Here is a 72,089-nt window from a genome sequence, read left to right as displayed (position 1 = left end):
TGAATCAAAAAATTTTGGATCATAAATACCATTTTTCGTATATAAAAATATTTAGATCAATAATAGATTTTTCCCGTATTCAAATATTATTTATGTTTTGTTATCATTTACAAAAATATCTGTATCAATAGTAAATTTTCGTATATATAAAAATATTTAGATCATTAATAGAATTTTTTCGTATACCATTTTTGAATTAAATTTTTTCACATATAAAAATATTATTTATGTTTAGGTATCATTTACAAAAATATCTGGATCAATAATAAACTTTCGTATATAAAAATATTTAGATCTATAATAGATTTTTTTCTCGTATACCATTTTAGAATAAAAAAAATTCGGATAATAAGTACCATTTTTTTAAATAAAAATATTTAGGTCAATAATAAATTTTTTTCCGTACACAAATATTATTTTTGTGTAGGTATCATTTATAAAAATATTTGAATGAATAGTAAATTTTCGTATAAAAAAAATATTTAGATCAATAATAGATTTTTCTCCGTATACCATTTTTTAATAAAAAAATTTGGATCATAAATACCATTTTTCGTATATAAAAATATTTACATTAATAATAGATTTCTTCCGTATACAAATATTATTTATGTTTAGGTATAATTTACATAAATATCTGAATGAATAGTAAATCTTTTTATATAAAATATTTAGATCAATAATAAATTTTTTCCCATATACTATTTTTTATTAAAATTTTTTGGATCATAAATACCATTTTTCTTATAAAGAGAAAATGAAATATAGAGATTAGGATAGAAAACTAAAAAGGTGAAGAGAGAGGAAAAATGGTGAAATAAGTTATAATATAGTTGAATAAAATATTAAAATTATAATGGACAATTGTGTGGATTGACCAAAAAAACCAACAATTTAATAGGTGTAAAAAAAGTAAGAAAAGGTAATTTTGTAAAAACCAGAACCACTAATTTTCTTATATTATAGATTTAATTATTTATTTATTTCATATGATGCAATATTTTTGTCTGTGAGAATGGTAACTAATGAAGTTATAATTCCCACATCAAACATTAGGTGGTCACAAATTAAATTATAGGACCTTACATACAGGAAATCTGACTAGAAATATCTGGTTGTTCGTCTCAGATTCTGGCTTGCTATCAGCACGCGATGAATTGACAAAAAGTTGTTGAACCTTGTTAACAATCTTGTTGACAGAACCTATTTGTGAATATGCACTAAGATTTAGAGTGAGGTTCATCAGATCTTTAGCATGTTCAGAGCATTTGAATTTATTGACTTCTCAGATCTTGAGTTGTCTTCTGACTTTCTTCCAGAGTTTTGCCTGTCTATAAAATTTCAGTGAACTTTTATAGTTTCTGAGTTAAACATGTTTGATGCAAAAATATCTTATATCAAATATTATTTATGGGAAAGACTTTTGTGAGAATTAAATATATCAAAATCATTTTTACTTCTCCCCTTTTTTCAAAAATCAAAAAGATTTTAACAAACTAACCAAAAAAGATAACACTTCATTAATTAAGCTAATAAAGTACAAAATTGTAACATAAAAGGCAAAAGAAACAAAAGAAACTAGGGTTAAAAAGGACAAAGGAAAAACAAAACAAGGCTAAGGTTTTCCTTATATCTTCGAGGATATCTCTTACAACATCTTCAAAATCCCACTGTTCATCACCTGATGTTCTTCACACCACTTTTCTTCTTTTGCAAATTTATGTATGACAAAAGTCTTTTCTACCTTAAACTCTTTAAGAGTTTGTTGAAGCATATTGGACACATCTCCAGAATCAGATGCATGTGTCTTTTTCATGCCAAAAGATTCTTCAAGTAGCCACTCATAATGAGTCTTAACTAGAGTGAGATTCTATTGACCAAAAGCAGACTCTTCAAGAATGAGAAGTCCGTTGAAAGGTAGAATTGGACTTTGCAATTCTAGCTGTATGGTTACAACGGTTAGTGAGGAGAGGTAAACAATAATATGTTGTAGTATTGACATATCCCCACTCTAGGAAGAGTCGATACCACTTATTATTTTCTCACGGGAATCCAAATTTGACCTTTTATCTTCCAATCTTCAGAGATTTCAGATAGTAGATGTTGAAGCATGTTTAGAAAGATAAAAACATTGAGTTACCAGAACCTAAGTCTTCAGAATTTGTTCACTCAGAACACTGTCAAAATCTTCAGCACTTGGTCTTTTGAATCGCTGTCTTTAGAATCTTCAGAACTTGTTCTTCTAGAACATTGCCTTCAAAATCTTTAGAACTTAGATAACAGAATATCAGAACTAGAGGAGACCCAAAAAGCTCTTTCATGACATTCTCGATCAGAAGCTCTATTACTAACGTTCATCAGAACTATTGTTATAGAAATATTCACGAACTTGACTGAATATGCAAACACGCTGATTTCTTTCAGAGTCAAAGTGTACTTTGTTCAGAACCTGATGACGTCAAACGCCTCTTCTTCAGACTTAGAACCTGTTAACAAAAGCTACACACTAGACATAAAACGTTAAAGTTCTAAATTGTTCTCTAAAATATCATGTAACGTTATCATCAAAATCTAAGGCGAGATGCATAACCAATTCTTGTTCTTACCGATGACGTTTAGAGACATACATTTTAGATCTTTTTCCATTTCTAGAAAATATATTTTTAAAATATATTTCCATGGTGTACAAAATAATTAAAATCTACAGATTTAATTTATAATAAGTGATAAAATATTAATCATAAAGCATTGATATATATACACATAGCATTTGCCAATCAAATATTTTTCCACTTTTTTTCCTTCTTTTTTTTTTTAAATCCTTTTTCCGTCTCTTTTCCTCTTCGCTCTTTCTATTTCTTTTTTTATTTCAACAGAATTCTTGCTGAGCTCTTTCCCTAAAAATGAAGGTTCTTCTTTTTGCCATTCAATAACTTTGAATCAACCGTGTTTGGTTTCTAAATTAAAATATAAGTTTCGTTCTTTGATTCAAAAATCGTTTCGTAACCATTCCATTCCAGTTCTTTGCATCTGGTAAACGATTTTTTTTTCTATAATTTGATGTACGCTTGAGTTAATTTTTCTAGTGTGCGTTTACCCTAATCTCTCTTTCTCATTGCAGGTACAATACTACAATCTTTACTTTGCATTCCTAGCTAGCTTGTCGTGAATCAATCATCAAAAGATACAAATTCATGGTATTTTCACAAATTTGTTAATCTTTTATTCATTCAACCATTTCTTTTATCCACCATTTACATGCATTTTCGTTTGGGTTTGTACGTGCTTTAGGTTCGTTCTGTTCTTGAAATGCCTTCTAAGATTGACTATGTTTTTTAGGTTTTGATGTATTTTTCTGTTTGATTGTGTTTTGCTGTTTATGATTTGTCATAATTCGATTCTGTTGTGTTCAGTGTTGACTATATTCTGTTGATTGTGTTATGTTCTGTTCTTGAAAAGTTTAGTCTTAGTTGATAATTGAACATGGCCAGCTGAGATCGATCATAGGAGTATAATTATATCATGCCAAATTGAAGTATATGTAGGCCATTGGTAAGTAGTATGAGTTGTGCATCAAACTTACGTCGTGGGTCTCTGCTATGTTCAGTTCCCTCAAAGGTTTGATGGGATTGATCCTTCTGACAGATATGCTAATCACAACACTGTGTTCTTTGATGTTAATATGAGAAGAGCCCTAATCTATCAAACATATATAAAACTTAAGTGGTTATAATTTACCTTTCTAGATCCATGCATATCTTTCTAGTATTTTGTTTTGTTATATGTATAAGTTATTCATATTATAAGTGAATTATTTTTCTGTTTCAGACCATGACTTCGACATCTTTAAGTGTTAGCAGTTTGCTTATATTTTTGATTTTATTTTCTGGCTACCTCAGTGGTGTTAATGCTTTCGATAGGATGGTTCTATCTCTATTTTGGGGACCATCGTATTGTAAGTGGAGAACCCCTAATAAATGTGTAATCAATGCTGTGGAGACGGATTTGACAATACATGGTTTCTGGCCAAAAACAAATGCATACCCTCAACCAGAATATTGTCCAACACAAAATGATGATGATGAAGACTTACTCCTAGGAATCATTTACAAAAACAAATGCATACCCTCAACCAGACTTACTCCTAGGTATCATTTACAAATTTTTTTGAATCAATATTAAATTTCTTATATAAAAATATTTAGATCAATAATAGATTTTTTCCCGTATACCATTTTTTAATAAAAAATATTTGGATCATAAATACCATTTTTCGTAAATAATAGATTTTTTCCGTATATAAATATTATTTTTGTTTTGGTATCATTTACAAAAACATTTGGATTAGTATTAAATTTCCGTATATATATATATATATATATATATATATATATATATATATATATATATATATATATATAACATTTTTGAATAAAAATATTTGGATCATAAATAACTTTTTTCGTATATAAAAATATTTAGATCAATAATAGATTTTTTTTCCGTATTTAAACTTCATTTTGGTTTAGGTATCATTTACTAAAATATTTGAATCAATTGTAAATTCCGCATAGAAAAATATTTAGATCAATAGAATATTTTTTCCCGTATACCATTTTTGAATAAAAAAATTGGGTCATAAATACCATTATTTTTGAATAAAAATTTGGGTCATAAATACCATTTTTCGTATAGATTTTTTTTCCGTATACAAATATTATTTTTTCCGTATCCATGCATATCTTTCTAGTATTTTGTTTTGTTATATGTATAAGTTATTCATATTGTAAGTGAATTATTTTTCTGTTTCAGGCCATGACTTCGACATCTTTAAGTGTTAGCAGTTTGCTTATATTTTTGATTTTATTTTCTGGCTACCTTAGTGGTGTTAATGCTTTCGAAAGGTTGGTTCTGCCTCTATTTTGGGGACCCATCGTATTGTAAGTGGAGAACCCCTAATAAATGTGTAATCAATGTTGTGGAGACGAATTTGACAATACACGGTTTCTGGCCGAAAACAAATGCATATCCTCAACCAGAATATTGTCCAACACAAAATGATGATGATGAAGACTTACTCCTAGGAAGCATGGTAATAATCTATAGTCTATTCGTAGTTATTTCATTTTTCTTATGTTTCTGTTGTTAAATTATCTTTCCTGTTGTTTCTTGTTTTTATTTAGATTCCGCCTGGTTTTTTTGATTGAGATGCGCCGATGCTGGCCCAACTACAACGGGAATAATGGTAATGTTTGGAGTTATGAGTGGTAAAAGCACGCAAAGTGCTCTGACCTTCCCAAAATCCCATACTTACGCAAGACCATACAGACTTTTGCAGCTCTGGATCTTTTTAATGCTCTTGAACGATTTTAATGCTCTTGAACGAGTTGATATTAGATCTATGCATGATGATGAACCAGAGGAACTTCATTCTAGGGAGAGTTTTATCACAACATTAGCTAGATATCGACCTGGTATCGAAAGGATTGAAACTCAATCGGTATATTCTAATGACAGATCTAATGACAGAGAAATAATGAAAATAAGGGTTTGTCTCCTACCTAGCGTATGTCTTTTTATACCGATTAAGTTTCAATCCTTCTGATACCAGATCGATGTCTAGCTGGGATAAAACTCTCTCTGGAATGAAGTTCCTCTGGTTCATCATCAATACCATCATCAAATACATCAAATATTAGGGTAAATACCATTTTTCGTAAATAATAGATTGAGTTTCATTTTTCGTAAATATCCTAATAAGGACAAAAATAACTTTTATATACGGAAAAAATCTATTATTTACAAAAAATGGTATTTATGATCCAAATATTTTTATTCAAAAATGGTATACAGGAAAAAAATCTACTATTTCCACGCTTTACCTTGCCACGTTTTACATTAAACCATATAATTGGCAAATGGCATAATAAATATTGCCCCATAAAAAAGAGAAAGAGCACCGCCTGGACGACTCCAAGGATTTAGGTAATTGGGGTAATTGTAGGAGTGATTTTTGGTTGGTGAAGTATAGACACCCTCCGCCTCATCGTCAACGTCTGCGTCGGCTTCCGCATCCGCCTCCACATCCACCTCCACCTCATGTTTGAAATCCGAACCGAATAGGCGACACAGCTAGGAGTATAAATCCTTGGAGTCGTCCGGGCGGTGCTCTTATATGGTTTATTGTAAAGTGTGGCAAGGTAAAGCGTGGCAATAGTAAAGTTTTTTCTCGTATACCGTTTTTGAATAAAAATAGAAAATTTCTTTATCCACCTCCCTATGGGGGTCACCCCCAGCGAAATCCCCAACTTACCCCTGCTTCGAAGATGCATCTCCGAAGTAATTTTTTTATAGATTTTTTTAGACTTCGGAAATGCATTTCCGAAAACACCAAAAAATTGGTGTTTTCGGAGATACATTTCCGAAATGCATGAAAATTCAAAAAATACGTTGTTTTTTACAATCAGGTAATATTTCGGAAGTTCATTTCCGAAAAAAAAAGTGTTCATATACCATTTTCTCTCCTTCACTATTTCATCATTTTTCTCCAAAACAAACCCAAACCCTCTCCAAAAGTTCCATCAAAATCAAACCATTTTTCGTTTCAAAATCAAGTTTCAAACCGTTGATCACGTTAAAGGGAGCATAGAAAGCTACAATTTGAGGTAAACATCTCTCATTTCATTCCCTATTTCACTACATTGATTGATGAAATCTGTGATGGAAACTGCGATGGTTCGGAAGTTCATTTCCGAAATAAGTTACCTAACAAATTTCGCAAATGTACTTCCGAAATCATCCCTGGCAGTAAAAAAAAATAGTTTTGGCCAATTTTGCTAATTTTTGCATATGTTAGGTGTGGTGCATCTGGACAACATTGTCGACGATGACGTAGTAGTTCCGGAAGTTGTCAACATTAATAACGATCTAGTTATCGACGTTAAATCTATGATCGATGCGGTAGATGTATGACAACAATTTTCAAATGATCGGAGCTTCTCTAGTCGTGAACAATTGCTTGATTGGGTTCGTAGCGAAGCTAGTAAACTTGGATTTGACATTGTTATTTTAAGGTCCGACAATGGAAATAGTAGACGAAAATATTTTGTCGTTTTGAATTGTGAGAGGGGTGGGAGTTATGTACCAACAAACCGGGTGTTAAAACACGAAGACACGGGATCGAGAAAGTGTGGGTGTCCGTTTAAGTTGCGCGTGACTCGGAGGGTTGATGATTTGTGGCGTTTAAGCGTCATTTGTGGAATTCATAATCATGCCTTGGATGCCAAGTTACATGGGCATCCAATGGCGTGTCGTTTGTCCCGCGAAGAAAAGAATGTTATTTCGGATTTATCGATAGTCAAAGTGGCGCGTCGCAACATACTTGCCGATTTGAAGCGGAAAAAACCGGATAGCGTTTCAAATATCAAGCAAGTTTACAATGAACGACACAATCTTAAATTCTTGAAAATGGGCCCTCGGTCGAAAATGCAACAACTTTTGAAACTATTAGGCGATAACCAATACGTGTCAAGCTTCCGAACGTCCGAGGACAAAGTTACGGTGCGTGACATTTTTTGGACTCATCCCGAAAGTATCAAATTGTTCAACACATTTCCAACCGTTCTTGTGATGGATTCGACGTACAAGACCAACAAGTATAGGCTTCCTCTTCTAGAGATTTTCGGTGTGTCCTCGACGGACAAGACATATTCGGTCGGATTTGCTTTTTTGGAATGTGAAAAAGAAGATAACTTTACATGGGCTTTGGGAATATGCATGTCTTTATTGGTTGATCAAAAGGTTATGCCAAGTGTCATTGTTACCGATTGAGACAATGCTTTGATGAATGCGGTCGATACCGTCTTCCCGACATCGACCGCATTACTTTGCCGGTATCACATAATATGCAACGTGAGAAGTAAGCTCAAACTCGCGGTTGGCACGAAAGATAGGCCGGATGAAAACGGTAAAGTCATCAAAGCCGGTGTTATGGTGGATAGGATTATGGCCGCATGGAGGGAGATTTTAGATGCACACACCGAAGAGTTGTATACTGAGAAATTGGTACACTTTAGGTCTTTGTGCGTTTCCATTATGACTTTTTGTCATTATGTCGAATCCACTATCCTTGACAAAGTAAAGGAAAAAGTTGTTTGTGCTTGGACGGATCGAGTAAGACATCTTGGTTGCACCACGACTAACCGAGTTGAATCCGCACATGCGGTGTTGAAGAGATGGTTAGGTGATAGCAAGGGAGATTTATGTCGGGGATGGGACACCTTGAACCAAATGCTCCAAAATCAACACAATGAAATTCAAACATCGTTTGGTCGGAGCAAGACGATTATGGAACACCGGTTTAAGGGAAAAAATCTATTCTCGCAATTGATTTACAACATATCCCGTTCGGGTTTGAATTTTATGTTTCATGAAGCGAAGCGGGCGGAGACAACGGGTTCGGATAGTTCTAAATGTGGGTGCACCATTAGAAAGACATACGGCCTTCCACGTGCTTGTATACTTTCTAAAAAGATGAATTTGAATTCACCGATACACATGGATGAGGTAATCGACCATTGGAAGAAGCTCCGTTTTGATGATTTTGACTCGCCGAAAGAAAATGATTCCAAAATCACCATCTCCGACGAGTTGGAAGTGATAATGGATAAGTTTGCTAAAGCGGATGACACAATGAAAATGCACATAAAAGAACAATTACGAAAAAATTGCATTTCCGGAGACCACCGATTTGAATTCGCCATCTCAGCCGGTTAAAACGAAAGGTGCTCCGAAAAAGTCGAAAAATACACAAGAAGACACATCAACAAAACGATCTCCTTCCTACTTTGAACATGTTGATACATTGTTCCCGGATTCACCAACACCAAAGTCCAAGTGTAGTGGTAACAAAGGAGCCCGTATTTCGAAGCCGCCTCGCACACCGCCGATCAAAAAATACCCATGATCTACATTGATGAGATGCCACTTTTTATGCACAAATATATAGATAACATAGTTGATGTTGGAGGCGATTGCAATTGTGGATATCAGGCCGTTGCGGGTTTGCTCGGAAAAAGGGAAGAAAATCACACTTTAATTCGACGGGAACTTCTTTCGGAGTTGACTTCACATCAGGACATCTACGCCCGACTCTATGAAAATCAAGAAAACTTTGAGAAACTTCATGATTCACTTGTTTCATCACTTAGCGGTATCGCCCCGGTTTCGAAGTGGATGTCATTCCCTGATATGGGCCATCTAATAGTAAGTGCATACGATCGGGTGTGTGTCGATTTGACGAGATTTGGACTATGTGAGACATTCTTCCCACTTCATAGTCGACCGCCATTGGACGCGTCGAGCCGCGTCATATGCATCGGGAATCTAAGATTGCGCCACTTCGTGCAAGTTTTTTTGAAACCGGGGTGTCCTATACCGGCTACTTCTTGTCAATGGACGACACATAATTCAAATAAGGCGGAGACTTGGCCGGATCCTTTCGTTTCAAGAATGGCGGATTTTGAAGAAATGATGAGCCAAGAGCGTGAGCAAAATAGAGAGCGGTCGAAGAACATACCGATTTTAGATTTAGGCGCCACCGATTGGTTCGGCGAATTTTAGTTTTTACCTGGCCGTTTTTTGTTTGTAATGAACGGTGCGTGTCTTTTTTTGTATGTATTGTCGTTTACCATGTAAAATCGGCCGACTCAATACATATATAATATAAGTATGTTTTACGTTGTCATTGCCTATTTTATGCCTATTTTGTATGTAATTGGTATTGTTAACCCAAAAGAGAATGCAATGCACAAAATGCAAAATTCACCTCTGTTTCTGCATAATTTGGAAATGAACTTCCGAATTATACATGTTTTCAGACCAATTTCGGAAGTTTGTTTCCGAAACTTCCACTAAATGCAGGATAAGGTTTGTTGGGCCATTATTACTCCAATAAGTCCATAAATACAACACACTCTTCTTCATCCTCTTCACACCACAAAATACAAATGACACAAAGCTACCCCCGCCTAGCATTTGTCTACTTCACCAGTGGCTACCCGATGTCGTTCCAATTCCGTTTCTCACGCGACACGCCGTTTGCGGACTTGATAACGTCGCTCAACACGCTATTTCAATATCCGGAAAATCGGAAGGTTGTCAAGATTGAGTACTGCTCGTCATTGCTTAACGACGATGGAGACGTTGAGTTCACACCATTCAAGGTCAAGAACGACGAAGATTTAGCGGTTTTGTGGGCAACTTTCGACCGATTTTCTTCGAAGGGTCCGATCGAGTTGGATGTGAAACTTCAAAGATCGGGGGCCGAAGTTATCAAAATGTTGACTCATCCACACCTACCCGTATTTAACAATATGTAACTTTAATCTTATGTAATGTGATCGATGTAATCTTCATCCGTTAAATAAATCGAATCGTTGTTGTTAGTTATTTTACTTCTGTCCAGACCTTATTTCGGAAGTACATTTCCAAATTCTTCCATTGTTAGTTATTTCATTTTTCTTATGTTATTTCATTTTTCTTATGTTTCTGTTGTTAAATTGTCTTTCCTGTTGTTTCTCGTTTTTATTTAGATTCCGCATGATTTGTTGATTGAGATGCCCCGATGCTGGCCCAGCTACAATGAGAATAATGGTAATGTTTGGAGTTATGAGTGGCAAAATCACGAAAGTGCTCCGACCTTCACAAAATCCCATACATACGCAAGACCATACAGACTTTTGCAGCTCTGGATCTTTTTAATGCTCTTGAACGAGCTGATATTAGACCTATACATGATGATGAACCAGAGGACTTCATTCCAGGGAGAGTTTTATCGCAACATTAGCTAGACATCGACCTGGTATCGGAAGGATTGAAACTCAATCGATATGTTCTAATGACAGTGAAATAATGGAAATTAGGGTTTGTCTCCTACCTGGCGTACCTGGTTTCATTAACTGTCCTTATTGGGGTAATTGTACGAGTGGTTTTTGGTTGGTGAAGTATAGACAACCTCCGCCTCAGCGTCAGCGTCTGCTTCGGCTTCCGCCTCTCCCCATTTGCCTCCGCCTCCACCTCCACCTCATGTTGGAAATCCAAATCGAATAGATGATGCAGCTAGGAGTCTAAATCCTTGGAGTCGTCCGGGCAGTGCTCTTTCTCTTTTTTGTGGGGCAATGTTTATTATGCCATTTGCCAATTATATGGTTTATTGTAAAGTGTGGCAAGGTAAAGCGAGGCAATAGTAGATTTTTCCCTGTATACCGTTTTTGAATAAAAATATTTGGATCATAAATACCATTTTTTGTAAATAATGGATTTTTTCCGTATATAAAGGTTATTTTTGTTTTGGAATCATTTACAAAAATATTTGGATTAGTATTAAATATCCGTATATATATAAATATTAAGACCAATAATAGATTTTTTTGGCCTATGTCTGTTTTGAATAAAAATATTTGGATCATAAATAACATTTTTCGTATATAAAAATATTTAGATCAATAATAGGATTTTTTCCCGTATACAAACATCATTTTTGTTTAGGTATCATTAACTAAAATATTTGGATCAATTGTAAATTCCATATAGAAAAATATTTAGATCAATAGAATATTTTTTGCCGTATACCATTTTTGAATAAAAAAATTGGGTCATAAATACCATTTTGTGTATAGATTTTTTTTTTACGCATACAAATATTAATTTTTCCGTATCCATGCATATCTTTCTAGTATTTTGTTTTGTTATATGTATAAGTTATTCATATTGTAAGTGAATTATTTTTCTGTTTTAGGCCATGACTTTGACATCTTTAAGTGTTAGCAGTTTGCTTATATTTTTAATTTTATTTTCTGGCTACCTGAGTGGTGTTAATGCTTTCGATAGGATGGTTGTAATCAATGCTGTGGAGACAGATTTGACAATACACGGTTTCTGGTCGAAAACAGTCGAAAACAAATGCATACCCTCAACCAGAATATTGTCCAGCACAAAATGATGATGAAGACTTACTCCTAGGAAGCATGGTAATAATATATAATCTATATGTAGTTATTTCATTTTTCTTATGTTATTTCATTTTTCTTATGTTTCTGTTGTTAGATTGTCTTTCCTGTTGTTTCTCGTCTTTATTTAGATTCCGCATGATTTGTTGATTTAGATGCGCCGATGCTGGCCCAGCTACAATGAGAATAATGGTAATGTTTGGAGTTATGAGTGGCAAAATCACGAAAGTGCTCCGACCTTCACAAAATCCCATACTTACGCAAGACCATACAGACTTTTGCAGCTCTGGATCTTTTTAATGCTCTTGAACGAGCTGATATTAGACCTATACATGTCGATGAACCAGAGGAATTCATTTCAGGGAGAGTTTTATCGCAACATTAGCTAGACATCGATTTGGTATCGGAAGGATTGAAACTCAATCGATATGTTCTAATGACAGTGAAATAATGGAAATTAGGGTTTGTCTCCTACCTGGCGTACTTGGTTTCATTAACGGTCCTTATTGGGGTAATTGTACGAGTGGTTTTTGGTTGGTGAAGTTGAGTCGTCCGGGCGGTGCTCTTTCTCTTTTTTGTGGGGCAACGTTTATTATGCCATTTGCCAATTATGTGGTTTATTGTAAAGTGTGGCAAGGTAAAGCGTGGCAATAGTAGATTTTTTCCCTGTATACCGTTTTTGAATAAAAATATTGGATCATAAATACCATTTTTCGTAAAGAATGAATTTTTTTCTGTATATAAAGGTTATTTTTGTTTTGGAATCATTTACAAAATTTTTTGGATTAGTATTAAATATCCGTATATATATAAATATTAAGACCAATAATAGATTTTTTGGCCTATGCCATTTTGGAATAAAAATATTTGGATCATAAATAACATTTTTCGTATATAAAAATATTTAGATCAATAATTGAATTTTTTCCCTATACAAACTTCATTTTTGTTTAGGTATCATTAACTAAAATATTTGGATAAATTGTAAATTCCGTATAGAAAAATATTTAGATCAATAGAATATTTTTTGCCGTATACCATTTTTGAATAAAAAAATTGGTTCATAAATACCATTTTCCGTATAGATTTTTTCCCGCATACAAATATTAATTTTTCTGTATCCATGCATATCTTTCTAGTATTTTGTTTTGTTATATGTATAAGTTATTTGTATTGTAAGTGAATTATTTTTCTGTTTTAGGCCATGACTTCGACATCTTTTAGTGTTAGTATGCTTATATTTTTTATTTTATTTTCTGGCTACCTCAATGGTGTTAATGCTTTCGATAGGATGGTTGTAATCAATGCTGTGGAGACAGATTTGACAATACACGGTTTCTGGTCGAAAACAAATGCATACCCTCAACCAGAATATTGTCCAGCACAAAATGATGATGATGAAGAGTTACTCCTTTGAAGGATGGTAATAATATATAATCTATAGGTAGTTATTTCATTTTTCTTATGTTTCTGTTGTTAAATTGTCTTTCCTGTTGTTTCTCGTTTTTATTTAGATTCCGCATGATTTGTTGATTAAGATGCGCCAATGCTGGCCCAGCTACATTGAGAATAATGGTAATGTTTTGGGTTATGAGTGACAAAATCACGAAAGTGCTCCGACCATCACAAAATCCCATACTTACGCAAGACCATATTGACTTTTGCAGCTCTGGATCTTTTTAATGCTCTTGAACGAGCTGATATTAGACCTATACATGATGATGAACCAGAGGACTTCATTCCAGGGAGAGTTTTATCGCAACATTAGCTAGACATCGACCTGGTATCGGAAGGATTGAACCTCAATCGATATGTTCTAATGAAAAGATATAATGGAAATTAGGGTTTGTCTCCTACCTGGCGTACCTGGTTTCATTAACTGTCCTTATTGGGGTAATTGTACGAGTGGTTTTTGGTTGATGAAGTATAGACAACCTCCGCCTCAGCGTCTGCTTCGACTTCTGCCTCTCCCCATTTGCCTCCGCCTCCACCTCCACCTCATGTTGGAAATCCAAATCGAATAGGTGATGCAGCTAGAAGTCTAAATCCTTGGAGTCTTCCGGGCGGTGCTCTTTCTCTTTTTGTGGGGCAGTGTTTATTATGCCATTTGTTAATTATATGGTTTATTGTAAAGTGTGGCAAGGTAAAGCGTGGAATTAGTAGATTTTTTCCCCGTATAGCGTTTTTGAATAAAAATAGTTGGATCATAAGTACCATATGTATTTTTTCCGTATATAAAGGTTATATTTGTTTTGGAATCATTTACAAAAATATTTGGATTAGTATTAAATATCCATATATATATATATATATAAATATTAAGACCAATAAAAGATTTTTTTGGCTTATGCCTGTTTTGAATAAAAATATTTGGATCATAAATAACATTTTTCGTATATAAAAATATTTAGATCAATAATAGAATTTTTTCTCGTATACAAACTTCGTTTTTGTTTAGGTATCATTAACTAAAATATTTGAATCAATTGTAAATTCCGTATAGAAAAATATTTAGATCAATAGAATATTTTTTTCCGTATACCATTTTTGAATAAAAAAATTGGGTCATAAATACCATTTTCTGTATAGATTTTTTTTCCGCATACAAATATTAATTTTTCCGTATTCATGCATATCTTTCTAGTATTTTGTTTTGTTATATGTATAAGTTATTCATATTGTAAGTGAATTATTTTTCTGTTTTAGGACATGACTTTGACATCTTTAAGTGTTGCAGTTTGCTTATATTTTTGATTTTATATTCTGGCTACCTCAATGGTGTTAATGCTTTCGATAGGATGGTTGTAATCAATGCTGTGGAAACAGATTTGACAATACACGGTTTCTGGTCGAAAACAAATGCATACCCTCAACCAGAATATTGTCCAACACAAAATGATGATGATAAAGACTTACTCCTAGGAAGCATGGTAATAATATATAATCTATACGTAGTTATTTCATTTTTCTTATGTTATTTCATTTTTGTTATGTTTCTGTTGTTAAATTGTCTTTCCTGTTGTTTCTCGTTTTTATTTAGATTCCGCATTATTTGTTGATTGAGATGCGCCGATGCTGGCCCAGCTACAATGAGAATAATGGTAATGTTTGGAGTTATGAGTGGCAAAATCACGAAAGTGCTCCAACCTTCACAAAATCCCATACTTACACAAGACCATACAGACTTTTGCAGCTTTGGATCTTTTTAATGCTATTGAACGAGTTGATATTAGACGATCTTTTTAATGCTATTGAACGAGTTGATATTAGACCTGTACATGATGATGAACCAGAGGACTTCATTCCAGGGAGAGTTTTATCGCAACATTACCTAGACATCGACCTGGTATCGAGAGGATTGAAACTCAATCGATATGTTCTAATGACAGTAAAATAATGGAGATTAGTGTTTGTCTCCTACCTGGCGTACCTGGTTTCATTAACTGTCCTTATTGGTGTAATTATACGAGTAGTTTTTGGTTGGTGAAGTATAGACAACCTCCGCCTCAGCGTCAGCGTCTGCTTCGGCTTCCGCCTCTCCCATTTGCCTCCGCCTCCACCTCCACCTCATGATGGAAATCCAAATCGAATAGATGATACAACTAGGAGTCTAAATCCTTGGAGTCGTCCGGGCGGTGCTCTTTCTCTTTTTTGTGGGGAAATGTTTATTATGCCATTTACCAATTATATGGTTTATTGTAAAGTGTGGCAAGGTAAAGCGTGGCAATAGTAGATTTTTTCCCCGTATACCGTTTTTGAATAAAAATATTTGGATCATAAATACCATTTTTCGTAAATAATGGATTTTTTCCGTATATAAAGGTTATTTTTGTTTTGGAATCATTTTCAAAAATATTTGGATTATTATTAAATATCCGCATATATATATATATATATATATATATATATATATATATATATATATATATATATATATATATATATATATATATATTAAGACCAATAATAGATTTTTTTGGCCTAGGCCTGTTTTGAACAAAAATATTTGGATCATAAATAACATTTTTCGTATATAAAAATATTTAGATCAATAATAGAATTTTTTCCCGTATACAAACTTCATTTTTGTTTAGGTATCATTAACTAAAATATTTGGATCAATTGTAAATTCCGTATAGAAAAATATTTAGTTCAATAGAATATTTTTCCCGTATACCATTTTTGAATAAAAAAATTGGGTCATAAATACCATTTTCCGTATAGATTTTTTTTTCCGCATACAAATATTAATTTTTCCGTATCCATGCATATCTTTCTAGTATTTTGTTTTGTTATATGTATAAGTTATTTATATTGTAAGTGAATTATTTTTCTATTTTAGGACATGACTTTGACATCTTTAAGTGTTAGCAGTTTGCTTATATTTTTGATTTTATATTCTGGCTACCTCAGTGGTGTTAATGCTTTCAATAGGATGGTTGTAATCAATGCTGTGGAGACAGATTTGACAATACACGGTTTCTGGTCGAAAACAAATGCATACCCTCTACCAGAATATTGTCCAACACAAAATGATGATGATGACGACTTACTCCTAGGAAGCATGGTAATAATATATAATCTATACGTAGTTATTTCATTTTTCTTATGTTATTTCATTTTTGTTATGTTTCTGTTGTTAAGTTGTCATTCCTGTTGTTTCTCGTTTTTATTTAGATTCCGCATTATTTGTTGATTGAGATGCGCCGATGCTGGCCCAGCTACAATGAGAATAATGGTGATTCCGCATTATTTGTTGATTGAGATGCGCCGATGCTGGCCCAGCTACAATGAGAATAATGGTAATGTTTGGAGTTATGAGTGGCAAAATCACGAAAGTGCTCCAACCTTCACAAAATCTCATACTTACACAAGACCATACAGACTTTTGCAGATCTGGATCTTTTAATGCTCTTGAACGAGCTGATATTAGACCTATACATGATGATGAACCAGAGGACTTCATTCCAGGGAGAGTTTTATCGCAACATTAGCTAGACATCGACCTGGTATCGAGAGGATTGAAACTCAATCGATATGTTCTAATGACAGTAAAATAATGGAAATTAGGGTTTGTCTCCTACCTGGCGTACCTGGTTTCATTAACTGTCCTTATTGGCGTAATTGTACGAGTGGTTTTTGGTTGGTGAAGTATAGACAACCTCCGCCTCAGCGTCAGCGTCTGCTTCGGCTTCCGCCTCTCCCCATTTGCCTCCGCCTCCACCTCCACCTCATGTTGGAAATCCAAATCGAATAGGTGATGCAGCTAGGAGTCTAAATCCTTGGAGTCGTCCGGGCGGTGCTCTTTCTCTTTTTTGTGGGGCAATGTTTATTATGCCATTTGGCAATTATATGGTTTATTGTAAAGTGTGGCAAGGTAAAGCGTGGCAATAGTAGATTTTTTCCCGGTATACCGTTTTTGAATAAAAATATTGGATCATAAATACCATTTTTCGTAAAGAATGGATTTTTTTCCGTATATAAAGGTTATTTTTGTTTTGGAATCATTTACTAAAATATTTGGATTAGTATTAAATATCCCTATATATATAAATATTAAGACCAATAATAGATTTTTTGGCCTATGCCATTTTTGAATAAAAATATTTGGATCATAAATAACATTTTTCGTATATAAAAATATTTAGATCAATAATAGAATTTTTTCCCGTATACAAACTTCATTTTGGTTTAGGTATCATTAACTAAAATATTTGGATCAATTGTAAATTCCGTATAGAAAAATATTTAGATCAATAGAATATTTTTTCCCGTATACCATTTTTGAATAAAAAAATTGGGTTATAAATACCATTTTCCGTATAGATTTTTTTTCCGCATACAAATATTAATTTTTCCGTATCCATGCATATCTTTCTAGTATTTTGTTTTCTTATATGTATAAGTTATTCATATTGTAAGTGAATTAGTTTTCTGCTTTAGGCCATGACTTTGACATCTTTAAGTGTTAGCAGTTTGCTTATATTTTTGATTTTATTTTCTGGCTACCTCAGTGGTGTTAATGCTTTCGATAGGATGGTTGTAATCAATGCTGTGGAGACAGATTTGACAATACACGGTTTCTGGTCGAAAACAAATGCATACCCTCAACCAGAATATTGTCCAACACAAAATGATGATGATGAAGACTTACTCCTAGGAAGCATGGTAATAATATATAATCTATACGTAGTTATTTCATTTTTCTTATGTTTCTGTTGTTAAATTGTCTTTCCTGTTGTTTCTCGTTTTTATTTAGATTCCGCATTATTTGTTGATTGAGATGCGCCGATGCTGGCCCAACTACAATGAGAATAATTGTAATGTTTGGAGTTATGAGTGGCAAAATCACGAAAGTGCTCCAACCTTCACAAAATCCCATACTTACACAAGACCATACAGACTTTTGCAGCTCTGGATTTTTTAATGCTCTTGAACGAGCTGATATTAGACCTATACATGATGATGAACCAGAGGACTTCATTTCAGGGAGAGTTTTATCGCAACATTAGCTAGACATCGACCTGGTATCGAGAGGATTGAAACTCAATCGATATGTTCTAATGACAGTAAAATAATGGAAATTAGGGTTTGTCTCCTACCTGGCGTACCTGGTGGCGTACCTGGTTTCATTAACTGTCCTTATTGGCGTAATTGTACGAGTGGTTTTTGGTTGGTGAAGTATAGACAACCTCCGCCTCAGCGTCAGCGTCTGCTTCGGCTTCCGCCTCTCCCCATTTGCCTCCGCCTCCACCTCCACCTCATGTTGGAAATCCAAATCGAATGGATGATGCAGCTAGGAGTCTAAATCCTTGGAGTCGTCCGGGCGGTGCTCTTTCTCTTTTTTGTGGGGCAATGTTTATTATGCCATTTGCCAATTATATGGTTTATTGTAAAGTGTGGCAAGGTAAAGCGTGGCGATAGTAGATTTTTTCCCCGTATACCGTTTTTGAATAAAAACATTTGGATCATAAATACCATTTTTCGTAAATAATGGATTTTTTCCGTATATAAAGGTTATTTTTGTTTTGGAATCATTTTCAAAACTATTTGGATTAGTATTAAATATCCGCATATATATATATATATATATATATATATATATATATATATATATATATATATATATATATATATATATATATATATATATATATATATAAAATAGATTTTTTTGGCCTAGGCCTTTTTTGAACAATAATATTTGGATCATAAATAACATTTTTCGTATATAAAAATATTTAGATCAATAATAGAATTTTTTCCCGTATACAAACTTCAATTTTGTTTAGGTATCATTAACTAAAATATTTGGATCAATTGTAAATTCCGTATACAAAAATATTTAGATCATTAGAATATTTTTCCCGTATATCATTTTTGAATAAAAAAATTGGGTCATAAATACCATTTTCCGTATAGATTTTTTTTTCCGCATACAAATATTAATTTTTTCGTATCCATGCATATCTTTCTAGTACTTTGTTTTGTTATATGTATAAGTTATTCATATTATAAGTGAATTATTTTTCTGTTTTAGGACATGACTTTGACATCTTTAAGTGTTAGCAGTTTGCTTATATTATTGATTTTATATTCTGGCTACCTCAGTGGTGTTAATGCTTTCGATAGGATGGTTGTAATCAATGCTGTGGAGACAGATTTGACAATACACGGTTTCTGGTCGAAAACAAATGCATACCCTCAACCAGAATATTGTCCAACACAAAATGATGATGATGAAGACTTACTCCTAGGAAGCATGGTAATAATATATAATCTATACGTAGTTATTTCATTTTTCTTATGTTATTTCATTTTTCTTATGTTTCTGTTGTTAAATTGTCTTTCCTGTTGTTTCTCGTTTTTATTTAGATTCCGCATGATTTGTTGATTGAGATGCCCCGATGCTGGCCCAGCTACAATGAGAATAATGGTAATGTTTGGAGTTATGTGTGGCAAAATCACGAAAGTGCTCCAACCTTCACAAAATCCCATACTTACACAAGACCATACCGATTTTTGCAGCTCTGGATCTCTCGAACGAGCTGATATTAGACCTATACATGATGATGAACCAGAGGACTTCATTCCAGGGAGAGTTTTATCGCAACATTAGCTAGACATCGACCTGTCTCCTACCTGGCGTACCTGGTTTCATTAACTGTCCTTATTGGCGTAATTGTACAAGTGGTTTTTGATTGGTGAAGTATAGACAACCTCCGCCTCAGCGTCAGCGTCTGCTTCGGCTTCCGCCTCTCCCCATTTGCCTCCGCCTCCACCTCCACCTCATGTTTGAAATCCAAATCGAATAGATGATGCAGATAGGAGTCTAAATCCTTGGAGTCGTCCGGACGGTGCTCTTTCTCTTTTTTGTGGGGCAATGTTTATTATGCCATTTGCCAATTATATGGTTTATTGTAAAGTGTGGCAAGGTAAAGCGTGGCAATAGTAGATTTTTTCCCGGTATACCATTTTTGAATAAAAATATTTGGATCATAAATACCATTTTTCTTAAATAATGGATTTTTTCCGTATATAAAGGTTATTTTTGTTTTAGAATCATTTACAAAAATATTTGGATTAGTATTAAATATCCGTATATATATAAATATTAAGACCAATAATAGATTTTTTGGCCTATGCCATTTTTGAATAAAAATATTTGGATCATAAATAACATTTTTCGTATATAAAAATATTTAGATCAATAATATAATTTTTTCCCGTATACAAACTTCATTTTTGTTTAGGTATCATTAACTAAAATATTTGGATCAATTGTAAATTCCGTATAGAAAAATATTTAGATCAATAGAATATTTTTTCCCGTATACCATTTTTGAATAAAAAAAATTGGGTTATAAATACCATTTTCCGTATAGATTTTTTTTCCGCATACAAATATTAATTTTTCCGTATCCATGCATATCTTTCTAGTATTTTGTTTTGTTATATGTATAAGTTATTCATATTGTAAGTGAATTATTTTTCTACTTTAGGACATGACTTTGACATCTTTAAGTGTTAGCAGTTTGCTTATATTTTTGATTTTATATTCTGGCTACCTCAGTGGTGTTAATGCTTTCGATAGGATGGTTGTAATCAATGCTGTGGAGACAGATTTGACAATACACGGTTTCTGGTAGAAAACAAATGCATACCCTCAACCAGAATATTGTCCAACACAAAATGATGATGATGAAGACTTACTCCTAGGAAGCATGGTAATAATATATAATCTATACGTAGTTATTTCATTTTTCTTATGTTTCTGTTGTTAAATTGTCTTTCCTGTTGTTTCTCGTTTTTATTTAGATTCCGCATTATTTGTTGATTGAGATGCGCCGATGCTGGCCCAGCTACAATGAGAATAATTGTAATGTTTGGAGTTATGAGTGGCAAAATCACGAAAGTGCTCCAACCTTCACAAAATCCCATACTTACACAAGACCCTAGAGACTTTTGCAGCTCTGGATCTTTTTAATGCTCTTGAACGAGCTGATATTAGACCTATACATGATGATGAACCAGAGGACTTCATTCCAGGGAGAGTTTTATTGCAACATTAGCTAGACATCGACCTGGTATCGGAAGGATTGAAACTCAATCGATATGTTCTAATGACAGTGAAATAATGGAAATTAGTGTTTGTCTCCTACCTGACTTACCTGGTTTCATTAACTATCCTTATTGGCGTAATTGTACGAGTGGTTTTTGGTTTGTGAAGTATAGACAACCTCCGCTTCAACGTCAGCGTCTACTTCGGCTTCCGCCTCTCCCCATTTGCCTCCGCCTCCACCTCCACCTCATGTTGGAAATCCAAATCGAATAGGTGTTGCAGCTAGGAGTCTAAATCCTTGGAGTCGTCCGGGCGGTGCTCTTTTTCTTTTTTGTGGGGCAATGTTTATTATGCCATTTGCCAATTATATGGTTTATTGTAAAGTGTGGCAAGGTAAAGCGTGACAATAGTAGATTTTTTCCCTGTATACCGTTTTCGTAAATAATGGATTTTTTAGTATATAAAGGTTATTTTGTTTTGGAATCATTTACAAAAATATTTGGATTATTATTAAATATCCTATATATATATATATATATATATATATATATATATATATATATATATATATATATATATATATATATATATATATATATATATATATATATATATATATATATATTAAGACCAATAATAGATTTTTTTGGCCTATGCCTATTTTGAATAAAAATATTTTGATCATAAATAACATTTTTCGTATATAAAAATATTTAGATCAATAATAGAATTTTTTCCCGTATACAAACTTCATTTTTGTTTAGGTATCATTAACTAAAATATTTGGATCAATTGTAAATTCCGTATAGAAAAATATTTAGATCAAGAGAATATTTTTTCCCGTATACCATTTTTGAATAAAAAAATTGGGTCATAAATACCATTTTCCGTATAGAATTTTTTTCCGCATACAAATATTAATTTTTCCGTATCCATGCATATCTTCCTAGTATTTTGTTTTGTTATATGTATAAGTTATTCATATTGTAAGTGAATTATTTTTCTGTTTTAGGCCATGACTTTGACATCTTTAAGTGTTAGCAGTTTGCTTATATTTTTTATTTTATTTTCTAGCTACCTCAGTGGAGTTAATGCTTTCGATAGGATGGTTGTAATAAATGCCGTGGAGACAGATTTGACAATACACGGTTTCTGGACGAAAACAAATGCATACCCTCAACCAGAATATTGTCCAGCACAAAATTATGATGATAAAGACTTACTCCTAGGAAGCATGGTAATAATATATAATTTATACAGAGTTATTTCATTTTTCTTATGTTTCTGTTGTTAAATTGTCTTTCCTGTTGTTTCTCGTTTTTATTTAGATTCCGCATGATTTGTTGATTGAGATGCGTCGATGCTGGCCCTGCTACAACGAGAATAATGGTAATGTTTATAGTTATGAGTGGCGAAATCACGAAAGTGCTCCGACCTTCACAAAATCCCATACTTACGCAAGACCATACAAACTTTTGCAGCTCTGGATCTTTTTAATGCTCTTGAACGAGCTGATATTAGACCTATACATGATGATGAACCAGAGAACTTTTTGATCGCAACATTAGCTAGACATCGACCTGGTATCGGAAGGATTGAAACTCAATTGATATGTTCTAATGACAGGTAAATAATGGAAATTAGGGTTTGTCTCCTACCTGGCGTACTTGGTTTCATTAACTGTCCTTATTGGGGTAATTGTACGAGTGGTTTTTGGTTGGTGAAGTATAGACAACCTCCGCCTCAGCGTCTGCTTCGGCTTCCGCCTCTCCACTTTTGCCTCCGCCTCCGCCTCCACCTCCACCTCATGTTGGAAATCCAATTCGAATAGGTGATGCAGCTAGGAGTCTAAATCCTTGGAGTCGTCCGGGCGGTGCCCTTTCTCTTTTTTGTGGGGCAATGTTTATTATGCCATTTGCCAATTATATGGTTTATTGGATTTTTTCCCCGTATACCGTTTTTGAATAAAAATATTTGGATCATAAATACCATTTTTCGTAAATAATGGATTTTTTTCCGCATATAAAGGTTATTTTTGTTTTGGAATCAATTACAAAAATATTTGGATTATATATATAAATATTACGACCAATAATAGATTTTTTGGCCTATGCCATTTTTGAATAAAAATATTTGGATCATAAATAACATTTTTCGTATATAAAAATATTTAGATCAATTGAATATTTTTTCCCGTATACCATTTTTGAATAAAAAAATTGGGTCATAGGCCCAGCTACAACGAGAATAATGGTAATGTTTGGAGTTATGAGTGGCAAAATCACGAAAGTGCTCCGACCTTCACAAAATCCCATACTTACGTAAGACCATACAGACTTTTGAGGCTCTGGATCTTTTTAATGATCTTATACCTATACATGATGATGAACCAGAGGACTTTTTTATCGCAACATTAGCTAGACATCGACTTGGTATCAGAAGGATTGAAACTTAATCGATATGTTCTAATGACAGTGAAATAATGGAAATTAAGGTTTGTCTCCGACCTGGCATACCTACTCAATCGATATGTTCTAATGACAGTGAAATAATGGAAATTAGGGTTTGTCTCCGACCTGGCATACCTGGTTTCATTTCATTAACTGTCCTTATTGGGGTAATTGTACGAGTGGTTTTTGGTTGGTGAAGTATAGACAACCTCCGCCTCAGCGTCAGCTTCTGCTTCGGCTTCCGCCTCTCCCCATTTGCCTCCGCCTCCACCGCCACCTCATGTTGGAAATCCGAATCGAATAGGTGATGCAGCTAGGAGTCTAAATCCTTGGAGTCGTCCGGGCGGGGCTGTTTCTCTTTTTTGTGGAGCAAAATAGTAGATTTTTCCCCGTATACCGTTTTTGAATAAAAATATTTGGACCAACGTCAATACCATCCTCAAATATTAGGGTAAATATCATTTTTCGTGGTTCATCATCAATACCATCATCAAATATTAGGGTAAATACTATTTTTTTCGTAAATCATAGATTGAGTTTAATTCTTCGTAAATACCATAATAAGGACAAAAGTAACCTTTATATACGGAAAAAATCTATTATTTACGAAAAATGGTATTTATGATCCAAATATTTTTATTCAAAAACGGTGTACGGGAAAAAACTCTACTATTGCCACGCTTTACAATTAAGTATATAATTGGCAAATGGCATAATAAACATTTCCCCATAAAAAAGAGAAAGAGCACCGCGGCATAATAAACATTTCCCCGTAAAAAGAGAAAGAGCACCGCCCGGACGACTCCAAGGATTTAGGTAATTGGGGTAATTGTACGAGTGATTTTTGGTTGGTGAAGTATAGACAACCTCAGCGTCTGCGTCGGCTTCCGCCTCTGCCTCCACCTCCACCTCATGTTTGAAATCCGAATCGAATAGGCGATGTAGCTAGGCGTCTAAATCCTTGGAGTCGTCCGGGCGGTGCTCTTTATTTTTTTGTGGGGCAATGTTTATTATGCCATTTGCCAATTATATGGTTTATTGTAAAGTGTGGCAAGGTAAAGCGTGGCATAATAGTAGATTTTTTTCGTATTATACCGTTTTTGAATAAAAATATTTGGATCATAAATACCATTTTTCGTAAATAATAGATTTTTTCCCGTATATAAAGGTTATTTTTGTTTTGGAATCATTTACAAAAATATTTGGATTAGTATTAAATATCCGTATATATATAAATATTTAGATCAATAATAGATTTTTTGGCCTATGTCATTTTTGAATAAAAATATTTGGTCATAAATAACGTTTTTCGTATATCAAAATATTTAGATCAATAATAGATTTTTTTCCCGTATACAAACTTCATTTTTGTTTAAGTATCATTTACTAAAATATTTGGATCAATTGTAAATTCCGTATAGAAAAATATTTAGATCAATAGAATAATTTTTCCCGTATACCATTTTTGAATAAAAAAAATTGGGTCATAAATACCATTTTTCGTATAGATTTTTTTTCCGTATACAAATATTATTTTTTCCGTATCCATGCATATCTTTCTAGTATTTTGTTTTGTTATATTTATAAGTTATTCATATTGTAAGTGAATTATTTTTCTGTTTTAGGCCATGACTTCGACATCTTTAAGTGATAGCAGTTTGCTTATATTTTTGATTTTATTTTCTGGCTACCTCAGTGGTGTTAATGCTTTCGATAGGATGGTTCTGTCTCTATTTTAGAGACCATCGTATTGTAAGTGGAGAACCCCTAATAAATGTGTAATCAATGTTGTGGAGACGGATTTGACAATACTCGGTTTTCAGCCTGTTCTATTCGTAGTTATTTCATTTTTCTTATGTTTATGTTGTTAAATTGTCTTTCCCGTTGTTTCTCGTTTTTATTTAGATTCCGCATGTTTTGTTGATTGAGATGCGTCGATGCTGGCCCAGCTACAACGGGAATAATGGTAAAGTTTCGATTTATGAGTGGCAAAAGCACGGAAAGTGCTTCGACCTTCACAAAATCCCATACTTTCGCAAGACCCAAAAGTCTCTGGATCTTTTTAATGCTATTGAACGAGCTAATATTAGACCTATATATGATGATGAACCAGAGGAACTTCATTGCAGGGAGACTTTTATCGCAACATTAGCTAGACATCGACCTGGTATCGAAAGGATTGAAACTCAATCGGTATGTTCTAATGACAAATAAATAATGGAAATGAGGGTTTGTCTCCTACCTGGCGTATGTCTTTTTATACCGATTAAGTTTCAATCCTTTGGATACCAAGTCGATGTCTAGCTAATGCTGGGATAAAACTCTCCCTGGAATGAAGTTCCTCTGGTTCATCATCAATACCATCATCAAATATTAGGGTAATTACCATTTTTTCGTAAATAATAGATTGAGTTTCATTTTTCGCAAATACCCTAATAAGGACAAAAATAACCTTTATATACGGAAAAAAATCTATTATTTACGCAAAATGGTATTTATGATCCAAATATTTTTATTCAAAAATGGTATAGGGAAAAAAATCGACTATTGCCACCCTTTTATCTTTCCACGCTTTACAATAAAGCAGCACCGCCCGGACGACTCCAAGGATTTAGGTAATTGCGGTAATTGTACGAATGGTTTTCGGTTGGTGAAGTATAGACAACCTCCGCGTCAACGTCTGCGTCGGCTTCCGCCTCCGCCTCCGCCTCCACGTCATGTTTGAAATCAGAATCGAATAGGCGATGCAGCTAGGAGTCTAAATCCTTGGAGTCGTCCGGGCGGTGCTCTTTCTCTTTTTTGTGGGGAAATGTTTATTATGCTATTTGCCAATTATATGGTTTATTGTAAAGCGTGGCAAGGTAAAGCGTGACAATAGTTTTTTTTCCGTATACCGTTTTTGAATAAAAATATTTTAATCATAAATACCATTTTTTGTAAATAATAGATTTTTTCCATATATAAAGGTTATTTTTGTTTTGGTATCATTTACAAAAATATTTAGATTAGTATTAAACTTCTGTATATATAAATATTTAGATCAATAAAAGATTTTTTGGCCTATGCTATTTTTGAATAAAAATATTTAAATCATAAATAACATCTTTTGTATATAAAAATATTTTGATCTATAATAGATTTTTTTTCCCGTATAGAAACTTCATTTTTGTTTAGGTATCATTTACTAAAATATTTGGATCAATAGTAAATTTCGTATATAAAAATATTTAGATTAATAGTATATTTTTTCCCGTATACCATTTTTTAATATAATAAATTTGGGTCATAAATACCATTATTCGTATAGATTTTTTTTCGTATACAAATATTATTTCGTTTAGGTATCATTTACAAAAATATTTGATCAATATTAAATTTTCGTATATAAAAATATTTAGATCAATAATAGATATTTTCCCGTATACCATTTTTGGATCAAAAATATTTGATCATAAATATCATTTCTCGTATATAAAAATATTTAGATCAATAATAGATTTTTTTCCCGTATACAGACTTCATTTTTATTTAGCTATTATTTAACAAAATATTTGAATCAATAGTAATTTTCGTATATAAAAATATTTAGATCAATAGTAGATTTTTTCCCGTATACTATTTTTGAATAAAAAATATTTGGTCATAAATACCATTTTTCGTATAGATTTTTTTTCTGTATACAAATATTATTTTGTTTAGGTATCATTTAAAAAAATATTTGGATCAATATTAAATTTTTGTATATAAAAATATTTAGATCATAAATATCACTTTTCGTTAGTAATTGATTTTTCCTGTGGCAAGGTAAAGTGTGGGAAAGTAAAGCGTCGCAAGATAAAGCGTGGCAAGTGAGCGCTCCTGACAGAACAATGAGAGTTGATTTTTTTATTTTCTTTGAAAGCTTTGCAGAAAATTAGTGACTTAGTTTAGCATGAGTTTTGTTTCCTTGCTATTTGTATTGTTTGTTTCTCTGTGTAGGGAAGCAAAACTCTATAATAGAGGTATTCTACTTTATTAGGAGTATTGTAGCTTATCATGTACATGTTTACTTAGTCAACTTTCCTTTTGCAATATTAGGCAGTTAAAGTTTGATATTGGTTGTTGAAAAGTAGTTAGTGCTGAGCTGGATTGTATAATATAGGAGCCACTCATATATAGTGTGTTATCTCTTTGTAAACTCTAACTTTTTACAATATTGGAAAACTGTGTTAATCAAAGTGCATAACACTCTTCAAATTCAATATGCTTACAGAGTTAATTCATTAATAGAGATATGTTTTGCTTCCGTACACAGATAACAGTTCAGTAGGGAAACAAACAATACAAGAATCTTCCTGTTAATTCAGCTTTAATTTGCTCTTGCTGTTTGCCATGATTTTGTTTGTGCATTGGATGTTATGAGAAGTCGAGTGATGAGAGGAAGTGAGTTTTCTGGAAAAATGCCTTAGAACGGCTCCTTATCCTTTGTTTTCTGAAAGGCTTACATGTTATTCACTTTGGATTCAAATTTTTGTTTTATTATTAAATTTTCATTAAATAGTTTGCTATTTGTCATAATACCACTGATTTACAGCTGTTTAGGAGTTATAGCTTTAAGTTTTTTTATACCCAAATTTTGTTCATTATTAACTTAATACTATAAAAATGTATGTAGAAGAAAAATTCACCAAAAGCATTTTCGGTTGGTCCGAGTAATTCATCTGCTGTATGTATTTCAATTCAATTAGTACTTGAAATAATGCACTTATTCCTAGATCATTATGTGTCCATAATTTCAATGGGGTAAGACTTTTTGAATTCTCCATTTGAGGTTAACATTATACTAAAGTCTACTTTTTAACATAACTAGTAACAAACCCGTGCATACGCACGAGTTCTGTTCGGTTATGCGCATCTAGAAACATCATTTATTTTAAATAAAATGTTAAAAAAGAAAAAAATATTTAGATAAATAATTGATTATTTTGTATATAAAATTATTTAGATCATTAATAGATTTTTTCTCGTATACCATTTTATGATAAAAAATATTTGATCATAAATACCATTTCTAGTATATAAAAATATTTAAATAAATAATAGATTTTTTTCCGTATCCAGACTTCACTTTTAAGATATGATTAGATAATTATAATTAAAATAAAAATGCATACTAAAGAGTTTTTCTTGTGTCATTGCCAAAATAAAAACGGAATTAAAACTTAAAAGTAGTTTAGTTGAGTAAACAGGTAAATTTACTTCCACATTAATTCCAGTAAATTCACAAAACAAATATCATGTTAGTCCTTTATCCTACTCAACCATACATTTCAGAAAAACTAAAATCATTTAAATCATCATAAATTTTATAATCAAATCTCAATACAATAAAAATAAAGGAAATTTCTCTATAGACCTCCCAACCTTCTAGTCCACCTCTGGTGAAAAACCCAAACTACCCCTGACTTCGGAAGTTCATTTCCGAAAGCGCCTTTTTTAAAAAAATTTGACTTATTTCGGAAATGCACTTCCGAAAACACCATTTCGGAAGTTCATTTCCGAAATACTGCGCGTTCTGCAGATTTATCAAAACACCCCCCTCCCCCATTCATTTACCCTAACTCAAATTAAAAACAAGCAAAGGCGAAAATTTGTGCAAACACACTTCCAAGGCTGCATCAAGGCTCCAATCACATTGCTATACAACATTCAAAAGCCCACAAATCACTCAATTTGTAAGTTTTAAATTTGTTAGATTCATTATTCAAATGCATGTTATTTAGGGTTTCAATTGCATAAATGATATATGGACTGGTTGTTAGTAGTATTTAGGTTGTTTAGAAGCTTTTTGATTTGGTTTTATGTTTGATTTTGGGGTCTGCCATGGAAGTTGCAGAAAACTCCATCGCAGGGATGTTTCGGAAGTTCATTTCTGAAAACACCTCCATCCCAGTTTTCGGAAATGAACTTCCGAATTGTATCAGAAGTTCAAATTTTTTAGTTTTTTTATTTTGTCTCGCATATTAATCGATTTCAATTATTTACAGGAACATGTCAGGCAACCAACCAGCACGCATCAGACAGGGTAAGGAGACCCAGACTGCGTCGGCTAGACAGGGTAGGGAGTGTCCGTTTTAATTTGCAAGTACTTTATTTTTAACGCCTTTGTTTATTGTGCCTGTTTCTTTTAAGTTTGTGTGCATGCGTTCTGACTTCTTTGACGGCGTGTCGCTGGTTTTCAACGTCTTTGTTCTTTAATGACTTGTCAGTTTCCCAAGCGTTTTTGTCCCCTTTCTTCTTTTATAAAAGGAGGTCTCATGAACATTTCTTTCTTCATTTTTACGCAGGAATGGGTGGCGCTAAGGGAAGAAAGGGTTCTTCAACCTCGTGCTCTCGCGGAGTGAAGGAGGTGAAGGAGAACAAGAAGGTTTTGAATGGTTCTACTTCTCGTCCCCAGGGGGTCCATGGCTCGGACGTGCAGGCTCAGTCTTCAGGCGTGAGAGTCGTGATCAACGTTGATGGTTCTGAGACTGAGTGGGATGAGGATTGGTATAATTATCTTCATTCGGAGGAGTTCGCTCGTCGGGAAGAATAACGTGTTTTTGTTTTGTTTGATGTGTATTTTGTAGCGTTCGTCGGGCAGAATAATGTGTTATTGTTTTGTTTGACGTGTTTTGTTTTGTTTTATTTTGATTTCAGATTGTATCTTTCGCACAGTGTTTTTGGATTGGATTTATCATATTAGTATTTTCAGTTTATCTGTTGCTTATTTTATTTGGCGTTTGCGTTTAATTAAAATGCGAGACAGTTTAAGAAAAAACATAAAAACATAAAAAATGCGAGACTGTTTTAGATAAAACATAAAAAAAAACACAGTTTCTGCATAATTCGGAAATGAACTTCCGAATTCACCCCCCATGAGGTGTTTTCGGAGATGAACTTCCGAAGTATGGAAATTTTTAAAAAAAAAGCGCTTCGGAAGTTCATTTCCGAAGCAGGCGTATTTTGGGATTTTCGCTGGGGGTGACCCCCATAGGGAGGTGGCTAAAGAAATTTTCAAAATAAAAGTAATCAGAAACTGAATACAAAAACTCCATACCCATTATTGGAAACGATGCTACCACCACTAAACCCAGCCATCAAATCATCAAAATCAAGCGATTTATTCATCGAACCTCTACTCCCCGTCGCATGCAATCCACCAATCTTACCTAACAAATCATCAACACCAACACTTTTTTCATTCCCTCCACCGAAAAAATGAAGAAAAAAAAATGAAAACCTAATAATATCAGTGCCAAAAAATTGTTAAAAATATTTACATGTTTATCAAACACAATCGTTAGGGTTAGGGATTTGCCATCTTGAAGTGGAAAAAGAGTTTAGAGATTTGATATATTGAGGGTTAGGGTTTACTTCCCAACTTTAGTTTTCCTCTGTTAGTTTTCGTGGAAGAAGAAGGAAAAAGAAGAAGAAGATGAGGAGGTAGAAGAGGGAGAAGAAGAATGAAATAGTTCGTGAAAGAGAAAGAGAGAAATGAAGAGAGAGAATGAGAGAAAGGACAAGAGAGAGAAAGAAGAAATTAATATTTGAAATTGAGATAATGACATACAGCTAATATCATTTGTTTGGAATAAACCAGAAAAAGACTTTTTTTGCCCCCAAAATATTAATTTAGACTAAGATAACAAAATGGTATTTTAGTGAAATCCAGAACAGCTTCTTTTCTTAGATTATGTACAATGGAGGTGCTGAATAATTTTTTCAATAGTTGAATGCTTGCTATGAGGTGTTGAATTGAGTGTGTAAAGTGTGGTGAATTAATTGGTGTTGAAAACATTCAACATGTTGAATGAGGAGGGAGTGAGACCACATAAAATATTTTGCAAATTCTTATTGGTTTTTGTGAATATTTAGATTTTTAGTGTGTTGTGAATGGTGGTGGAGTAGGGTGTTGAATTTTATTAAACAAAACCAATGTAATGAGTAAAAATTGAACATATGTTGAATTATTAGGTGGAAGAAAGAGAAGATGATGTGAAATATAAAAAGTTAAAAATGAGGGTGTTGAATTTATAAACCATCATTGATATTCTTATATTATAGATTTGGTTTGGTACATGAAGCAATAGTTGTTTTGTGCAAAACTGAGATATATAGGCTCTAACTTGGTGGTTTAGATAAGTTTTGTACTTAAAATTGATAATGATTTGATTTTCACATGTCAATGAAAAATGGACATGATATCTACTTTTAATGGAAAAGTGTGAGAAAGTGTTAAAAATATTTGAAAAACATTAAAAATTAAATTGAATAAATTTCAAGAATGAGGTAAAATAGAGAGTAAAAATTATAACCTAGTCATTTTTTAAATTAAAATGATAATATATTTAAGAGTATCGGAGGATTCACCTTTATTTAAGTAATTTTTTTTAATTATGAATTTTGGCTGAGTACCGATAATTTTAACAAAAAATAATTTAAAATTTTCATTTATTTTAATATTAAATAATTTTCGTATCTTAAATTTTGTCCGTTGTTTTTTACTATCTTATTTTTAGGAGCATTTAAAATGAAAAAAATTTTTAAAAAATTGTATATTATTAATACAGCTCAGCTTGGCCTCTTCGTAAAAACATCAAACGTAGCATATGGTTGTTGGTTAAAATCTTATTGTATGCCTTTTTATTTAAAAAAGTCTACATGAGTAAAAAAAAAGTCAAAAATTAACTTTTGGAATAGGGAGGGGAGGATAGGAATTTTATATAGGGAAGAGAATGGAAGGGGACATGAAGAATTTAATTTACTTATTATATGTTTCATTCAAATTTTCAAATTTTAGGAGGGAAGATAAAGGGAGTGGAGGGAGCAAAAACCCCATAACACATTTTTTATATTTCTCCAAATTTGAAAATTTAGATGGGAGGAGAGGGAAGATGAATATTTGTACTTAAAAAGTTATCATATTTACTAAACATATTTTTAATTAAATTTCTTCTCTAGCCCCTCCCTCTAATTAAGGCTAAGTTCAATGCTTTGTTTCTTAGTAATGTAGATGAGCTGTTTGATGTAATGAATGAGAGAGATTTTTTGAATTGGGTTTGATTGGTTAACATTGTATTGAAATTAGTTGGATTGATTTAGTGTTGTTTTGCTAATAACTATCCTGTATGAACCTCAATTGATATTTTGCTTGAAAGGCAAGGCATTCATCAAAAGACATATTCTTGAGGAGGGAGCTTGCAGCTGTCATTCATGGCATGGATGTGAGGGAATCCGATCGAGATTCATGGAGGTTGCAGGTTGGTGCTTTACACTAACCAATGCTGCATTAATTTGTAAATTTCTGAATGTATGCATATACTGAATCATGCCTCTCTAGATATTTTATAAGCTCTGAAACAAAATAAAGATTGAATTATAAACTTACTTCATATCAATACAAACTTCCACAAGGGCTATTGTTCAATCAATGTCTGATTTCATATTCCAATTTACCTTAACACAACTAAATCATGCAATTGAAATAACTCAACTGTTTAGCATTTTCAATTCCAAGAAACTTTGATTCCTCTTCCATCGAACACATGTTATTTGGAGTACCATCACCAAATTCCAATTGCTGTTTAAACTTGTCATATTGTGAAGGGGTTACTAGGCTAACCCCAAACCCTCTTAACTGCACTGGCACGTACTGTGTTGTCGGTGTTCTTGATGCCGCTCTAACCTGGATTTTAATCTTCGACTGATCATTCACTCGGCTAGCTAGGTAATGAGAACATCTTGGGTCATACATTAGATACACATGATCCGATTCAATTCCATCACGTGGTCTGTCCAAGTACACTTTGATACCTTCATCTTCACCATCGCTGATTTTGAATTTCAGAATTGAACCCTCTGATGTTGTTGTTGGAATGATGAATCCAAAAATGATGCCCAAGTTGGAGAAATAAGGAGCAGAAGAAAGATCAATAGTTAGGTAGTCACGTGTAGTTGTAGTTGTTCTATATTCCAACCACTCTGGAATTTCTCTACCTGGATAGACATACATCCCTTGACTGCGATCGTGATCGTGATCACGATCAAGATCACGTGTGGATATACAATGGTGTGAAAAGTTCATCATGTTAATTTGAGCATTCAACTCAATAGCCTTGAGAGAAGGCTCGTTTAATTTAAGGCAATTCCAGAAGGTAACCTTTTTCTTCTTTTCTTTAAGTTGTTCACTAGCAGTTGAGTGGAACACTACATTCTCTAGTGATACACACCCATCGGCATTTAGTGTTTCTAGCGATTGAGGAAGCTCTGGTAGAGTTTGAAGCTCCTTGCATTGATGCAAGTCTAGATGTCTCAGTCTTGTAAGATTCTTGATGCTTTTAGGCAAGGTCTCAATATGAGTATGTCCAAGATGCAACTTTTCGAGTTTGGTTTGAAGTCCAATTGACGAGGGTAGTTCCTTGATATCCGTGAGTTCTAAATTCAATTCTTTCATGTTCTCTGAGGTCACTGAAAACTCCTTCAGCGCTGTGCAGTTGTAGAGGGAGAGATAACTAAGTGAACTTAAATGAGTATTATTGCTTTGAAGACTTGTAAGGGAAATGCATCCACTCATATCCAGTTTCTTAAGCTTTTTTAGAGAGAAAACAGATGGATGAACACTAGTCAACCCTATGCAGAAATGGAGGTCCATTACCGCAAGACTCGTGGCCTTTGAAAAATCTGGTAGCTCTGTTAGGAGTGTGGATGAATGGAGTACAAGGACATTCAAATTCCCAAGATCCTGTTCCATTTAGAACCATCCAAGAAAAAACGAGTGAGCTAACTGAATCTGAATGCTAATGCTGGAACATATAATGTTTAAATATGTTTTTACATAGGTTCTCTGAACAATAGAGTTAGTTAAAAACATACATATGTACTTACCTTCACTCCATGCCAAAGTTTCTTCAGTTGGCTATAAGGCAAGTTTAATGTAACAAGGTTTTCTGCAGAAAAATTGGATGGCAAGGATTCCAAAGGGTAATACTCCCAACGGAGATATCTCAGTTCATTAGGCAAGAATTCAAGCCCTTGAGGAAGAGACAAACTCCCTTCATTTTGAGATCCATTAGTGTAAATATCCAAAAATTTCAATTTGCTCATCTTGGCAAATACTCGAGGGCTTAACTGCAGCTCCTTAATTTCAGATAATCTGATGGCCATACTTCTGATGGCCTCACTTCCCTAGAAAAGTTTCAAACATCAATATAAGCAACATTTCCTACAAAACATAAATAATCAAATCTTTTATGAAAAATATTTACCTTGTCACGTTTCAATACATGATAAATATCATCAGGATCCAATAGTCGGCTTCGGCTTCCAGGTTCTTCAACAGATTCTTGTCGAACAATCTCCCAAGCTGTTTCTTGTATAATGTCATGCATTGATACAATATTTTGTTGGGAAATTGTTACAAGAGCTTTATCTTTAAGTCTGTCTAGTTTAGTGCTCACCGAATATCGACGGTCTTTCCATAGAAGTTGTATGAGGTCAAGTTTCAACTTCAATCCATCAAAAAAGCAGGCAATATCCAGGAATATAATCTTTTCATAATAATCAAGATTAGTGTATATCAATCTAAAAACATCATGGACATTTTCAATCAGCTCTATTTTCAGATTCCTTGCTTGGCTTTCCCATATGGCTTTATCTTTCTCACAAAGAAGGTTAGCTAAAGCTTTAAGAACTAATGGAACACCTTTGGTATAATCTACCATCTTCATTGATAGCTTATAGTACTCCATTTCAAGATGCTTTTGTTTGTTAAAGGCATGCAAATTGAAAAGCTGAAAAGATTCAGCAGAGTCCAATGGCTCAACCTCGTATATATCATCAACTTTTCCAGCAAGTACTTGCTTATCTCTAGTAGTTATGATGATTCTACTCCCTGCACCTAACCAATCAGCTGTTCCAACCAAAACTTCTAGTTGCTCCGCATCTTTGACATCGTCAAGAACAATAAGAACCTTCATGCGGCCAAGCCTTTTCTTAACTAAAGAAGGTAATCCATTTATCATGTCATCTTTCAAATCTTCTTCCTCTAGTAAAGTGGATAAAAGCTTCTTTCTTAACCTCAAACTGTTTGTACCGTATCTTTCCGATTCTTCTCTTACATTAGCCATAAAACAAAAACTTTCGTATTCGGAGCGTAGCCTGCGAAATACTTCTTCAGCAATAGTTGTTTTACCAATACCAGGCATACCCCAAATTCCAAGAACACGAACATCTTCCGACTCTAAATGTAACAATGATTCTATAGGTGAAATCTGTTTTTCAATTCCTACAAGTCCTTTTGATTTACCTTGGTCCACTTGGTTTAACTTCATCAACACACTTTGAAGTATTTCTTCAACAAGCTTAGCATCATCCCTGTACAACAAAGAAAAGAGAAAATGTATAAACTTCAATCAAACTATATCTATTTTAACAATGCCTTAGTTTGAATGTAAAATGCAACATTGATGAGGTCTTTTTCATCTACTCTTAATTGAGTCGGAATTGAGATGGTTATCCAGGGTGGCACATTAGCTTTCTTGCTTGCCAGAAAGCAATGGTTCTCACCCACATGTTAGGTTGATGAGGGTGAAGGTTGTGGTCTCTTGTCAGCTATCCGTTGGGTTCATGACCTTGGATTTATATGTTTTATTTCCAATTCCATACCTCTAAGACTATATACTGCTTGCAGGGCATGTAAAATGAGATTTGTTACTCATACCAAAATGTAAGTTTTTGCTAGAACTTAGAGAATACTAAATGTGTGAATCGAAAATAATCCTAAAATTCTATTATGAATAACTTTCACACATTAATTAGCTCGCAGCTCTATAAGATTGAAGTTTCACATTAGATAATTTGCACACAATGGATAATTTGAACCGGCCCGTTGCTCCTTTTGGAGTCTAAACTGACAGGTTATTGGGATTTATATTGATCAAAAGGGGATCGAGGCGAACCCTGATAAATGTCAAGCTATCATTAACATGAGGAGTCCCTCCAGCGTCAAGGAAGTTTAACAGCTAACAAGGCGCCTGACCGCCCTAACTCGTTTTCTTTCCTATGCAGGTGAAAAGCATCCCACTTCTTTGTCTGTCTAGAAAAGAAAGATAAGTTTGAATGGACAAACAAATGCGAGGAGACGCGAGCAGCATTGAAAATCATTTTGGCGACACCTCCCATACTAACAATCCCGGAAGCTGGCACACCTCTATACTTATATTTATCAGATACTAATAAGGCGATGACCTCCATACTGGTTCACGAGAAAAACAACGTTGAACAACCTATCTACTTCGTGAGCAAGGTATTCAAAGGCGCTGAGGCAAGGTACCAAAAAATTGAGAGACTGGTGTTGGCAGTCTTGATTACTATAAGGAAAGTCAGACCATACTTCTAAGGATATTTCACGATGCTCAAAACTCACTACCCAATCCTCCAAATATTGTAGAAGTCAGATATAGTAGGACGAATGGTATCTTGGTCTATTGAGCTATTCGAATACGATATCCATTTCATACCTTAAGGAAGTATAAAACCTTATGTGACAACATATTTCTTGGTGGAGTTAAATTCACCTGTGGGCGAGCAGATCTTCCATGTATGGATATTATTAGTAGATGATACCTCGAACTTGAAGGGGAGGGGGCCCGAAATAGTACTAAAAGCCCAAGAAAACCTCCTCATAGGGCAATCCATGAGATTTGATTTCAAAGCCTGCGACAATCTAGCCGAGTATGAAATCCTCGTTGGTGGTATGAACCTCTCGCCATAGAGGTGGGCGCTTCAAGTCTCTGAGCCAAGAGCGACTCATAGTTGATTGCAAATCAGGTTGTCGGGAAATATCAGTTAGAGACCAAGCTGATCTAATATCTCATAAAGGTATGAGAATTATCTAATCATTTCAAGTTCTTCGAAGTAATATATGTGCCTAGAGAAGAGAACTCTCGAGCAAATCTCCTCTCAAACCTTGCTAGCACCAAGAAACTTGGCCATAACCAGACAGTCATACAAGAAACTCTAGTTGGTCCATTTATTGAAATAGAAGAATTTAACGCCATCAACCTCGAATAATCCACAAGTTGGATGGTGCCTATAAAGTGTTTCTTGACAACAGACGAGCTCCCTTTGGAGGAGGTTGAGGCGAAGAAGCTCTAAATACTCGCAACAAATTATACCATGGTGTCTGCAAAAATCTATAAAATATGAAGGGCTTCCCCATGTTAAGATGGTCTAGGGGAGGACAAGACTGTCTTGGTCCTCACAGAGGTCCACCAAGGAACACGCGCCACTCACATCGGTGGACCAACTCTCGCCCACAAGCTGTTGAGGTCGGGCTATTATTGGTCCACCTTGATGAAAGATAACGCAAAGTTCATCAAAAAATGTGACAAGTACCAAAGAAACTCCAATCTGCATCACTCACCATCCGAGGATCTCCACTCCATCATATCACCATGGTCATTTTACCAGTGGGGCACACACATATTAGGCCCTTTCTCGGTGGCGCCAAAGCAATTAGAGTTTCTAATCGCCAGGGTAGATTACTTCACGAAGTGGATAGAGGTGGTGGTCGTCTCCAAAATAACAACAAAGAGGGTTCAAAGTTTTTATTGGCAATAAATTATATGCAGGTTTAGCCTATCTATAACCATAATCTCGGACAAGGGTACACAATTTTCTAGTTTGGGTGTGGTGAATTTTTGCCACCACCTAGGAACACATGAAGTTCATTTCAGTCATCCATCCGCGCGCCAAACGATAAGCCTAGGATACTTCATTGAAGGGATTCTTCAATCCACCATTTCCAAGACTTCACTCGGGACTGGGATAATTATATTGGACATAAAAGGTTATGGTCCATATTAAAACCGTCCAAACTAGGTGCATGAATATTTCCTCGAAGCAGGATTGATCATCCGAAGCTTACTCAAGATAAGCTGATTGGGCTTGGGTCGCCCTGCTCAAACTAGAATCCATGACATGACATGTTTCATTTATCACAAGTGACCTGTGAGGTGTCCAAGAAGTAGCGCTCAGGAGATATCAGACAAAGAGAAATAACTGTCTCCCCCATAATTTGAGGAAGAATCAGTCTTCCTTCATTTATACGTTTTTTATCAGGAAACTAGGGAAACCATTTTTCTTGCTTTCTAGCCCGACCCAAGGGGTCCTCTATAATTACCCCTATCCTCAAAATTACGGAGGGATCATTCACTAATTTCACATAGAAACACATATAATCTCTCATAATTCCTATGTGTGCAGACTCTTTCATTATTGTACTTTTAGCGGGTATAATCTTAAAGAGAACGATATTAAAGTACACAACTCAATCCAATAATATCTCTAATAACAAAAATACTTTTTAAAACAATTTTATTTACAACTTTTTTTCTTCAAGATCCATAGGATTTGTTCTGTTACACCAAAATAGCTTCACATTGCTTGAAAATTGAGGTTAAGGATATAGTTTATATACAACATTCATACTTTTCAACCCGATGATGCACATTTTCCAAAGTACAAAATAGTGACGGGTTCTCACATCCAAAGTGGAAGATAGCTCGTAGTTGTGGTGGCGTGAACTTGGTGGATCGAAACATTGGAACTAAAAGGAGGGATCCGACTCACATGCTCGCACACTTAGCATTGCTTAGGAGAAACTATTATTATACGCCAAAATAGTTGCACATTGCTTGGGAGTCGAGGCTAATGATAGTTTATATACTATACTCATACTCTTTAACCAATGAGCCGCCTTTTCTAAAGGATAAAATCGTAACAGATTCTCACACCTAAAATGAACAGAACCTCTTACTCACACATAACCACTATGATGCGGACTCGAGTTAGACCACGAGAGGAACAATCATGAGTTTTGAAAATCTCTAAGTCAAAAGTATCAAATTCATTATTAATGCACACCTTAAATATTAGCTCAACATATCGTGGGAGTCTAGTCCATTATGCTTTATCCAGCTCTCGTTGCTTTGTCTATATCTTAATCGATTAATATGTATATGTATAAGTTTTCGAATATGTCAACAGGTGTAAGTCTTTAAATAATGAATAACTATATATCTTTTAAATATTACTAATATTACATGTGTAGACACAAACTTGAATAAAAACAAAAGACTTATAGATTGACTTGCAACCTATCTATTTTTTAGCTTATCATTTTAAAAAGTACAGCTGGGTTAGATGCAATTTAATGGGTCAAACGTCTAAAAAACTATACAACATTTTATAATTTCTTCAACTTGTGTCTAATCTATACTCTATATTTTTCAATTACACAAAAAATAGATTAGGACACATCTCATTTAAAAAATATACCATGCAATAATGTACCAATAAAGTATTACTACTTGACTTAACAATAACATCAAGAAATTTTTAGAGCATTTGTTTCTGTCAAAGTTTTAAGTATATGATTATATCTATGGTAAATTTTTCTCTATATATTAATTATGTAATAAATAAATAAATAAATAAATATTGGGAAAATATTAAAATATATTGGTAAAAGAAAACTTACGAAAAAAATGATGAATCAAATCCAGAAATATTGGCAGATTGCTTCAAAGCAGATCTCCAGCTTAGCACCTTGTGTGGATCATACCTTTTTTCATGTTGAGCAAAAGCATCTTTATAACTCCCATTTTGATGCCTTACAACTGAAGGCTCAACTTGGTAGAACACTGGCATTAGAATCCTTCCATATTTTTCTCTACACTCAACTATTTTCAGAACTTCCTCCAAACACCAATATGAAGATGCAAAGTTTTGGGAGAATATAACCAATGAAATGAATGAGTTTTCAATTGCTCTTTGTATTGCTGATAACTCATCTCCTGTTTTGAGCTTCTTGTCGGAAAAGACAATGATTTTCTTTCGCGACAAAGCCTCGAGGACATGACTAAGGAAGTTTTTGCGAACATCGCTACCTTTGAAGCTAACAAAGACATCGTATTTTATCTGTGGTGCAGGTGTGGAAGTTGAAGGAGAATATGTGACAGGACATGTAGAATAATAGTGGTTGTTTGAAGCTGGAATTATGTTTGCAACTATAGCCTTTGGTTTTGAAATAAGCAAGAGGGTGATGAGATAAAGAAATAATAAACTTATGCTTCTATTGGATTCATACTTGTTCATTCTAACCACGAGATATCTGAAAAAGAAGAAAGAAGGAAAGAGCTTTTGTTTGATCGAGAATGTATGTTGATATCTTGTGACCATGATGTTTAAATTACTCTTTTATTATGATAAAATATTCAACTTTTGATCCAAGGACTTTGAAGTTAATTTTGTCTTATGATTGAATTGAATATATGAATAAATACTAGTCAATATTTGACAAGATTAGCTTTGTTGTTATTTATGTGTTTCCACGAATTTGTATATATAATAGGACTAAAGACAAAATGACAATAGGTGTAATTATTTAAGAAGTTAGTTTAATTTTTTTATCTTAAATTCTTTTACCATAATGTTTATTACTCTTTTATTATAAAAATATTAAAAATTTGATAAAAAATATAAACTATTTAATTATACTCTATATACACAGTATTGTTATTGTTTTAAAGTTATATGATATGACATTTATCTTCTAAGTGTTGGTGAGTATGATATGAACTTAGTTAACAGATTTGTAGTGAGCTCAAAGATTAGAGAAGCAAATAATTTAAGGGGCCCGATAGAATAGAAACATAATAGGATATAAAATAGGATAAGGATAGAATTTGATACAAATAGGATATTATTATATGTTTGGTTCACACATGATAATATATATATCCTTCTAAAACAATTATATTTTTTTTCAAATTAGTTTGTAAAATATTTTAAAATTTATAAATTGTAAAAATGAATATCTTTCTATAATTAACAAAACAATTCATTATCACTACTGAGTAAATAATTTTAATTTTTCTTGAAAAAGATCATGAATTCTATTATATATTTTAGATAAACAAAATAAAAGTATGCATATATATAATATATAAATGACAAAACTACCATTTTAAACCTTGCTTGGGAGTTTGATATATGATTAGGGAGGAAGAAGTTTGTCCTTCCTTTATGGAAGAGGTGGTTATCCTCCCTAACTTCCTCTTTGACTCCATTTTAGTGGGACACATCATTTCCCATGTCCGCAGAGAAATAGGAAATGGGATGGTTCAGATGAAGCCCAATTAGGAGGCCTAGTTAGAATATTCAAGCAACCTCAATGTCCACTTCAAGCGACATATGGCTTCGTGGTGGTGGCTCGCCCTTGCTAGTGCATTGGCCTTCAATATCTCTTTGGTGGACTATCCTCTCCAAGGGTCCAATAAATTATAATGGTACAAAATATATAAAAAAATTAATGACAAAACGAGTTTGAGGTGTGTATCAATAAGCATGCATATTCACGTCTTCACCTCCAATTTTAAACATCATGAATATCTAAATTTATTGCGGGCAAAAACAAAAAGATGATATTGAATTGAGTATTAAAATTTTTCTTAAATAAAATTAAAATTTGTTTATAAAGCCTTTGTGAGACAAAAGTAATTGTTTAAAAGCATTTCAAAAAGATAATAACAAGTCTGAAATAAAATAGTTGCTTGAAAGAGAATATCAATATAAGTTATTTATACTAATTCACTATCCAAGTGATATCTTGTCTAGTTCCTTTTGACTTAAGGATTTTCACTACTAGCCCAACTGACCAAAACACCCAAGAGTTTCTTTTGTCCTACTAAATATATGGGAATTTCTTAATGCACCTTAAACATTTCTAGTGCACCGCATGAAAATACAATAATGTCTCCAAATTTCGGATATGTATCTTCGGACGCACTAAAATGCATACTGATGAGCCTCTATTCCAGAGATACATCTTCATAAAAGTTACGAAGATGTATTTCCAGAGTGTTACGATGTAGTAGTAGAAAAACAGAATTATAAACAACATGCTGACAAAATAAAATTACTATTGATATCATAAAATCAACACTACATAAAGAATTTTATCATAGATGAATCATTACATTTTAATATCCAGGCGTACATTGCAACATCCTGATAATATCATCGACAAATCTCGAAACAGTCGCATCCAGGTCAATCGAAACTTTTGATTCTAAACGAAAAAAGTTTTCCACATAGCTCTTAAATCAGCGCCCAACTTCAACTCATAGTTGTTGAATTTAATGTTCCCTTATTTGTCAACAGATGACGAATGGTACTCTATCTTCACAATTTTGCGATTGTCGTCATAATGTAGGAGCTCGTGCAGTGTGTATTTCAGATTTTCAAGAGGCATGTATTCAATTATCTTAAATTCTCTTAAGGGTGGCACACCGTTAAAGTGAACATATCTGCTTCAAAATATGATTAATGTGAACAATAAGGCTTGAAATAAACTAACTTTACCTCGAATTCCAACTTCTTTTGCTTCTTTTGATTTGATGAAACACAAAAATGAAGTTTTGAAGTGAAAATCTTGATTTAGAATAAAAGGGTTTCTGGAAAAAAATGGACATGGGATCTGATCATGCAGGGGGCTGTTTTTAACAATAACACATTTTATTTTTCTAGAGATGCATCTATAGAATAATCTAAAATACAAAGGTGACAAATTTAAAAATTCTCGCTTTAACCGTTTGAAGATACATCTGGGTATAACTCCCTAAAAGGGCAATAGAAAATACTTTGGATCCTATGCAATAGAGGTGTATCTCCAAAAAAAAAAAAATTTGTTTGCCTGTAGGGTGTAACCATTTTCGCTTGTTGGCGTGTGATACAAATGATTTGTCCAGAAATGTATTTTTGGAAACTGAGGGGTATTTTTGAATTTCCATAAGATTCTTTTCCACCTCAAAGGGAGTGGGAAAAAAATTCCCAAATATATTCTAGTCCTCTAAAATTAAATAAGTTACAAGATAACTAAGTTTTATCTTCTAGAAGCTAACTTTATTAATATTATCACATCACATTTTTTCTCACATTTTAGAAATTAACTTTTACAAAGCATAAAGAATATGAAAATTAATTTTCAAAACACTCGAGTTGATATGATCTAAGAAAAATGGGGGATGCAAATAGAAATTTCTAACACACATGTGAAAGAATAAAAAAGCCCAATTGAGAAAGTGATATGAAAGCTGGGCCTGAAACTCCCTTCAATCTCTCTCTCTCTCTCTCCTCTTTGCGGCATCGTTTTGTGACTGTATTTTCCGGTGAGTTAGCTTCTCTTTGGGAAAAACACCCACCGGTGAGTTCATCTTTGTTGATTCACAATTTTCATCTTGTTGTTGATTGCAGAGACAAAATGGGTATCATTGAGAAGATCAAAGAAATTGAGTTCGAGATGGCTCGGACTCAGAAAAACAAAGCCACTGGTTCGTACTTCCCTTTCTCACTTTACTCAATTTCACTTGCTCTACAACTCCAAAAATGTTATCTTATTGTTAAACGTTCCTTCATTTTGGGTTATATACTAATTAATTAATTAATTAGGATCTGTTTGGATTATCAGCTTTTTACAGTTTATAACACAGAAGTGCTTATGTATAAGCTATTTTTATAGGGAAAGATAAAATGAAGTTAAATTGTGTTCACTATAATTTATTTTCATGAACTATTTTGGGAAGTTGTGAAAATAAGCTGAAACGACGTTATGAACAATCATAAGCTTATTTTTGTAAGTTCTTCTAAAGAGTCTCATGTAATTGATGGCATTAGATAAACTGAAATAAGTCGATCCAAACAGACCCTTAGTTGAGTATGAATTAATTTTTTGGCTCAATGTGCTTGGTATTGTTACTATTAATTTAATCTTTTTTTTTTTTTTACTGTCTATAATAGAGTATCATCTTGGGCAGCTCAAGGCTAAGATAGCAAAACTAAGGACACAGTTGTTGGAACCTCCAAAGGTATGACAAATCACCTCTTTTCTACAATTCTTTGTGATGACACAATTAAGGGTGATTAGAAGTGCTTTTTCGGGTAGTTTTGGCGTGTTTGGATGTTGGATTTTGGAAGAGAGAGGAGGACATGTTTTCATTTTTAAATAAAAAAAGATATAAATGTTTCTAAAAATATAGTAAGCGCAATTGAATTGTTATGTGAGTAAGCATCTATAATGCTAATCTTTCATTTTTTCTAAAATCACAAATATATACAAAAATATAAATTAGCCTTCCAAACCTTCAAACCCAATACAACTTTAGGATTCGAGTTCCGTCCTTTTCTTCCTAAGGTAATTGATTATATATGACTGTCTAATCATTAGGCCAAATAGCTTAAATGATTAGTGTGTGTTTTTCCTGAAAATGCAAAAATGCATGAGTTAGAATGATTTTATGATTTTAGTATTAGGTGTTTGACATTTCCTTCGAGTATGATGCCTATTTCCCACTTTTTGCCTTGTCAAAACAATATTTCTGCAGACCCTAAACTTTTATTGCTCTAGTTTGTTGTACTTGTTTGAGCTACTTAAGAATATATCTCTTCTTATCGTGCTTCATTATCATTACATATTTACATGAGAGAAAAACAACTGCCTATGGAGGGACGATTGCTTGATTTCCTCTGTTTATGGTCTTGGTTTACCGCCCTACCATAATTGTTTTTAGCAAAGGATTTGTTTGCAATTCTTGTGTCAGTTTTTGTCTTCCCGTTTGAAGGCAGGCAACGCATTAATGTTCTGTTTGTGTGCGATCATAATGTTTATGAATGGATTATGATGCCAGATTCTTTGATGAAAACTTCTTCCACTTATTTTTGGGGGTAATTCAACTGTCTTCTTGGCTTCCATCTTTGTGAATAGCACATCAGCGAGCTGAAATGCTGTTTCTTTTTGTTCACTTCGGTTTTAATTTTCTTTAGGAGGATTTTTGTTCTTGTGGTTGTAATCCTTGTATTTGTCTGAATAAAGTATCATCCTACTACGATCTATTACAATTATTGATGTTAATGATTTCGGTTCTTAAGATTTCATGTCTCTTTTTCTTGGTTTAACGGGCCTAGGTTTCTATATTAATGTCAGCCACAGTATGCTATCCTTCTCTACATATTTTTATAAGATGTGGTATCCTGTCATCAATTTATGTAATAGGGTTCTAGTGGTGGTGGAGATGGATTTGAAGTTACGAAGTTTGGCCATGGACGTGTTGCACTGATTGGGTTTCCAAGGTTTGCCTTCAAAATAATTATTTTCCTAGTTTATGTGTTTTATTTACAATTACTATTAATTTCTAGATTAATTAATGTTGTATTGGGCTTCATTTCCTCAAATGTTTGTGTAATGTGTGCACACTGCTCTATTATACACATGCCTAGTTTTTTAATAGAAAATATAGAGCTAATCATGTTTCGCCTTTTCATTTGCCAGTGTGGGTAAGTCAACTCTTTTGACGCTATTAACGGGCACTCACTCTGAAGCTGCATCTTATGAGTTTACAACTTTGACCTGCATTCCTGGGATTATACACTACAATGATACTAAGATTCAGTTGCTTGATCTTCCTGGAATTATCGAGGGTGCTTCTGAAGGCAAGGGACGTGGGAGACAGGTAAAACTAAAAATTCCCTGTTTCTAGCATTCCAGTAATAGCCAGCCTGTAGCGTATTTTTTGCATCTACGAATTGATATTCAGCTTCAATTCTGTTATTATAATATTTAATATACATCAGGAGTGAGTACCGACTAGACTATTATGCTTGAGTACTGACTAGAATATTATGCATGAGTACTGACTAGAATATTAATTTATGCTCGAGTACTGACTAGAATATTATGCTTGGCTCTTTTAACTTATTGCTTTGGGAAACATGGCTTTGTTATAAGAACAGTGAAAGAATTTTTGTTTTGTGAATGTTTTCTCAGGTTATTGCTGTTGCTAAATCCTCAGACATAGTATTGATGGTTCTCGACGCCTCCAAAGTAAGTGCAATTTGGCATTTTCTAATGTATTCTTTTCACTCTTTATGATGCTAGTAACTTAGTATTGCTAGATGATAAAATGGTATTTTGGCTGTTTCCGTAAATTACTATTCTGAGTTCTGACAATTGATAAGTTTATTACATATTCTTGGATAGTGTTACTCATTAAACATTATTGTTAAAGACCTCCATCAAACCGGCTTTGGAAAAAACTGGTTGCTTTTTCATTGTCATAATGTGTGGTATCAGTTATCTTGCTTAAGATCGGGAGGGGATAGTAAGATCGTAAAACATAAGATCGTAACTAAGATAAGAAGATCCTACTCAATTATTTTTGTTAGCTTGAGAGTGGATAGAAAGATCGTAAAACATAAGATCGTTACAAAAATCGTAAGATAATACTAAAACATAAAATAATACTACATATTTAAAGTATTTCTACATGATATTTTCGTAGGCAAATGTATTCGTGGGAAATGAACGCCGGCGAATGATAACTGTTGCGCATCTGTATCTTGTCATCCTTCTCGGCATGTAATGGCGGTGGCCGGAAAATGGCCGATCGTGGCCGGAACTGGCCAAGATTGCACATAATCAATGTTTTTACCATTTTTTTTACAATTTGACTATAACACGCGGTTCTACTTAAGATCTAGATCGTTAGGGGTGAGTGAGATCAAAAAATCGTAAAATTTAAGATTTAAATCGAGATTTTGATAACCATGGGTATTTCTTTGTAAGTTAGTTTTGGCAAATAACGGCTATAGCGGTACTATAACGCTATTGTGTAGTGTAACAGAATTTGAACAAATTGTTATTGTTCCGTAATACACTAGTATTTAATACAAACTACAACGTGTTGTCAAATAGTGGCTATAACAGCACTATTACCCTATAGCATGGCAGAATTTGAACAAACCGCTATATGATGCAAGATTAACAAACTGTTGTAAATCTAAGTCACTTTCATAACTCTTTTATCTGATTATGTAAGGTTGTCTTATTGTTGGATAATGATTCTAACTTCTTGCTCCACTTGATAAGCAATGAATTTGAGTTCAACATATTTTGTTTTCTCCCTTTCATTTCAGTCCTTTAATTACTTGCACTGTTTTAGGCCTCCCACCATCCAAAGAATACACTGCTACTATACCATAATGCTTGTGCATCTGCTCTTTCTTTTGGAATTGGATTAACTATTTGTGGCTTATATATATTTTTTAATACCTAAACTTCCAATTTTCTTGCCACGACCTTTTTAAATGTGTCAGAGTGAGGGTCATAGGCAAATATTGACTAAGGAGCTGGAAGCTGTCGGCTTGCGGCTAAACAAGAGACCACCTCAGGTAAGTTTGTGTATGAAAGGATATTTTAGATACATGACATACAACCTATTTATATATATTTTTATTTGCATTCTTGTTGGGTTTATACATTGTTTATGATTAATAATTTGAAACTTTATATTTCTTTGCAGATATATTTTAAGAAGAAAAAGACAGGGGGCATTTCATTCAACAGCACTATGCCTTTAACTCATGTGGATGAGAAGCTTTGTTATCAGATTCTACACGAGTACAAAATTCACAATGCAGAGGTATCTAGCAAGCTTTAAAGTGTTGTCAGTTGTAATTCAGTTATATGTACCTGTCGTTATGAGATGTTATAATTGTGCTGTTGTAGCAACCATCACAAATGTTAAATTTGCTTTTTACTATTGCACAGTATGTTTAACCATGACTAGCTGGTGATGTGAGCATGCTGTGTTTTCCTTTAGGCCGCCTCTGTTAAAACCTTGAGCTATTAAGTAGAAGCCCAAGAAATATTTTATATAATTTCTATAGCTCCTCCTTTCGCACAATGATCCTGTTTTATCCGTACAGAAACAAACCTGTAAGGTGGGAATGTCACTCTTTATAAACTATTTTCAAACCACATATCTTTTTCATTGTGGGAATTAGGATTTTCCCATTACTCTCCCTCACGCTCAACACTATTTGGTTTGGTGGGTTGATAATTTGGCGAGTGTCCCGAATTTAAAGTTTCTGACTAGATCCACTCCCCTAAATGCTGAAACTCTTTGGTGGAGACTAAAGAATGATTTTATATCACACAACCGTGATATCAATGAATGTTTTTCATATGTACATTGCCTAACTTACCCTCTATGACTAGTAAATTGATCCATTGGAAATACAAAAAGTTGAATTGAAGGAAAGGTATTTTAGAGTTTTTTTTAACAGCTTAGAAATATTGAATATGAGAGAAGTAGTTAAGATTTTTTTATATTTCATTCCATAAAGCACGAGATAAAATTTGCTTAAAATTTATTGCAGAGAGAGTACTTGATATTACTTGTTCCTTTTCAGTTTTCATCAATCTTTTTCCAAGTAGACGCCAAATTTTTATATTTTTCATTCCATAAAGCACGAGATAAAATTTGCTTAAAATTTATTGCAGAGAGAGTACTTGATATCACTTGTTCCTTTTCAGTTTTCATCAATCTTTTTCCAAGTAGACGCCAAATTATTATATTGATGAAAACTGTGATTATGAAGAGCAGCTGACTCTTTGTATAATGTAGAAGTGTTGAGTTTAACCTGTAATTGTTTTTTTTTGTTGCCAGTGATAGAACCATTCCATATTGATGAATTATGTAATTTTCTTTGCTACATTTATCATATTACAACAGTTGTTTTATTTTTCCCCCTTCTGTAATTTTCCTATATGAAGGAGACAGCTGACAACTTCAATTTTCAGATCCTTTTCCGTGAGGATGCGACAGTGGATGATTTCATAGATGTCATTGAAGGAAACCGTAAATACATGAAGTGTGTATATGTCTACAACAAGATAGATGTTGTTGGTATTGATGATGTGGACAGATTATCCCGTCAACCTAATTCTGTTGTCATTAGCTGTAATTTGAAGGTAACTGCATATTTCAGTGTCAAAAAAAGAATACAAGATACAATAAAGTTTTACCTATTAATTCTTTTTAACATTATAGAAATTATAGTGCATGAAGCATATTTTTTTCCATCTTTTTTGTATGTTGGTAACACAAGTTTTTTTTTTCTTTTTTTGTAAACAGCTGAATTTAGACAGACTACTTTCAAGGATGTGGGATGAAATGGGTTTGGTCAGAGTTTATACAAAACCACAAGGCCAGCAGCCTGATTTCGGTGATCCAGTGGTTCTTTCAGCTGTATGTTGCATTATGATTATTGTTATTATGAACACACACACACACACACACACACACACACACACACACACACACACACTGCTCCTTATTCTATTTACTTAGAAAACCTTTGGTTGCTTTTTGTTTTAAGGACTGTTTGTATTGCGACTTAGTTGAGTTTATCTACTGACATAAGCTCTTGTGAGACTATTTGAGAGTTTATGGATACAACTTATAACATGTCCATAAGCTGTTTTTCAGTTTATTCATAAGCTCTCCACGATAGCTTATATGGAAATAACTTACACATAAGCACTGACTGATATGATAAGTGTTTATGCTATAACCGTTTTTAATTAAGTTGTATATCCAAAACAGAACTTTAATCTTCTAATCCTTCACTTTCTCTCTCATATTGTTTTAGGATAGAGGTGGCTGCAGTGTAGAAGACTTCTGCAACCACATACATAGAAGTTTGGTGAAGGATGTGAAGTATGTTCTGGTGTGGGGTATAAGTGCTAGGCACTATCCACAACATTGTGGCCTTAGTCACGTTCTTCGTGATGAAGATGTTGTTCAGATTGTTAAGAAAAAGGTTAGAAATCCACCCTTCACCTTGTTTTTTTTCCGTGTTGTTAAGTAGCAACTATTGTTCAAATTCTATGTTCTTGACTTGTTACTTGCTGAACACGTGTATATATGAATATACAGGAAACAGACGAGGGAGGAAGGGGTCGTTTCAAGTCACATTCCGATGCACCTGCTCGGATATCAGACAGACAAAAGAAGGCTCCACTTAAACAATAATTATATGACGCCAAGCCTATGATTTCAATGGATTGGTATGTGAATGGAATGAAAGAGTGGACGTTGATGGTATATCCAGAAGCAAAAGTAGTACTTTTTTGGTTCCTCTTCCCAAATAGGATTGAACGTTCCTCCTTTTTGCACTTTACAAAGTGGAGCACCTATGTTTTCATCACCCATATGTTGTAACTTTTTTATCCTTTCAACAATAGCTTTTATGAATCTATGGAGTCTGCACAATGAGTTGAGAAATAGAAAGCAAAGGGAACATGAACCGCATCTTGAATATTTTCGCAGTCATTATTTATGATTGCATATAATACCTATATGTCCTGATAGTGTGCCTTTGAGGATGAATCATCATACTACTAGAGTTGAAACTTTAAAGAGCCAATGAAGTGTTTCGGTTTGAGCAAATGAGTGATATAATCAAGAAATTTTTGTATTTTATAGAGAAATGAGTTTTGTTTATTCAAGAATTTAACTTAAAGATGAAGAAATAATTTAAACCAACATACAAATCATTTGACAATAGAGTCCAACATGAGTACTAAAATATAGATGTAAATCAAAACTCATTAAATAAGTATTGGTTTATATATGAAGCTCACTTTCTATAGAATCAAAATCTTTTTTTAAACTAGAAGTCCTTTTCCATATGAAGCTCACTTTCTTTTTCTTTTTTTTTAACTCTATGTAAAGCTCTGTCCTACAAAATGTGTGAGTGGATGGATCCTAGGCTCAAGCAATAATAAAGACCTGACTAAGAAAATCATATCCTCATCCTACAAAAAGTCAATTATTGCAACTTTTCATGGTTAGGCAAAATGTCACCTTCCATTGTTTTATTCTCTCAGTCATTGTCATGTCAATTAAGTTGTGTAACACACAAAAACCAATTATTGTTCATGTTAGGTTTATGTCTAACTTTGTAACCAAATAAATTAGTAACAAGTGTTGGTCTCTAAAACTTTGGTCGATTTCTTTATAGCACACAAGAATCACAAACAATCATATAACTTGTTCAGTTACATGCTAATTTAATTTAACTTAGTCTCCCTGCTACATGCAGTAGCTTCTTCAAAAGCAATTCCATGTCCAATCTAAACGTCGACCAAAGACACTGATAGTCTTTGGTTGATATTCACACTTGTATCAAAACACGCGCTAATTTTTTTCTCATGAATCATAATTATTGACAACTTAAATCCAAGTCTCTAAATAATGACTTAATTTTCTATAATCTCCCTTCACTAAGTTATGTTTGAATGAATATTTGAATTAAGAGCTTATGTATAAATAATTAAAGATGAAATAAGTTGAACTACTCTCAAGCAAGTTATATGTCTAAATAATGACTTAATTTTCTATAATCTCCCTTCACTAAGTTATGTTTGAATGAATATTTGAATTAAGAGCTAATGTATAAATAATTAAAGATGAAATAAGTTGAACTACTCTCAAGCAAGTTATATGTCATTTTTATAGACTATCTTAAAAAGGTTTGTGCAAATAAACCGAAGACATCTTACAAACATGTCATAAATTATTTTCATAAGCTCTTTCAAACCGTTTTACAAATACTTATATCAACAGATAAATCAATTCAAACAGACTTTGACAGTCAAACTACTTTCCATTTGGTCTACTTGCCTCTATGGATTAACTCCACATATATTCAAATCATGAGATGAGATTCTATCAAACTAATGGAAAACTTTGTAGAATCTTTAGCCAAACCTTATCCCAAAAATTCTACTATAATGAAGAAAACCATCACAAAAAGACATTATGTGACATTATTGAACATGTCAGAATGATAAAAGACCAACATATTATAGCCTCCCTGGTTTTTTCATCCTAGCAAGTAAATGTTGGTTAAAGACCACAATCATCCATAAATGATAACATTTATTAAAAAAGCAAGTAGTAGTTATTGGATCTCAATCTCACACAAAATCACAAAACCAAAAGGTAAGAAATGGAAATTGCGTTGAGAATTCGAGAGAATCCGCATTCGAATCCCGGTTGAAACAATCATTCGTCAGACTTTACTTATTTCCGACTAAACTTTGGATTACCAGGACCCTTTTCCGAGAAACTAAACAATCTAGAAATTACCTCTAAATATCAGCAAGATCTAAGAAGTACAAACATGAAAATTTGATTAACTTGTCCATGAGAACATGTTTCATTTCATGAATCTAACAGTGTTACAGAAAATCACAACTGTGAAGTCCTCAAATTGATGCTACATTAATTAAATTATCAACTAAAGCTATGAGCCTTTTTAAACATAAAACCAATACGAAAGCAATTCGTGCAGAAGAAACCTCGGAGGAGTTACACATAGTCTCACCAGAAAAACTCATTCATTCATTCAAGCATCAGAATAAACTTCTTCATTTCACCGTCTCACGAAACCTCAAATCTCAACCCATTAACTTGATCTAATTCTCTTCTGGTTGACTTTTCCATCAGATTTTAGAGTTCCACTCGAATCCCCTTCAGACGAAGCTTCTTGCGACTTAGTAAAAGAACTCGAAAGATCAGCATAAAGATCAACCACTCTTCTGATATTGCTATTGAGCTCTCTAATCAAACCGACGTTTCGGCTCAGGTTATCAGGCATCCTAGACTCATGATTTTGGTTTATCTCATTGATTAAAAGCCGGTTTTGATTCAAAATATCTTGTGCCTGCAATAAACTCTTCTGAAACACCTGTAAAAGCCTACTATCTACTTGACTCGTATCGCCTAGTTCTCCGAATATATCACCTTCCATTTTTCAATCACACTTTAGAATTCAATCAACAAATAATCCTGCAAAAAAAAAAAAGTAATAACAACAAAACAACAAATCATGATCAATAAGAAAAAGAAAACAAGACAAAAGTGATGACAATTATATACAAAAATATAAATCAGAAACTAACTGAATAAGATGCTTGATCTATCAGATTAAAGCAGATATGAAAAGCAAAAATCAAAAGATGAAACATGTTTTTTGGGAAGCAAAATAAAAAACACATGCTTTTACCATATTCTTTCCTCTATCTACCAAGCAACCAAACAAAAGGTACTAAGGGTTTGATTTGCATAAGATTCTCAAAGAAATCACAAGCTAGAAATGATTTTTCTTTCACTGACTTAAAGTAAGACCCTTTTCAACAAGAAAGAACCTTTTTTTCCTTTTACTGTTACCAATGAAATCAAGATGGAATGGAGCAGAAAACAGTGACACAAAAAAAAACACAAAAAGCACAAAACAACAATAGTGAGAATCCCAAAAGCCAAGTCAATCAATACGATATAAAAATCTTAACTTCCAATAAAAATAAGACAAACCCATTAATAAAAATTATACCTTTTTATTGCCCCAAAAAAATAATAAAACATGGGTTCAATTTTGCAATAGACAAACAAACCCAACAAACTCATCAAACCCATGAAACCCAGAAGACATTATTGAATGGTTGTTATGTTATCTTACCTTGACAGAGTGAAGAATCCAAATGGGGTATCTGATGTAGAAAAAAAAATGAGAATTTTATGGTAAAAAAGAGATTTTTATGGAGAAAAAACTAGGGGAAAAAGAGAGAATGGAACATGGAAAAAGACCCTGAAATCATGGTGAGAGAAACAAGAGGAAGGGATGGTGATGATGATGATAGTACATGATATGATATATGTGATGAGTTTGTGAAAACCTCGTTTGTATCAGACGCAGGTTATATGCAGTTGTGTTGTGGGCACAGCACAGACAGAATACATGACAGACAGATTCATTCTATAATGCAAGTTGCCCACATTCAATTTCAAGACCAACACCATTTATGTCATTTTACATTTGTTGTTGTTGTTATTGTTGGGATTTGGATTCCTAGAATTAAATATGTTATACATTTATTAATTGATTTTTATTTTGTGATTACATCAATTTTTGGGATTAATTTCAAAAAAAGTGATGGCAAACACTTGATCAATGTCCATATGAAGTTTTGAAAAACTATCTTATGTGATTCAATGAAGATATTATTAGGGTTTTTAATCCAAACTAGAAAATGTTTGTGAGAGTATTTTTAAATAGACTAAATTTTAATAGGTCGAGCATTTTAATGAATCCTTTAAGTAGAAAGTGTTTATTATGATGGAAGAAGTTTTAAAAGAGACGTAAACTCTTTTTGGTAAAACTAGCTTGATAGCTGGTGACTAGTAGCTGATAAGTTAATTTGACTGTTTGGTAAATTAGTTGTTACACTAGCTGATAAATACAAAATGATACGAAATGACATTCTTATTAAGAAATTTGTGATTTATTTATCTTATCATATTATATTATTATATTATTAAATTAATTTATATTTGATAAAAATAAATATATTAATACAAACTTACAAAGAAATTTTAATATATGTGAATAAGAAACATCAAAATATTTTAAATTTGTATATAAATTATATAAATATATTTAACGAAATATATGAAATTTGAATTCAGTTAAATTAATCAAAGTTAATGCTAAAAATAAGTTTATTATTTAATATTATACCATAAAAATATAACAAAAATTTTAATTTTCTTCGTCTCGGTTAATCTCATTGATTCTTCGATTACGTTTCATTAACTTGAAAATTATCAACACTATTTCAAAATTTATTGTATACTTTAGATGTTATTAAAAATATTATATATATCGAAGGGTAAAAATAGATTTTTGTTAAAATAATAAGGGTATAAATGAAATAAAAAGTCACAAGCTAAAAGCTACAAGCTCAAAAGCTACTTCAAATAGCTTTTAAAAAAAGAGACAAAAGCTAGTAAAAAAGCTAAAAGCTAAAAGCTAAAAACAGTTACCAAACAGAGCTTTTTTTATTTATATGAGCTGAAAAGCTAAAAGCTCTTTTTATGGCTTTACCAAACAGACTCATAATATTACATAAAAGGGCAAAGGGAGTAGTGCAGAGAAAAGAATATTAAAAACTATAAATAGCTCGTGACAAAAACAAGTCACTAAAGCCGAAATAAGTGTAATAGAGAAACAAGTAAAACTACTGATTTTATGATAGGAGGCATATGACTTTTCAACGACCAAATTTAACATTCAAGGAAGCCAATTATTAAAAGAGATCTTGCACGTGAAGTTGTTCGACAAATCAACCAAGTATAAGGGTCAGATGGGCCTAACCGAAAGTTTATGACATGCTTATCATCGAATAAAAAGGCACGACACAATAACTATTTCCAACTGAAGAGGGAGATTGATTGATTCAACAATAATATCTAAAGTAATATAGAGAAGGATCCTAATCAGAAACATGTTCATCCAAGGATAGGGACAAATAAACCAAACCAAGGGGGAAAGACAAAGACGAGCACAATAAGAAGGACGGCCCTCTACCATGACACACTATCAATACAATAGTTGATGGTTTCTTTGGAGAAGGAAAATCTTGCTCGTCAAGAAGAAGACACTCAATACACATGAGCATGTTCCTTAGAGTCCAATATCCAGATAATCCCCAAGGGACTCTGACTTTGGTCAATTATGGATTAGAGAACCTTTTATCTTCAAAAGGTTAACTGTTCTAGATTGAATTACCTTAGAGTCTTATTTTACACATTCAGAGGCAGGAGCATTTTTTGTTCTGGACATAATTCCATTTTTAGATTTTTCAAAATAAATACGAATCTGGCTTTAGCAAGGGATTTTGTGAAGATGCCAGCCCATTGATGGTCTGTATCGATAAATTTAAAACTTAAAATTCCCTTATGAACATAATCCCTTATAAAATGATGTTTAATTTCAATATTTTTTGCCCTTGAGTTTAAAATAGGATTCTTATATAAACAAATAGCAGAGGTGTTATCACACAAGATATGAATGTTACTTTCCTTAATTTGATTCTTCTAGGTGACTTTTCATCCAGAGTATTTGCGTGCTACACACGGAGGCTGCAATATATTCAGCTTTTGTTGTTAAAAGATCTATACCCATCATAGTCAGCATCACAATATCCTACTAACTTATATTCTTTTTATTTTCTATACATCAAACCAAGGTTAGTAGTATCTTTCATATATCTAAAGATTCAATTAACAACTGTTAAGTAAGATACTCTATGATCTAATTGGAATCTAGCACATAAGTAAACACTGAATAGAATGTCAAGTCGAGAAGCAATCGGATATAGAAGAGAACCACTCATACCTCTGTATAATTTTTGCTCTACCTTTTTACCTACTTCGTTATTTTCAAGAATACATGTTAGATGCATTGGAGTCTTAGCTGTCTTGCACTCAGATAAGTCAAACTTCTTCAGAAGTTCGTGTATTTGCTCTAATGAACGCATGTTCCTTCTGAACTTTGATTGATTTAAATTTCTATAAAGAAATTTACTTATCCCACCAGACTCATCTTAAATTCTTCCTGCATAGACTTAGATAATTCCTTACAAAGAGTTGCATTAGTAGAACAAAAATAATATCATAAACGTAAATTTGTACTACTAAGATATCATGTTTGAATGACTTGCAGAACAAGATTGTATCAATCATCCCTCTTGTAAAATCATTTTTGAAAAGAAAATTGCTCAGTCTTTCATACCATGCTCTGAGAGCCTGTTTCAGACCATACAAATATTTTTTTCAGTGTATAAACAAAATCTAGGATTTTATGATTTTTCAAAACTAGGAGGTTGATGAACATAAACATCTTTTGTAATGTAACCATTCAAAAATTCACTCTTAATATCCATTTCATATAAAATGATGGTATGATTTACTACAAAGGAAATAAGAAGACGAATAGATTCTAACCTGGCCACTGGTGCAAAGGTTTTAGTATAATCAAATCCTTCTGTTAACTATAGCCTTGTGCAACCAGTCTAACTTTAATTCCTCCCATATTTCCTCGCTCATTTAGCTTGTTTATGAACACCCACTTGGTTCTAGTAACATACTTTCCTTTTGGTCTTAGTATCAAATCCCATACATCATTTGAGGAGAATTAATTCCATTCTTCTTGCATGAACATAATTTATTCAGAGTCTAGTAATGCTTCATCAATGGATGTTGGTTCTAGGATAGACACCAAACTCATAAGGGTATCTTCATCTTGTCTAAATGAAGATTTGGTTCTAACATGTTCAACTTTATCACCCAAAATCAAATGCTAAGGATGGGGGTGATTTTGTCTATGCTTCTTCAGAGGTGTTGGGGTGTCAACAAATTTTGGTTGAGCTTGTCCAAAATATTTGACTTTAGAATCCTTGTCTTCAGAGTCTGAGTATGTGATTTATATATCTGCAAACTTTTCAACTAACTTTGACTTTTCAGGGTAAAGCTTATCATCAAACTTAACATGAATTGACTCTTCAATAATTCGTGTCTCAGTTTTGTATACTTTATAGTCTTTTGAGTGTTCATAGTGTCCTAACATGATACACATTTTTGCTTTAGAATCAAACTTGTTAAGGGTGTCTTTAGTGTTAAGCATAAAACAGAAACAACTAAAGGGGTGAAAGTAAGAAATATTGGGCTTTCTATTCTTTCATAATTCATAGGGAGTCTTATTCATAATGGGTCTTATATGGATTTTATTCTGAATGTAACATGTTGTGTTAACTGCTTCTACCCATAAGTGTTTTGCAACATTTATCTCATTGATCATAGTTCTGGCCATTTCTTACAAAGTACAATTTTTTCTTTCTACAACTTCATTTTGTTAAGGAGTTCTAAGACAAGAGAAATGATGAGAAATGTCATTTTCATAAAAAAAAATTAAAAAAATATTTTTATTTTCAAATACCCCCACCATGATCACTCCCGACTCTGACAATTTTAAAATCCTTTTCATTTTGCACTTGGGAGCAGAAAGTAGCAAACACAGAATGTGACTTATTCTTGTATTTTAAGAATTTTACCCATGTTCATATGTTGTAGTTATCAATGATAACTAGTCCATACTTATTGCCATTGAGAAAGACTATTTTCACATGAAAAAACAAGTCAATATGTAAGAGCTCCAAAGACCTAGAGGTTGAAACAATTTTTTTATCTATGAAATAAGTTTTTGAAAACTTGCATTTCTAACATGCTTCACAAAGAGAATTTGAAACATACTTTAGATTTGGAAGGCCTTTAACAAAGTTCATCTAACCTTCCGTGCCATGTCCATTGCTATTCGTTCACAGATATGAGGCATTTAACATATTGAATTTGTAAATTTGATAGTTTAATTTTATAAATGTTGTTTTTCCTCTGGCATCTGAAAAGTACAGAGCCATCCTTTTGATGACTAACTATGCAGGACTCTTGATTAAAGATAATATCGTAACCATTGTCACTTAATTGACTTATGAATAAAACATTATGCATTAATCCTTCAACTAACAAAAAAATTTAGAGATATAGGGTAGAGAACCGTTGCCAATTATTCTAGAGACAATAATTTTACCTTTATGATTGTCTCCGAAACCAATATAGCCTCAAGGATTAAGTTCCAGATCTTGGAACATATGCCTTCATGGTGTCATGTGTCGTGAGAATCCAGAGTCTAGGTACCATAATTTGTGTCTTAACTTAGCTTCTAAGTATGTTTGTAACATAGACTATTTTATCTTTAGGTACCCATATCTTTTTGGGTCCTTTATGGTTAGTTCTCCCAAAGGTTTTATCAACCTAGGATCCTTGTGCATAATCAGTATCATGCGTGTGTCCATAAGTGAAGTGAGAGTATAAGGCTTTTGGATCAACCATCATTTCTTCTTTTGGTTTATGATTAAACATTTTGTTCCTTGGTCTAATATATCCAATGCATTTTCTCTCATTTCCACTAACTCCATAGATCATGGAAGCCAACTTGCTTCTATATATTTTTTAGCTAGAAATTTTTGAAAAGAAGTTTCATACTTCTTTGAAGCACATTCAGAGTTCATAGGAGCAATCATGGGAATTTTCTTTTCTAAAATATCACTCTTTCTTTTGAGAGAAGAGTTTTCATTTTCAAAACAATTGATTTTTTGTTGGTGAAAAAATCAAACTTAACTCATATCATTAATCAAAATATGTTCAATACAAGGAGGTATCAAATGGAAACCACTATGCCTAGACTAAGAATTGGCCGCCTTCACTAACGAGTGGGCAACTGAATTCACTTGACGTTTAATAAAATTTACCTCAAAGTTAGGATAAGAAAGCAACAAGGTTTGTAAAGAAGAAATAATTATACTAAACTCGGCTCTACCAGTGTGCTTTGTTCGAAGAGCTTGAACTACCATTTGGGAGTCACTTTCAAAGATAACTTGTCAAAGATTCAATGTTATAGCTCCCTAAATTCTTCTTTAAGGGAAATGGGTTCCGCTTCCAAGATAGAATGAGTACCAATATTCCAAGCAACACCTGCAAATATAAAGCGACCAGGGTTATCACGAACACACCACCCTCTATACGTGGAGCCCTTTTGAGAATTGAAACCTGCGTCAACATTACACTTGAACCATCCAACATTAGGAGGTTCCTATCTCATAGGGTGTTGGATAGGAGAAGAAGAAAATTGGTGTAGCCTTTGGAACATCAAGGCACCTCCATGGGTTAAGCATTTTTTGTGGAGAATTTGTAGGGGTTGTTTACCGACCCGACTAAGATTCCAACAATATCATGTTCAGTGCCCGTTAGGTTGTCAGTTTTGTGACGATAATATTAAAGATGATTGGCATGTTCTGTTTGGATGTAACACTAATAACCAATGTTGGAGGGAAACATGTTTGTACTCCGTTATTGAACCCCAGTTAATTTCCTTTGTTGATGCTAAAGCTCTTATATTTGATATCTGTAATAGGGAGGATAGGAAGATTGTTGGGAGATTGGTTGGTATGCTAGATGTGATATGTAGAAATAGAAATAATAAATTATGGAATAATGAACAGGAGGAAGCTACAACTATTGGTTTGATAGCTCTTAGCAATTGACAGGCTTGGTTGGCGGCTTAGAAAGACCAGATTACAGATAATCCTCTATAACACCCTACGAGGTGGGAACCTCCTAATGTTGGGAGGTTTAAGTGTAATGTTGACGCAAATTTCAATTCTCAAAAAGGCACCACAAATAGAGGGTGGTGTGTTCGTGATAACCTTGGTCGTTTTATATTTGCAGGTCTTTCTTTTAAAATCACATTTTCTTTCATCAACTCACTATGGACTTCAGAATGAGTTACAAGAATATTTTTTTAGAGTCTTATATCTTCTCTCAAGTTTATGATTATTTTCAAGAATCTCAGCTATAGATGTTTCAAGTTCAAAACTAGATAGATGAGAAAATACCTCTTTAGTGTCTAATTTTGATTTTGTTTCAGGGCTACCTGCTTATGCTTTTGCCTTCAGCGCCATATTTGCTTGCCCTTATTTAGAGTAATCATTTGAGGAGTCAGAGTCATCCCACGTTGCCATCAGAACCTTCTTCTTATCTTTTAAGAACTTTTTCTTTGGCTTTTCTTTGGTGAGTCTATGACACACGTACTTGTAATGGCCATGCTCCGTGCATTCATAGCATATGACTTCTTTTCCAGCTCCTAGATTCTTCCGCTTAGAGGTTGACTCAGATGGTCCACATGTTCTTCTATAGCCTCTAAACTTATTTTGTCTTTTCTTTTAGAGTTGGTTAACTCTTCTAGACAGTAGAGACACATAATCTTCTTCAAATTCTTCTTCTTCAGCTTGAAAGCCTCTAATCTTTTCAAAGTTACATTTGGACTTCAAGGCAACAAACTTTCCTTTCTTATGAGGCACGGTCTCTTCTAGCTCAATATCATGACTCCTTAGATAGCTAACAAGCTCTTTCAGAGTTATTATGGTCAAATTCTTTGACACCTTAAGTGCAGCTACCATTTGCCTATATTTCTTTGGTAGACTTCTTATGATCTTTTTCACGTGATCTGCAGTAGTGTAGCCTTTGTTCAAGACTTTCAAACCAGCAACAAGAGTCTAAAACCTTGAGAACATATCCTCAATGGTTTCTTCTTCTTCCATTATGAAGGATTCGTACTTTTGAATCAAGGCAAGACCCTTGGTTTCTTTTACTTGTTGGTTTCCTTCATGAGTCATTCTAAGAGAATCAAATATAGACTTTGTAGAGTCTCTATTTGTTATCTTTTCATACTGAGTGTATAAGATAGCATTTAACAAAATGGTGTCGTGGCACGAAAAATATCTGAGTGTATCGAACGCTCGAAATACAACAAAGTCGCCACCGAACTTTATTTATTCCAAAAAGAAAGGGAAAATATTGATATAACCCATGAAAGAAAAAAAGATGGTCGTCGCAACCAAATTAGGATTCGATAGTCGGTCATACAAGGGAAAGATATTAGCACCCATTGTACTTAACGTGACCTATTTAGTTAGTTTTGTGAATGTGTGTTAGCGTGAATTTTATTTTGCAGTCTTCTACTTATTATGCAGGAAAAAGAAAATAAAGGGTTTTTAGGTTTTTTATTATTGTACCTGACAAGGTTTTGGGTCTCGCTCCTACGTATCTCTGGGTACAATGGATAACTTTAGACTACATAGTTCTAATAGAAAATATTTGCGGGTTGGTTCATTTTAGCGAAAGATTCTCAAGTCTCATTCGAACGAAAAACATTGCTACCTAAAACATGAATAATTGAATATTTGCATCACTTCAAGAATGGATAACTGAATCAGGATCAACACAGATTCTTGACACCATCACATTCGAGTGGAAAATGTTTGATATTCACATGTGGAAGTGCTATTTGCATCATCGCGGAGTCGACGAAGCGTCTTTTGTTTATAAAAAGGTTTTGAAGTGAAATCCAAGAGGCAAAAGGCCTGAATGAGTAGAGATTTTTTATGTGGGAGACAAGCATCAAACCATAAGCTAAGTACAACCAACAGCCTTTGCTAGCATGGATGTGGAGTCCAAACAAGGAGAGCCCAAGTAGACAAATTTTGTGATGTGTCGCCACATATGTAGTGCCATGTCATGTCCACATAAGTTAAAATACCAACTAAACAAATTTAAAGGAAAAAAATCCAAAAAATGACAAATAAAGCTAGAGGTGCTTACAACTGAACAGGTCCAATAAAAAAGCTTCAACCAAACCACACCAAATCAAAACTGTAAAAAATTGTATTTGATTCGGATGTGTTTTGATCATTTTTAATAGAACTGCAAGGTTTGGTTCAGTTTGCAGTTTGTATTTTACAAACCAAATCAATCTGCATTCATTATGTTGCAAAATCTTACTAACAATTATATATAGGGGTGTTCGCGGTGCGGTTTGGGCGATTTTGACGAAAAAAATCATCCGACTTGCAAGAGAAAAAATAGTGCGGTTTGGTGGACTTTTAAAAAAAATCCGAACCAAACCAAATCAAACTAATGGAGTTTGGTTCGGTTCGGTTGGTTTGGTTTTTTGCAAATATTTTATTGAGCCATACATACACATATAGATGACAATATAATTTTGTATTTAGACATTCATACACTATCAAATAACAACAAAACTCGTCATATTTTGACAACAATTTTCCATTTAATATGTAAGAGTTAAATTAGACAAAAGTGGAATATTAAATATAAAATAATAGCATAAAACAATATAAAAATTATTATAATGAAACAAAAAAAAAGAGACGAAAGATTAGTGAAGGTGAAAAAGAAAAAAAATGTTGAGATTAGAGAAGAAGATGTGCGATAAAAACGAAACTGAAATACAGAACATTTACATAAAAATGAGAAGGTGAAAAAGAAAGAATATAAGAGAGTAGATATTATAGAAGAAAAGAGAAGATGTATATGGCAAAGAAGGTGCGATAATATTATTAGAGATTTGAGAAGACCGGGACTGAAATTATATGTGTAAGGATGAGAAAATTGTTATAAGGCTAATGTATAATAGGTTTAAGTTTGGGTTGGATATGAGTTAAGTAAAATTTAGGTTGCAACATAATGTGGTTTGGTTCGGCTTACAAAATACAAACTGCAAACCGAACCGAACTGTGCGGTTTTATTAAAAAATGACTCAAACTAATCCGAACCAAATGCGGTTTTTTGCGGTTTCGGTTTGGTTTGATTTGGTTTGCGGTTTTCTATTGGATTGGTTTGGTTTGAACACCCCTAATTATATATTTTTTAATTCTTTAGAGAAATCAACAAGTACTAAGTACCATGTGTATATTTTTTCATAATCTCTGAATGATATTTATTTTAATTTACATATCAACAAAAATCAAATTATTATTAATTTATAAATAATATTTTGACAAAAATATATTTTATTGAACTTTATAAATAATATTTATTTAAGAATGCAATTTCATGTATATCGTTCTTTAGACATTAGATAAAATGGTGAGACACAATTTTATGCATCAAATTATAAATTTATTTGGAGAATTATAGACATTAGATAAAATGGTGAGACACAATTTTATGCATTAAATTATAAATTTATTTGGAGAATTATAAACTTATTTTATGGTAATATATGGATGATTAAACACAAAATTATGTTTTTCTTTATATGTGTATGTATGACTTAATAAAATTTTAGTAAAAAATTGAACCAATCGAACGAATCCAAACCGCATTGGTTTAGTTTTATTTATAAAAGTCAAACGAACCAAATTAAACCGCATGCTTTTTTCTCTTGCGATTCAGCTGACTTTTGGTGTCAACACCCCTAACTAAAGAGACTACAAAGCTGCATTTTTTTATTAAGAAAATTAAATAAAAGAATCAAAAGTACATTTAAACCTAAATTTTTATTAAAAAAATAAAATATCAAACAACTAGAATCAATGCTAAAATTCATTTGGATTTAATTTATCTTTTATAAATAAAAACTTTTAAAAATTAAAAAATTTAAATAATAGCAAAGTACTTTATATAAATAAAAAAAAAGTTTTACATATTTTATATAAATACATTAAAGTAATGCAAGAATGTAAGTTGATTTTTTGGCTATAAAAAGGCTCATACCTACTCTTATTTCCAAACATCATTTATTTTCAAAATGGCTAGGGCATCTGGACTACTTCCACTCTTTTCCACCACCATGGTGATCATGATCATCCTATTCTTAGGTAAGTTGAATTTCTTTATATTATTTTCTATTCATTATTGACTCTTAAGAATACATCATATTGATTAGGAAGAGAAACCAGTAAAACAAATTTAATTTTTGTGAATAGGTTTGGAGAAAGCTATTGGTGAGAATGTCAAAATGGATACTGCTAAATATTCAACAACAAGAGGTTCTTGGGTGCCATTGAATTATCGACTTACTACGTTGAAACCATGCACTGACAACTTTATTGGAGCATGTGTTCCTGGAACTGATGATGCTTCTTGCGACAAGATGTGCAAACAATCTGGCGATGAAAAAGGAGGATTTTGCAAAACTCTTCGTTACAAAGAACCAGCACCACATAACTTCTGCCATTGCTATTGTTAGATTTGAATTTTATACCAATAAATAGGTATTGCTATAAGTAGTGCAATTTAGCTAGAGTGTTTGATTTATATCATAGAATAATATATTTTACAGTTGAATTGTCATCCTTTAAACATTTTATAGTTTATTCTATGCTTAAAAATTGAGATCAATATCATTTTTATTTGCTCATAGTTTGATAAATAATATTTTCAATCAATTACAAAGTATTTTATATTGTGATTCCTAATACATTTATAATTTAAGTTACACAAATTTATTGAACTTTGCAGACTAAAACACTACAAAAAAATTAACTTATAGTGAAAATGATAATCCATTGGTAAAGGGGTAAAAATCAAGGGTATAGCACAACAAACTTTTTTCATTTTCCTATACCAGTAGTTATAATTTTTTTGTCAAGGTGATCAAAACACTGGTGCTATAACCATGGTTTTTTTCAATTGACTAGAATTTTTATAACTTATTATTTTACTATAACAACAATTGAGTCTACAATGCTATAAGCTTTAGTAAAATAATTTAATACCAACTCTTTTAGTTGGTATATATTTTATCAAAATTTGTTTATTGAAATCTGTTAAATATCTCATAAATATATTCTTCCAATTTTTTAGGTTAATACATAAAATTAGATAAATTTATTTATTTATTTATGAAGCAATATCAAATAAACCTTCAATCATGTTTAAAATCTTATCACTAAATAGTTAATAATGTCAAATTAAATGTTTCATATAATATTGAAATAAATAAAGTCGTAATAGTCCTCAAAATTACAAAAATAATTGATTCTTGTCCATTATATTTTCACCTTTACTGTATTAAGACATAAAAACCTTCTATTTTCCTTCTTGTCCATGTTGGTTAGTATTGTGATTATATATATGAGATTTTATTTTGATAGAGGTCATATGAACATCTAGAATCAAGAAAAATACTTGCATGGAATCAATTGAGAAAAGGGGGAAATAGTTTAGTCCGATAAAAACACTTCGACAATAAATAATCGAAAACTTGAGAAAAGAAAATCAACAAGTATTTCAATAAAAACACCACTACCCAAACCCCAAACATAAACCTCTTAAAACAAACTATTGATGCGGGCACAAAACATGATTCATCCTCTGGTATGAGAAAATGCATGAAACACATGAAATTTTAGCAAGAAACTATTTTTAAGACCAAACTATCTTGTTTGCCAACAAATAACACTCTTTAGTAGATTTCAATTCTGAACAAATTGTATTGCTTAATTGAAAATCTCTCGGTCAACTACCCAATGCAATAAATTACCGGTAAACCTAAATCTATTTCTAAATTTTTGTGTTTAATAGATGATTTTTCTTGATCTAGAATTAAAAAGTAGTTTTAAATAACAATTTAAATCCATATATCATGTTAAAATTTATCAAATTATAACAAACATTAAACGTAAGAATAAATATTAGTATGTGCAAATAACGAAAATATATGACAAAAATGATCAAGAGTAACTCTTGAGAGTTTTGATTAATTACATCTTATGACAAACAAAATAGAGTTTACCTACTCATTTCCAATGAAGAAATACATATAAAAGATATTTAAAGGAAATAACATCTGAAACGATTCCTCAAACTTTTGGAAATTTTCTAAGAAGAACCTCAATAAATATAACTCAAATATTTATCAGCATGATACTCGTGTAACATCAAATGCATAATCCCTTCTAAGTACACGAGTCCTATAATAAAAAATCATGTTGACCTCCATTCACTACGCGAAGGAAATTTTAGTTAGAGAATGAGCTTTCTTTAGCTCTAAGAAAGAGTGACTTGGATCCGGATTCTTTGCTTACTGAATTTATCATATTTTTCTAAATCTTCTAATTGAAGGAGATTTTACCAAGAATCTTTGGCTTACAAGGCTTCCAATGATTTTTCTTTGCTCTATCTAGCTATGTACCAATCCCTTACATTATTAATATAAAAAAAATTGAATTTAGAGACAATTTCAGCTACTAGGACAACCCAAATAAGCACTAAATGGAGGCTTTGTGATTAATTCTTGTTCAAGTTAAATAAATACTTAAAATTATATTAAAGGTTCATTAAAAGAGTTTATTAAAAAAACATAAAAGATAGACTTATCTAATATCAGTTTCGATAATTTTTATTTTTAATCATATTATTCATAAGATTGTTGCTTATATTTTGTCTTCAACATGTATTACTATTTTAACTTAAATTTACTATTATTTTTAAGTTTTTTTTTCTTCTTTTTTTCAACTTTCTATTTTCATGTCCAAACAAATTCACGTTCAAAATCATATCTCACTAAAAAATGCGATGCATACATACACATAGGTTTGTTACTAGTTATATACGGTAGTATCTATGTAAAAAAATACATAAATAAAAAATTATTATAATTTCACATTAATGTTTTTATTATGTTACTGGTTTAGTGGGCAACATATACTCAAATAAATTTGTTTAGGGAAGGTGGTATGTGATCATTTAAATTTTTTTTTTTTTTGGACAGAATGTGATCATTTAGATTTAACCATTATAAAATGTCATGTCAATCAAACAGCTAGAAAGTAACAATGAGAATAAATGCTAAAATGCATTTTGATTTAATTTTATATGTTAATTTATCTTTTGTCAAAAGCACCTAATTAAATTACACCGCGAACATCCTAACCAAAGAAACTAAAATGTTAAATTCTTGTAAAAATAAATTAAAAAATTAAAATAGAAGAATCAAAAGTATATTTAAACTTAAATTTTATAGAAAAAATAAATATGATCACTTAAATTTAGACTAGAATATCAAACAACTAGAATGTAACAATGATGATCAATGCTAAAATTTATTTGGATTTAATTTTATATGTTAATTTATCTTTTATCAATAAATCCAATTTAATTAAGAGTTTAAAGATAATGTATTGTTTGTTAAAACAGTTTTACACATACAACCAATCAAAATGCATTATTTGTCATGTAATTTTAGTTTTTTAAAATTAAAAATGGAATTTATTCTGATGCATGTCTCTCATTGGTTGACAGAGTAAAAATACTTTACACTGTTAGTGCATTTCCTTTTTTCTCTTTAATTAATTGAAAATAAATACTTTTAAAAATTTAAATTTTAAATAATAGCAAAGTACTTTATATAAATAAAAAAAAGTTTTACATATTTTATATAAGTATATTAAAGTAATGCTAGAATGTCAGTTGATTTTTTGGCTATAAAAAGGCTCATACTTACTCTTATTTTCAAACACAATTCATTTTCAAAATGGCTAGGGCAACTGGACTACTTCCACTCTTTTCCACCACCATGGTGATCATGATCATCCTATTCTTAGGTAAGTTGAATTTATTTATATTATTTTCTAATCATTATTGACTCTTAAGAATACATCTTATTAATTTGGAAGAGAAACGAGTAAAACAAATTTAATTTTTGTGAACAGGTTTGGAGAAAGCTATTGCTGAGAATGTCAAAATGGATACTGCTAAATATTCAACAACAAGAGGTTCTTGGGTGCCATTGAATTATCGACTTACTGAGATGTTGAAACCATGTACTGACAACTTTATTGGAGCATGTGTTCCTGGTACTGATGATGATGCTTCTTGTTTCAGTCGTTGCAAACAATCCGGTGATGTAAAAGGAGGCTTTTGCAAAACTCTTAGTTACAAAGAACCAGCACCACATAACTTTTGCCATTGTTATTGTTAGATTTGAATTTTGATCCAATAATAATAGATATTGCTACGAGGAGTGCAATTATCTAGCTAGAATGTTTTATTTATATCATAGAATAATATATTTTACAGTTGCATTGTCAACATTTTAACATTTTGTAGTTGATTCTGTGCTTCAAAAATGAGATCAATATTATTCATATAATTTTATTTTGATTTACTCATAGTTTGATCAAGGATTCAAGGGTATAGCACAAAAACCCTTTATTATTTTAAATCCTATACCAACAATTAGTTTAGAATTACAATAACCAATAGAGATGATTTTTTTGTCAGTTGAATAAAACACAGTGGTATAACCATGGTTGTTTTTCAATGGAGTGGAATTTTTATAACTTACTATTTGACTATAACAACAAATGAGTTTACATTGCTATAAGATTTAGTGAATATTTTAACACCAAATCTTTTAGTTAGTATATATTTTATCAAAGATGTTATTTTGAGACCAAAAAGTATAACATTTTACTTTTCTTTAATATGTTGAACAGTGAAATATTATAATAACAAATAATTTTTTTAAAAATATATAAATTTTTAATTTTATTTTATTTTTAGATTAAAGATACCGATATAAAATTGTGTGATTAACTAACTTTATAAATTCATAGACTAGATTTTTAGATTTTATTAACCAACTTTATTTTACTATTAGAAATTAATTTTAATATCGGGCCGTTTATTTTATTAACCAACTTCATTAACCAACATTTTATTTTTCATTAACCAAATTTATTTTACTATTAAAAATTATTTTTAATATTTAGGCGTTTACTAACCAAATTTATCATTTCATTAACTAACATTTTAATTTTTTTAATCAACTTTATTTTACTATTAAATTATTTTTCATATCTGAACGTTTATTTACTAATAAAAGTCACTATGCACGTACGGTTCACGGGTAATGTTCATAAAAAAATAATAATTATTGTTCACCATATAAATATGATGAACAATGCATACATCGTCAAAATTGAGTGTAAAGTTGATGTCAAGATAGCACACTTGATATTTTATCAACATTTATTTTTTAAAATTTGTCAAATATCTCATAAATATATTCTTACATTTTTTTTAGGTTAATACTTATAATAATTTGATAAATTTTTGTATTTATTTATGAAACAATATCAAATAAACCTTCAATCATGTTTAAAATCTTATCACCAAATAGTTAATAATGCCAAACTAAATATTTTATATAATTTTGAAATAAGTAAAGTCGTAATAATCCTCAAAATTGCAAAAAAAATTGATTCTTATCTATTATATTTTCACTTTTACTACATCAAGACAAAATAAATCTTCTATTTTTTTTTCTTGTCCATGTTCGTTAGGATTGTGACTATACGAGTTTATTTTGAGAGAGGTCACAGGAACACATGAAATTTTAGCAAGAAATTATTTCTAAGGCCAAACTATTTATAAAAATAATTTCACTTGGAGAAAGGTACTTGGAAAAGTGATACTCGATTAAGCAATATGCATTTCACTTGAAAAAAGGTACTACAAGTTCTCTTTCTCCTCCATCGAAGACGTTAAACACGTTAGGTCAAATGTGTCTTAGAATCTCAATCCAAAAGCTTATTCCTTGGACTAGAGATTTTATTCCTTCTTTGCAACGTTCTTCTATTGCTCGGGTTTGGATTAGACTATTTGATCTTGCTCATGAATTTTGGTGGCCAAATATTCTTTTTGCTATTGCTATTAGCATTGGGACTCCGATTTGCCCGAATGGAATTGCTATTAAGCCCATTTTTGTTAGGTCATTTGGCCATTTTGTAGAAGTTTTGGCAAAAATAGATCTATCCTCACCAATCAACTATAATGTCCGAGTTGAGAGACAGGGGTATGCTTTTTTCGTGGTTATTGGTTATGAGAATTTTCCACCTTTTTGCACTCATTGTAATAATGTATAAGGTGGAAATATGCAAGAGACTCAATCCAACTCAAAAGTAAAAAAGCACAAAGAGGCCCAAATCAAGACTTTTGAACAAGTTAGGAATGCTAATTTCGATAAGGCCTATGTTGATAAATCCAATGAAAAAATCTCTGAAATGCTTGTCGTAGGTAAGGATCATGAAACCAATGGTGTGATTAAGAGATCTGCCCTTTATAACGAATTTGAAGCTTTAGCTAAAGCTGTAGAGGTTGTGGATGAGTCTGATGCTAGTTCTCTTGGGCATGAATTTGTTGATGTCGTACAACTTATTGATGATGAAAATGATTCCATAGGAAACTCTCATGTGGAAAAATCTCAACAAAATAACAAGTTCCTTCAAGATTCATGGTCTAATATGATGGAAAATGATGAGGATGAGTACGGTTTTCTGCTAAACTCTGATTATGCTACCCAAAGCAATATGGGATTCACTTTGGTCAGAGCTAAAAAGGGGGGAAAAGCTTAAACCTAGATAAATTTATGAAACTAGGTCAAAGGTTGGTCTCTTCTAGCCTTTGAAATGACCAGCCTTTTTTGAAACATAAGGGGCCTTGCCAATGCCCCTTTAAAATTTTCTCTTAGGACTCACAAACCTAATGTTATTTTTGTTGTTCATCCTTGGACGAGCTCTGACTCACTCCCTCATAATTGGTTATGCAGGCTTGGGCTCAATATTTTTTCTCACAATAACAAACCAGGTCTCTTCCCGAATCTCTAGTGGATTTGAAAGATATTTCTTTGTCATGTGGTCATTTCTTTGGGTGATCAATTTGTTGCTTTCACAACTACTGTGTAGGGATCGGACTGCATGGTTAAAGGAATACTTATAAGGATTGATTGGTACTACCTATGCCAACAAGATGCATCTTCTTTTTCATAGCCTAACAAATAATAACTTCATAGTTAATAAGGCTTAAGTTGGAGTAGTAT

General features: G+C 32.6%; 5 protein-coding genes across 8 annotated transcripts; 3 read left to right on the top strand and 2 right to left on the bottom strand.

Moving 5' to 3' along the window:
* Positions 1 to 33,044: 33,044 nt before the first annotated feature.
* LOC131616417 (disease resistance protein RPV1-like) lies at positions 33,045 to 41,294 on the bottom strand. Of its 2 annotated transcripts, none has more exons than XM_058887746.1 (4): positions 38,390 to 40,528; positions 35,306 to 36,413; positions 34,926 to 35,225; positions 33,045 to 34,782 (listed from the first exon to the last, which is right to left on the bottom strand). In XM_058887746.1, the coding sequence occupies exons 2-4, from the start codon at positions 36,368 to 36,370 to the stop codon at positions 33,508 to 33,510; spliced, it is 2,640 nt and encodes an 879-aa protein (XP_058743729.1). In that variant the 5' UTR covers positions 36,371 to 36,413; positions 38,390 to 40,528; the 3' UTR covers positions 33,045 to 33,507. The 2 variants fall into 2 exon arrangements, with proteins under 2 accessions (XP_058743729.1, XP_058743728.1); XM_058887745.1 differs by lacking the exon at positions 38,390 to 40,528 and adding an exon at positions 40,582 to 41,294 and having other exon boundaries at positions 33,046 to 34,782.
* Positions 41,295 to 44,191: 2,897 nt separating this feature from the next.
* Positions 44,192 to 51,361, top strand: LOC131616415 (developmentally-regulated G-protein 2). Its single transcript, XM_058887741.1, has 12 exons — positions 44,192 to 44,272; positions 44,358 to 44,434; positions 44,901 to 44,968; positions 46,153 to 46,229; positions 46,429 to 46,609; positions 46,924 to 46,980; positions 48,252 to 48,326; positions 48,458 to 48,577; positions 49,741 to 49,911; positions 50,075 to 50,188; positions 50,592 to 50,762; positions 50,879 to 51,361. The coding sequence occupies exons 2-12, from the start codon at positions 44,365 to 44,367 to the stop codon at positions 50,972 to 50,974; spliced, it is 1,200 nt and encodes a 399-aa protein (XP_058743724.1). The 5' UTR covers positions 44,192 to 44,272; positions 44,358 to 44,364; the 3' UTR covers positions 50,975 to 51,361.
* A 1,775-nt stretch (positions 51,362 to 53,136) lies between these two features.
* Positions 53,137 to 54,823, bottom strand: LOC131616416 (protein ELF4-LIKE 4-like). Of its 3 annotated transcripts, none has more exons than XM_058887742.1 (2): positions 54,468 to 54,823; positions 53,137 to 53,797 (listed from the first exon to the last, which is right to left on the bottom strand). In XM_058887742.1, exon 2 carries the CDS (start codon positions 53,757 to 53,759, stop codon positions 53,415 to 53,417), a length of 345 nt encoding a protein of 114 aa, XP_058743725.1. In that variant the 5' UTR covers positions 53,760 to 53,797; positions 54,468 to 54,823; the 3' UTR covers positions 53,137 to 53,414. The 3 variants fall into 3 exon arrangements, with proteins under 3 accessions (XP_058743725.1, XP_058743726.1, XP_058743727.1); XM_058887743.1 differs by lacking the exon at positions 54,468 to 54,823 and adding an exon at positions 54,015 to 54,418; XM_058887744.1 differs by lacking the exon at positions 54,468 to 54,823 and adding an exon at positions 53,911 to 53,931.
* A 10,160-nt stretch (positions 54,824 to 64,983) lies between these two features.
* On the top strand, positions 64,984 to 65,616 carry LOC131618181 (uncharacterized). Its single transcript, XM_058889442.1, has 2 exons — positions 64,984 to 65,082; positions 65,191 to 65,616. The coding sequence occupies exons 1-2, from the start codon at positions 65,013 to 65,015 to the stop codon at positions 65,451 to 65,453; spliced, it is 333 nt and encodes a 110-aa protein (XP_058745425.1). The 5' UTR covers positions 64,984 to 65,012; the 3' UTR covers positions 65,454 to 65,616.
* Positions 65,617 to 68,696: 3,080 nt separating this feature from the next.
* On the top strand, positions 68,697 to 69,315 carry LOC131618180 (uncharacterized). The gene is made up of 2 exons (XM_058889441.1): positions 68,697 to 68,811; positions 68,920 to 69,315. Exons 1-2 carry the CDS (start codon positions 68,742 to 68,744, stop codon positions 69,186 to 69,188), a joined length of 339 nt encoding a protein of 112 aa, XP_058745424.1. The 5' UTR covers positions 68,697 to 68,741; the 3' UTR covers positions 69,189 to 69,315.
* Positions 69,316 to 72,089: the final 2,774 nt, after the last annotated feature.

Source organism: Vicia villosa, linkage group LG7 (genome assembly GCF_029867415.1).
Source record: "Vicia villosa cultivar HV-30 ecotype Madison, WI linkage group LG7, Vvil1.0, whole genome shotgun sequence".
NCBI classification, from domain to species: Eukaryota; Viridiplantae; Streptophyta; class Magnoliopsida; order Fabales; family Fabaceae; genus Vicia; species Vicia villosa.
This window is presented reverse-complemented; position numbering and strand designations above follow the sequence as displayed.

Bases quoted from the DNA above. Each gene is read 5' to 3' on its own strand.
- LOC131616417 (XM_058887745.1), bottom strand. From the start codon at position 41,282: ATGGTCACAAGATATCAACATACATTCTCGATCAAACAAAAGCTCTTT. The intron at 36,414-40,581 runs GTAAGTTTTCTT...TTTGTTGTACAG, and splicing joins TTTGATTCATCATTTTTTTC to GGATGATGCTAAGCTTGTTG. The intron at 34,783-34,925 runs GTAAGTACATAT...TAAATGGAACAG, and splicing joins AACTTTGGCATGGAGTGAAG to GATCTTGGGAATTTGAATGT.
- LOC131616415 (XM_058887741.1), top strand. From the start codon at position 44,365: ATGGGTATCATTGAGAAGATCAAAGAAATTGAGTTCGAGATGGCTCGG. The intron at 48,327-48,457 runs GTAAGTTTGTGT...ATTTCTTTGCAG, and splicing joins TAAACAAGAGACCACCTCAG to ATATATTTTAAGAAGAAAAA. The intron at 50,189-50,591 runs GTATGTTGCATT...ATATTGTTTTAG, and splicing joins ATCCAGTGGTTCTTTCAGCT to GATAGAGGTGGCTGCAGTGT.
- LOC131616416 (XM_058887742.1), bottom strand. From the start codon at position 53,759: ATGGAAGGTGATATATTCGGAGAACTAGGCGATACGAGTCAAGTAGAT.
- LOC131618181 (XM_058889442.1), top strand. From the start codon at position 65,013: ATGGCTAGGGCATCTGGACTACTTCCACTCTTTTCCACCACCATGGTG. The intron at 65,083-65,190 runs GTAAGTTGAATT...TTTTGTGAATAG, and splicing joins CATGATCATCCTATTCTTAG to GTTTGGAGAAAGCTATTGGT.
- LOC131618180 (XM_058889441.1), top strand. From the start codon at position 68,742: ATGGCTAGGGCAACTGGACTACTTCCACTCTTTTCCACCACCATGGTG. The intron at 68,812-68,919 runs GTAAGTTGAATT...TTTTGTGAACAG, and splicing joins CATGATCATCCTATTCTTAG to GTTTGGAGAAAGCTATTGCT.